Raw genomic sequence first — 72,089 nt, forward strand, 5'->3', positions numbered from 1 at the left:
ATCCTTATCTGTGCTCTGGCTTCTCCTCACTTCACCCCCGGCTGCCACAGGCCAGGGCCATCAACTCACCTGGATTCCAGCTCCTGTTCCGGACCAAGAGTCTGAAGAAGGATGTCGACCAGAAACGTTGCCTATCCATGTTTTCCAGAGAAGCTGCCCGACTTGCTGAGTTACTCCAGCACTTTTTGTCCATTGTGTATTAACCAACATCTGCACTTGTTTGTTTCTACTATTTATACAATGATATTACCTTACTTGGTTATAGTGGACATACGGCAATAACGGATACCAGCAGTATGAATCTTGATTTCTCCAACCTTGCTTTCCCTCTCTCTCCATCCCTCCCGCACAATAGTTCTCCCACTAGTCTCACTGTCCTCCTGATTAATTTTACTGATTGTATGCCTCCATGTTATCTTCCCCTCAGCTAACAATGAACAATTCTACTTCTTTATCATCGTCTGATCTGTCATTTTCGCACCTTACCCCACCATATCTCTGGACTCCCTCTCCCCTCACTCGGTCTGAAACAGGGTCTTGACCCAACATGTCTTGCATTCCTTCTCTCCAGAGATGCAGAGATGCAGCCTCTCTCGCTGAGTTACTCTAGCATTTTGTGTCTATTCAGGATTTACCGTATTTGGGCATATTTGGAGTATTTTGTGCATTCTTGTTGACACACTGTTGGTAGAATGTGGAGGCTTTAGAAAGACAATAGACAATAGATGCAGGAGTAGACCATTCGGCCCTTCGAGGCAGCACCACCATTCAATGTGATCATGGCTGATCATCTCCAATCAGCACCTCGTTCTTGCCTTCTCCCCATGTCCCCTGACTCCACTATCTTTAAGAGCCCTATCGAGCTCTCTCTTGAAAGTATCAAGAGAACTGGCCTCCACCGCCCTCTGAGGCAGAGAATTCCAGACTCACAACTCTCTGTGAGAAAAAGTGTTTCCTCGTCTCCGTACTAATTGGCTTACCCCTTATTCTTAAACTGTGGCCCTTGGTTCTGGACTCCCCCAACATCGGGAACATGTTTCCTGCCTCTAGCGTGTCCAAACCCTTAACAATCTTATATGTTTAAATAAGATTCCCTCTCATCCTTCTAAACTCTAGAGTATATAAGCCCAGCCGCTGCATTCTCTCAGCATATGACAGTTCCGCCATCCCGGGAATTAACCTTGTGAACCTACACTGCACTCCCTCACTAGCAAGACAATGGGCACTAACTGTGTAGTCAGGTGTACATTGGTCTAGACAGTCGACACTCTGTAGACGGTGGTGTAGACAGTGTTAACCAACCACAAATGTTCTAGCAAGTTCCGAGAAATTGATGCATGTGGCCAAGTGCAGGAAGGAATCTCAGTCCTGGGTTTTAGGAATGACTTCTTGTTCCCCAGGGCACAAGACCATAAAACATTGGAGAAGAATTAGGCCATTCAGCCCATCAACTCTACTCTGTCATTCAATCATGACTGGTCAATTTTTCTCTTTCATCCCCATTCTCCTGCCTTCCCGTAACCATGGATTTCAAAGGCACATTTGGTCTAAACCGCCCTTGCTCAGTAACGCTTTGATATTTCACATTTAGACCACACCTTCTTACAAGTTATGAGAAATAATTATTAATATGAGGAATGTGAACATATTAACAAGACACACAGATCAGGATGATATTTTATTCAATAAAAGCATGGCATATTAAAAAAATTTGCATTTCTACGTATCAATACACAATAACAAGGTGTAACCAGCTTGCCCTTCCTGCTTCCTCCGTATGAGCCGGTGAAACCTCCTTTGTCTCACCTGCGGCAATTACAGGGCAAACCTGGGGCACTGGGAACCACAGCCATGATCAGCACTGGCTGCATTTTCATTCATCAGCCTCAGGCAAAGGCAGGGTTGAGTGTTCCGTCCCACACTGTCTTTGAGAGGGTGACAATGGGAGGTCCATCCATGAACCACTCCACCCAGATAATGTGGTGGTGAGATGGTAGTGGGTATCACTCAATGGTGGTGGCTATTAGCTGGTGCCGAGGGGCTGAAGGAAACCGGGAGGAGATGGGGTCCCGTGTGAAGGCTGCCTCGTGCTGATTCTCTGCTGAGGAACTTGCACTGAGCCTGACTCAGGGCTGAGCAGCGGCCTGGCCCAGACTCTGGCATCTCACCTGGTGAATGGTGTGTCCAGTTCAAGCTTTCTTACCCTTCAGCCTTTCACCCTCGACACTGCCTAGAGAGAGAAGCTCATCTGTGCCTCACATGTCCCGAACCAATCAGGAGATGTGGTTGTCAGTGGCATTTACAACCTGCTTTATGTTGGCTCTTGAAAAGCCCCAAATAATGATGGGCGGCGATGGGGAATGGCTTTGTAGCTCACATGCATTCTTGTCATCATATTGTGTCACCAACCCAACAGCAGGCAAAAGCCAGTCTGGGACACACCCTCTGTCAGCTTACAAACTCAACACTAACTCAACTCTAAACCTGCTAGACATCCACCCTGCCCATGTTGGACCCCAAGCAAACTCCTTCCAAACTCACAAGCACTCATTGACCTGTGCTGCCCGTGCTCACCTTCCGATGGCTGAATCCTGGTTTGTCACCTTGCCAACCACTGTCCAATAGCCAACAATTAGAGGATCACCAAATCAAGCAACCTTAAAGCCAGACGCACATCATCCCATCTGCCCAGGGAGGTGCTTGAAGTGAAAGGCAACTCTTCCGTTCCCCAGAATCCAGGCTAGATGCTACCGTGCTTATTATTGGACAGTCTGTTCAACAATGTAGAAGCTATGAACTCCTGCTATGTACATGCTCAATAGAACCAGAGAGCTGAAGCAGTACAACTCTCAGCTGCAACTTCTCGCCTCTTCTGAAGTTTGTAGCAAATTGAAACAGAGCGATGGAGGTAAGAATGGGGAGAGGGTGGCAGCAGCAATGGGGTAGTCCCAGTGGAGAGGCGAGTTACAGTCCCAAGCAAAGAGAGTCAGTGCACTGTTGCTCTTGTGCTCTGTGCCTCTCGCTTTAGAAGCAGCTGTAGCCGGCTCAGCAGAGCTCTCGTGCTTTCAATCACATTCCCGTCTCATGAACGCTTCTCGGGCCCTGTAAGGAAGCAGACAAGACATCGAGATCACAAACTAACCACGTGGCAGCTTGTCGGGGCCAGGCACCTGCTGGCTTTGGCTGAGGCAGCAGAGAACGAATGTTCTCATGAGCAGGACACCAGCACATCAACCCTGCCAACCCCCACCATGGCACAGCAGGCAACACCACGAGAGCCAACACAGACCACTGCACCTGGGGCTGTCTGAGGGGATAGATGGGGACAAAGGGTGAGGGGAGCGAGTGTCTTGGTGTGCGGGTTTGTGGGTGCAGTGAGTGGCCGAGTTGGAGGATGAATATTTGGGGGACATGTTTACAGTTTGCGGGGGGGGTGTGTGAACGAGTGTGGGGAGTGTGTGTGTCAGCATGTGTGACACTGAGTGGGTGGATATATGGCCAATGATGCAGGTTTGTATGTGGGTGTGTGGGAGGCAGTGTATGGGCTAATGTATGGGGAATGGCTGGTGATGTTGTGTAGCACGACAGTGTAACCTGATCTAGGCCGTGTGGGCCATGGCCGGGCCAATGAGTGGAGCATTGGTCAGGTTAATTGGGATTTGGGTGTGTGAGTGCAGACGTGTACAATTGTAGGGTGGTGTGCGGATGGAGTGAGCCCCTTACTCCAACAGCCACAGGACAATGTGACATTGTGGGTGTCAGAGAACGTGCTGCAGATCCCTGGTAAAAGAAAAAACAATGACCAGGGAGGCACAGCAGTGCAGCAGGTAGAGCCGCTGCCTCAGTGTCAGAGACCCGGGTTCGATCCTGACCTCGGGTGCTGTCTGTGTGAAATTTGGATGTTCTTCCTGTGACTGCATGGGTTTCCTCCGGGTGCTCCACTTTTGTCCCCTACCCAAAGACATGTTGGTTAATTGGCCGCTGTCAATTTGCCCTTAGTGTGTAGGGAGTGGATGCACAAATGGGATAACATAGAATATAGTATGAACGGGTGACTGATGGTCAGTGTGAAATCGGTGGGCCGAAGGGCCTGTTTCCTGCTGCATCTTTCAATTCTGTCAATCAAGATTGATTCTGGAAGTTTCAGGTTCTCTCGAAGCGGATACTGCTAAAAACAGCCCATTTAAGTAAGAGATACAGGTGAAAACAGGCCACTTAATGGGTACAAGTCCTGGTACTAGTCCTTATTATAGTCGCGTGTACAGAGATGTAGTGAGAAATGTCGTTTCTGTGCTATCCAGTCACATCACACTGTACATGACTACAATCACTCTCCCATGACAGACACGGCACTAGACTAATCGTAACCATACCTGCGTCGATGAAGTTGAAAACTCAGAGTATTTTAAGTCTTTCTTCAATAGGTAGAAACGGTGGAAGAAGTTGGCGTACTCATCCCTCACCTGAAAGACAAGGTGACATGGAGTGTTTACAATCCTGTCCACACCATTGCCAGTGGCCATTACACCAGGGCTGTCCATGGAGTTCACAATCCAGGCCCCGAGCTGCCGGCTTCTGGCTGCCTCACTCTCATTGCCAAAGCAGAAGGCAAGAGATCAGCACCAGGACAAAGGGTCACTCCAGCTTTATCTGCAGTGAGTGGATTTGTCAGCCACACCACCCAGGAAGCTCCAGCTCCAGATTCCACCCCGCACCTGACACCGTTCTCAGTTCCACAACTGAACTCGGTATTGGTGGCCCAGTGGTTGTTAATATCTGCCAGACCCTGGAACTCTGTGGCATCTACAGATTCCTCTGTGTGTAGATTCAGTTGTGTAGATATTGTGGTCAATAATGTTGTCCATCATTGTCATGGTGTCTAAGAAATATGGAAACAGGCCATTCGGCCCACGATATCCATGCCAACCTGTGGGCACCAGTTTTTCCCTTGGTTTCCACAATGTCATTGGATACACTTGGTCAGGTAGCTTTATTAGACTTTGGTGAGGCAGCGTTTGGAGTATTGTGTGCATTTTCTTGCCTCCCCATTACACAAAGGATGTGGAGGCTTTGTAAAATGTGCAAAGGAGGTTTACATGAAAGATGCCCGGATTAGGAGGTATTTGCTACAGGGAGAGGTAGGACAGACATTGCTTGTTTTTTTGCTGGAGGTTGTGGGGAGACCTGATAGAAGTATATAAAATAATGAGAGGCATATATAGTGCAGACCGTCAGAAACTTTCTCCTAGGAGGGTAAAATCAAATACTAGAGGGCAGAGCTTTAAGGTGAGAAGGGTAAAGTTGAAAGGAGATAGGGTGGTGAAGGACTTTGGTACATTGGCCTTCAACAGTCAGGGTATTGAGTATAGAAGTTGGAACATTATGTTAAAGTTGTACAACATGTTGGTGAGGCCACACTGTACTGTTTTCAGTTTTGGTCACCCTGCTCTAGGAAGGAGGTCACTCAGCTGGAAAGAGTGCAGAGAAGATTTGTGAGGATATTGCTAGAACTTGAGTGGGGTGAGATATAGCAAGTGGTTGTCAGGCTAGGACTTTATTCCTTGGAGCACAGGCTGGCGAGGGTGATCTTCTACAGGTGGATAAAATTATGAGGGGAATGAGGGTGAATTCACAGACTTTTACCAGGGTAGGGAAATCAAGAACAAGAAAGGAATACATTTAATGCGAGAGGAGCAAGATTTAATACAAACCTTAGGGGCAATTTTATCACACAGAAAGTGTTGGTTATATTGTATGAACTGTCAGAATAGGCAGTACTATAACTGCATTTAGAAGGTACGGAGAGGGACCTGCATAAGGCTGCTTGGCTCGGTGATGGGGCCCCAACTGTTTACCATATATATCAATGATTTGGAAGAGGGAATTAGGAGCAACACTAGCAAGTTTGCGGATGACACAAAGCTGGGTGGCAGTGTGAACTGTGAAGAGGATGTTTGGAGGTTGCAGGGTGAGTGGGCAGATGAGTGGCAGATGCAGTATAATATTGATAAATGTGAGGTTATCCACTTTGGCGGCAAAAACAAGGGGGCAGATTATTATCTCAATGGGGTTAGTTTAGGCAAGGGGGAGATGCAGCGAGACCTGGGCGTCCATGTACACCAGTCACTGAAAATTGGCGTGCAGGTACAGCAGGCAGTGAAGAAAGCTAATGGAATGTTGGCCTTCATAACAAGAGGATTTTAGTATAGGAGTAAAGAGGTTCTTCTGCAGTTGTATAGGGCTCTGGTGAGACCACATCTGGAGTATTGTGTCCTGTTTTGGTCTCCTAATTTGAGGCAGTGCAGCGTAGATTCACAAGATTGATCCCTGGAATGGCGGGACTGTCATATGAGGAAAGATTGAAAAGACTAGGCTTGTATTCACTGGAGTTTAGGAGGATGAGGGGGTATCTTATAGAAACAGAGAAAATAGGTGCAGGAGGAGGCCATTTGGCCCTTCGAGCCAGCACCGCCATTCATTGTTATCATGGCTGATCATCCCCTATCAATAACCCGTGCCTGCCTTCTCCCCATATCCCTTGATTCCAATATCCCCTAGAGTATCTAACTCTCTCTTAAATCCATCCAGTGGTTAGGCCTCCACTGCCCTCTGTGGCAGGGAATTCCACAAATTCACAACTCTCTGGGTGAAAACGTTTTTTCTCACCTCCGTCTTAAATGACCTCCCCTTTTTTCTAAGACTGTGGCCCCTGGTTCTGGACTCGCCCAACATTGGGAACATTTTTCCTGCATCTAGCTTGTCCAGTCCTTTTATATTTTTATGTTTCTATAAGACCCTAAACTCCCATTAGCCTACCCAATACTATTTCTCGCCAAAGTTCCTCTACCCCCTTTGATCCTCTGTCCTCCAATAACCTCCTTCTGGGAGATTTACTTAGTGAAGAAGATCCAAAGTACCTGTTCAACTCCTCTGCCATTTCCTTGTTCCTCGTAATAATTTTACCTGTGTCTGCCTTCAAGGGACCCACATCTGATTTTGCTACTCTTTTTTCCTTAACATATCTAAAGAAGCTTTTACTGTCCTTCTTTATATTCCTGGCCAGCTTCCCCTCGCACTTCATCTTTTCAGCCTGTATTGCCCATTTTGTTTCCTTCTGTTGTCCTATGAAAGTTTCCCAATCCTCTGGCTTCCGACTACTCTTTGCTGTGTTATACATCTTTTCTTTCAGTTTTATTCTATCCCTAACTTCTCTTGTCAGCCACGGTTGCCTCCTACTCCCCTTATAATCTTTCTTCCTTTTTGGAATGAAATGATCCTGTGTCTTCCGGATTATGCCCAGATAATTCTGCCATTGGTGTTCCACCGTCATTCCTGCTAGGATCCCTTTCCAGTCTACCTTGGCCAGCTCCTCTCTCATGCCTTCATAGTCCCCTTTGTTCAATTACATCACTGACACTTCCGATTTAACGTTCTCCTTCTCAAATTACAGTTTAAAACTAATCATATTATGATCACTACCTCCAAGCGGTTCCTTTACCTCGAGTTCTCTTATCAAATCTGGTTCATTGGACAACACTAAATTCAGAATTGCCTTTTCTTTGGTCGGCTCCATTACAAGCTGCTCTAAGAATCCATCTCGGAGGCAGTCTACAAACTCTCTTTCTTGGGGTCCTGAACCAACCTGATTTTCCCAGACTACCTGCAAATTGAAATCCCCCATCACCACAGTGGCATTACCTTTGTTACATGCCAGCTTTAACTCCTGCTGCAATATACACCCTACATCCGGGCTACTATTTGGGGATCTGTAGATAACACCAATTAGTGTCTTCTTGGCTCTGCAATTCCTCAATTCAATCCACAGTGACTCTACCTCGCCAGACCCTATGTCTTCCTTCGCAAGGGACTGAATTCCATCCCTCACCAGCAGAGCTACCCCCCCCCCCCCTCTGCCCACCTGCCTGTCCTTTCTATAGGACGTATAACCATGAATATTAAGTTCCCAAGCCCGATCCTCCTACAGCCACGTCTCAGTAATCCCCACAATGTCATATCTACCAACCTCTAACTGAGCCTCAAGCTCATCTACTTTACTCCTTATACTTTGCGCATTCAAATACAATGCTTTTAATTCCTTACGCATCTCACCTTTCACATCAATCCCTATTACACTTGCCCATACTCTCCTATCCCTTTGTGGGTTTTCATTCCCGTTAATTATGGGGTCCTTAACTATCCCTTTACTCCCTTTCCCTTTAACTCTGTCCTTGACTATCCCATTAGACACCCCCCTCCCACCCCTTATTTACTTTAAAACCATAAAACTATAAATAACTTTAGTATATAAAATTATAAAATATAAAGCTAAATGCAAGAAAAATGTTCCTAATGTTGGGCGAGTCCAGAACCAGGGGCCACAGTCTTAGAATAAAGGGGAAGCCATTTTGGACTGAGGTGAGAAAAAACTTTTTCACCCAGAGAGTTGTGAATTTGTGGAATTCCCTGCCACAGAGGGCAGTGGAGGCCAAGTCACGGGGTGGATTTAAGAGAGAGCTGGATGGAGCTCGAGGGGCCAGTGGAATCAAAGGATATGTGGAGAAGGCAGGCACGGGGTATTGATTGGGGACGATCAGCCATGATCACATTGAATGGCGGTGCTGGTTCGAAGGGCCAAATGGCCTCCTCCTGCACCTATTTTCTATGTTTCTACATTTCTATGTATAGAGGGATATAGGCCCAACATGTAAATGGGACTAGCTTAGATTAGGCATTCTGCTCAGCATGGATGAGTTGGGCCGAAGGGCCTGTTATGTGCTATAGGACTCTGAGATGTGCAAGTCAGGTTTTTTTACACAAAAGCTAAGTCTGGAATGAGTTGCCGGGTTTGGTGGTTCAGGCAGATACAATGGTGGCATTTAAGAGCCTTTTGTATATGCACATGGATATGCAGGAAATGGAAACAAATGGATTATATGAAGGCAGATCAGAGTTGGTCTTAGGCAACATGTTTGGCACAGACACTATGGGCTGAAGGGCCTGTTCTTGTGCTGCACTGTTCTATGTTCAATGTTAGAGAATCATACAGTGTATAAGCAGGTTCTTTGGCCCAACTTACCCATGCCCCATCTACACTAGTCCCACCTACCTGCTTTTAGCCCATATCCCTTTATACCTATCATATCCATGTACCTGTCTAGATGTTTCTTAAACATTGTAATAATAAATGATTCAACTACTTCCTCCGGCAGCTCGTTCCATCTGCCTACCACCCTTTGTGTAAAATATTTGCCACTCAGGATCTTATTAAATCTTTTCCCCCCTCACCTTAAACCTATGTCCTCTTGTTTTCGATTCCCTTTCTCTGGGTAAAAGACTGCATTTACCCTATTTATTCCTCTCATGATCTTACACACCTCTATAAAATCATCCCTCATCCTCCTGTGCTCACAGGAATAAAGTCCTCGCCTGATCAACCTCTCCCTGTAGCTCAGGTCCTCGAGTCCTGGCAACAACCTCGTGAATATTTTCTGCATCCTTTCCAGCTTAACATGATTCCTCTAACAGGGTAATCAAAACTGAACACAATAGTCTAAATGTGGGCTCACCAATGTCTTAACAACTGTAACAAGACCTCCCAACGTCTACATTCAGGCCAATGTGTCGAAAGCCTTCTTGACCACCCTATCTATTTGTGATGCCACTTTCTTTTTTTTTTTTTTTTTTTTTTTTTTTTAAATTATTTTTATTAGAAGTACGGTAAATTACAATAACACACAACACATATATCTTAATACATTTTTTGTTCCGCTTCATTTTTTTTTTTTTAAAGCTTTAAGAAAAAGATAGAAGTAAGGAAAGTAAAGAAGGTGCGCAAGAGTTGTGAAGTGCAGGAGAGTGTTGGGAAAAGAAAGCCCCTTAGAAAAGAAGTTAGAGAAGGAAGTAAAGTAAGAAAGTAGACCCTAGAAAAGAAAGAAAAAGAAAGTAAGGACAATCGCTCTATTATAACATTAAACTCCGCAGAAAGACTACCAACCAAGTCTGTTTTTGTTGTTTTACCTCCCAATGCCAGGTCCTGATACCATTTATTTATTTATTTATTTATTTTTAAAATTACTATTGCACCTCATGCTTGTAATAGGTCCATAAACGTAGAGGCCACTTTCAAGGAACTATGTACCTGAACCCCTAGATCCCTCTGCTCTACAATACTCCACAGAGTCCTGCCATTCACTGTGTAGGTCCTGCTCTGATTAGTCTTCCCCCATGCAACACCTCGCACTTACATTTATTAAACTTCATTAAGCAATCCTCAGCCCACCTGCCCAACCAATCAAGATCCTGATGCAGGTTTTGACAACCATCTTGTTATCTACAATACCACCCTCTTTAGTGTCATCTGCAAACTTACTAACCATGCCTTGTACGTTCTCATCCAAATCCTTGATACAGATGACAAATAGGAATGGGACCAGCACTGAACCCTGAGGCACACCACTGGTCACAGGCTTCCAGTGCAAAAAGCAACCTTCCAACATCACCCTCTGCTTCCTTCCCTGAAGCCAGTTTTCTATTCAATCAGCTAGCTCTCCTTCGATCCAAGTTGATCTAACCTTCAAGAGCAGCCTACCATGCGGAACCTTATTGAACGCCTTGCTGAAATCCATATGTACAATGTTTACAGCTCTGCCCTCATCAAACTTTTTGGTTTCATCTGCAAAAATCAGATTTGTGAAACATGATATCGCACGTACAAAATCATGCTGGTTATCCCTAATCAGCCCCTGTCCATCTCAATGCATGTATATCATTCCTCGAAATACTCTCTTGCCAACCACACATGTTAATCACTGGCCTGTAGTTCCCTGGCCTTTCTCTGCAGCCCTTCTTAAAAAGAGGTTCAACATTTGCCATGTTCCTGTCATTTGGCACCTTTCTTGTATTTAATGACAAACCGTAAATCTCAGCCTGGACACCTGCAATTTCTTCTCTAGCTTCTCACAGTGTCCTTGCATAAATCTGATCAGGCCCGGGATATTTGTCTACCTTCATACCTCTTCGACCATAATGCTGCCCTTAAGCCTTTCAACCGCCCCGAAGCGGGAGTTTCGATCAACCCGACGGGGGCTTCGATCGTCGGCTGCGATTGCCCCGATTGCGGATGGTTTGTCTGCCCCGACCGCGGGAGAACAAAGAGGATGAAGATTGAACTTTATTGCCTTCCATCAGTGAGGAATGTGGAATCCACTGTGATGGATGTTTATGGTAACTTTTATGTTGTTGCCTGTCTTGTTGCTTTTCACTTCGGTATGGATGTACGGTACCTCAAATTTCACTGCACCTTAATTGGTACATGTGACAATAAATAGATCTTGAAACCTTGAAGACATTTCCATTGACTGCCCCAAGTTCCCCAGTCCTAATGTCTGTCTCCACGTAAAAACTGAAGAGAAATATTATAGACCTTGCCCATCTCCTGTAGTTTCACACAGAATTGACCACTTTGATTCTCGAGGGTTCCCATTCTCGCTACCATTTTTCCTGTAAAGTACATAAAATCTCTTGCAATTATTCTTAATATTATTTGTCTTTACTATACCATTTTTGCCATCATGATTTCCTTTTTCAGCTTACTCCTCAGTTCCCAAAATTCCTCTAGGGATACACTTGATCCCAGCTGCCTAGACCTGTCTCATGCCTCCTTACACTTGACCTGAGCCTCAATTTCTCTCATAATCCAGGTTTGCCTGCCTTACCGTTCACTCTAACAGGAACATGAAGGTCATGGACTCTTGTCAGCAGACTTTTACAAACATCCCATTTCTGGATGGTCCTTTTCCTTCAAACAACCTTCTCATACCAACATGAGCAAGTTTTTGTCTAATACACCTCAGGCTCGATCACGCTGAGCACCGGCTCCCCTCAAGGCTGTGTGCTCAGCCTGCTGTTGTTCACACTGCTCACATATGACTGTGCTGCCAGATTCAGGTACAACAGGATTATAAAATTCGCAGATGACACCACAGTGGAGATGATGAATCAATGTACAGGGAGGAAGTGAAACAACTAGTGGACTGGTGGGGCAACAACAATTTAGAATTAAACGTAGACAACACAAAGGAGATGATTGTCGACTTCAGGAGGTCGCAGCCCAAACACACACCCGTCAACATCAGTGGCACCCCGGTGGAGAAAGTGGAGAGCATTAAGTTCCTCGGAGTGCAAATCACAGACAGTCTCACCTGGTCCAGGAACAACACTGGGATTGTCAAACGGGCCCATCAGCGACTGCACTACCTGAGGAAACTCAAACAGGCCTCACTCCCCACCAACATCCTCAGGACTTTTTACAGGGGCACCGTGGAGTCTGTACTCACGTACTGCATGAACACGTGATACTCCAACGGTAATTGCTCAGACAGGAAGTCTCTGCAGAGGATAGTGAGGGGAGCAGTGAGGATCATTGGCGTCTCCCTACCCTCGGTACAAGAACTGTTCCAGAGCCGCTGCCTGAAAAAAGCACTGAGCATAGCAAAGGACAGACTGCAACCCCTCCACACACATCTAGATCTCCTGCCATCAGGAAAGAGATACCGTAGCATCAAAACCCGGACAACCAGACTGCTAAATAGCGTCCTTCCACAGGCTGTGAGGCTGCTAAACAGTCATTCCACCTGATTCTGCTGCTTTGCACTGACAATTTAATAACTGGCACTGAGTAATAACTCTGGCACTGGCTCTGGCCACTTAAATCAGCCGCCCTGGACATTTTATGACTTTTTACTTGTATTTTAATGTTGCTGTTTTTACCTGCACTTTTTAAAAACTATTCGTACTGTTTTATCAGGAACTGGATTGTTTTTTTAATTGTTTTTATTTTTATGCGTGAAATGTTTAAGTTTTATGTGCGATGCTCCTGGGAAACGTCTTCTCATTTTGCACTGTACAACTTTTGCTTTGCAAGATGACAATAAAGGATGATGATGATGATGATGATGATGATGATGATACCTTCAATGTTGGCCTTGCCCCAATTTAGGATTTTAATTCGTGGGCCCACCTGGTCTCTATCCTTAACTAATGTAAACCTAATAGACAATGGCTGCTGGTCTCAAAAGGCTCATCCATGAATACTTCATCCACTTGTCCATTCCAATTTCTGAAGACCAGATCAAGCGTTGCCTTCTCTGGAGAAGGGTTCTCTTCATATTGCCGGAGGAAATGTTCCTGAATACTTTTGACCAATTCTACCCTGTCTAAACCTTTTGCACTGATATTCCCAGTTAATATTTGGAAAGTTAAAATCCCCTTCTATGATAACCTTATTAGTCCTGCAGCTGTCAATAAAGGCAGGCGTAGCTGGGACCTATGCGAATGCCCATGGCTACACTGTTGGCTTGAGTCCATAATTCTGGTGACTGGTCACAACGTGCTCGCCCACACAGGCCAGTCACTTGCCCAGCCTCATTCCCCAATGGAAGGTCCAGCATTGCCCTCTCTCTGGTTGGCCATCTACATACTGTTTGAGTGAACGTTGCTGAACAAATTCAAGGGGACTTACCTGCTTGTTAAGGAGGCAGTGCAGGATGAATATGAACATTCCTTGCATGCTGTTGATCACAGTGAAGATGTAGGCCATGACAATTGTTTCCTTCTGGAAGTGCAACATGCCAAATATCCAAGTACATCCCAGGAGGCAGAGCTGAGCGACAGCAGTGGAGGTAAAGACCCTAAAACAAGAGGCACGAGAAGCTGAATGCAAGACAATAATTTGTGTCACTCACTACAGTGCATACTTTAAGGTGCAATATAAACTTCCTGCTGCTTCTAGATCCTCTCTCTTTCAATTATTTGTGTTGACTTCAATGCACAGACTGCAGCGATAGAGATATCAGCCAGTCAGCTGATACAATAGTGAGCTATGACTTGTGGCACACCAAACGTCAAAGGATTTATTGGAAAAGAAAAAATGATTTATGTTGGCCTCTGCTGAGAAATGTTTGTTTCAAACAGAATAATGCAAAACTGATTCCTTCTCACACTGAGGTGTAACCAGAGAATGCCCATCCCCTAAACACATTCAGAAACCTCGACAGATAACAGGACAGGAATGGCATCTGAGTGATTCACATGCTTGACCTACCACGTGTGGTACCGAACCTATGACCCTGGAGCCGACAGTTCCCTCTATCCGGTCCACTGTATATGCCTGATGTTATTTCCCCTTTTGGTAAGTTTGGAAAGGGCCCAGCTATCAGTGCGTGAATCCCAAATCAGAACAGAAAACGGGAATGGCTTAGATGAGACATGTTGGTCAGCATGGACGAGTTGGGCTAAAGGGCCTGTTTCCATGCGGTATGACTCTAGGACCTGTCAGCATCAGCAGCTTCATGTGAATAATGGGAAAAGGATGGGTAAGGGACAAGTGCTGGCCATTTGCATGACCTGGATACCGTATCAACCAAGGAAGGTACCAGCAGCCACACCAGTTGTTCTCACCTGATTTTCTTCAACTGGTCCATATCAGGATTGATACTTGAAAACTTTTCAGTCAGTTTCAACACAGTCATAATAAAAAATCCTCCATTGACCTTCCAAGAAAAGAAAAAGCCACATTATTCCGATTAAGACAGTGGTTTATTGAAATAATATTTTCTTGATAATAGACAATAGGTGTAGGGAGCCAGCACCACCATTCAATGTGATCATGGCTGATCATCCCCAATCAGTAGCCCGTTTCTGCCTTCTTCCAATATCCCCTGACTCCGCTATCTTTAAGAGCCCTGCGCAGCTATCTCTTGAAAGTATCCAGAGAACCGGCCTCCACTGCCCTCTGAGGCAGAGAATTCCACACTCACAACTTTCTGTGAGAAAAAGTGTTTCCTTGTCTCCGTTCTAAATGGATTACCCCTTATTCTTAAACTGTGGCCCCTGGTTCTGGACCAGCACAAACATCGGGAACATGTTTCCTGACTCTAGCGTGTTCAAACCCTTAATAACCATATAACCATATAACAATTACAGCACGGAAACAGGCCATCTCGACCCTTCTAGTCCGTGCCGAACACGTATTCTCCCCTAGTCCCATATACCTGCGCTCAGACCATAACCCTCCATTCCTTTCCCGTCCATATAACTATCCAATTTATTTTTAAATGATAAAAACGAACCTGCCTCCACCACCTTCACTGGAAGCTCATTCCACACAGCCACCACTCTCTGAGTAAAGACGTTCCCCCTCATGTTACCCCTAAACTTCTGTCCCTTAATTCTCAAGTCATGTCCCCTTGTTTGAATCTTCCCTACTCTCAGTGGGAAAAGCTTATCCACGTCAACTCTGTCTATCTCTCTCATCATTTTAAAGACCTCTATCAAGTCCCCCCTTAACCTTCTGCGCTCCAAAGAATAAAGCCCTAACTTGTTCAACCTTTCTCTGTAACTTAGTTGCTGAAACCCAGGCAACATTCTAGTAAATCTCCTCTGTACTCTCTCTATTTTGTTGACGTCCTTCCTATAATTAGGCGACCAAAATTGTACACCATACTCCAGAATTGGCCTCACCAATGCCTTGTTAATAATCTTATATGTTTCAATAAGAATCCCTCTCATCCTTCTAAACTCCAGATTATACAAGCCCAGCCGCTCCATTCTCTCAGCACATGACAGTCCCGCCATCCCAGGAATTAACCTTGTAAACCTACGCTGCACTCCCTCAATAGCAAGAATGTCCTTCCTCAAATTAGGGGACCAATACGGCACACAATACTCCAGGTGTGGTCTCACTAGGGCACTATACAACTGCAGCAGATGTTATCTTTAATGCATTTCCATTTTCATAGAAACATCTAGCAGTGCATAAATAGTTACATTTGGCCATGTTTGCCTCTACATTGATCCTCAACAATCATTTTTAAAAGACAGTTTGTTCGCTGGTGTGTCAGACAAAGTTCTGCCATCTCTTTGCCACAGCCTGTGCCTCTGCGGAGATCGTCCGCAGTGCATGCCTCTCCGCCACAAGTCAGTAGGTGGGCAAAAGGACAGTGATGTAGATATTACCGTAGTGTTGCATCAGCACAGAGTGGATGACTTCAAATCTTCTCATATGCATTGTGAATCTACAAATATTTATGGACAGCCTAAAGATTTATCACGAAAACCAGTGATAAAGATATAATCTTTACCAATGCTCTTTGGAGAAATGTCATCCAATACTGCTAAATATTAATACCCAAGATTACAGCACAGGTTAATGCTCCAAGGCCCTTCTGTTCCTCCGACCTGCCATTCATGGTTGATGTCCTATCATCATTAGTGGTTCCAAAACCTATCAGCTTACATTCTGAATTCAACAGACAATCTCTGTTTCATATTTTTCTAAACTTACCAGAATAATCACACAGACCGGAGCCAGGAAAGCCCAGATAAATCCCATCTTTAGATCCAACCAACAACTGGGGAAAGAGTAAAAAAATGTTATTTCCAAATGACACTGTAGAATGTTTACACACGTACAGGTATGTTCCCACACCAGTAACATTGCTGCTCAGACGGCCTCCCTGCCATTTGTGAGGTTCGGCAGGAATCGACTACTCCCATCATGGGTACATTGCTATCTCACTCAATTCTGTGTGGGCCCAGCTTGGCACTGTTGGTCTTCATAATCATTACATTATTAGCCAAGCATGTTTTGCAATACACGAGGAATTTGATTTGCCATACAGTCATACCAATAAAAAGCACCAAGACACACAAAATACATTTTAACATAAACATCCACCACAGTGACTCCCCCACATTCCTCACTGTGATGGAAGGCAAAAAAAAGTTAAATCTCTTCCCTTCTTTGTTCTCCCATGGTCGAGAGCCTCGAGCCTTCTGGTCTTTGTGCAGGGAGTTGTGGCTGGGGAAGGGCTTTAACATTTTTAGCTATATTTTTTCCCTTGACGAATGTTCAGTGACCTTACCCCATCCATCTCCACTGCACCCCTCGTATCTGCCTCTCAGTCTCCCTATCCCACCCCAACTCACCTCCCCCTGAGCCGGAGAGAGGCCACGTGTGACCTCCTTGAGGACAAGTTGGGGCTGTTGGTGAACAGATTCCTGTATCTCCTCCAACCTCATCTACTGCATCCGCTGCTCTAGATGTCAGCTGATTTACATCGGGGAGACTAAGCGGAGGTTGGGCGATCGTTTTGCCGAACACCTCCGCTCAGTCCGCAATAACCTACCTGAACTCCCGGTGGCTCAGCACTTCAACTCTCCCTCCCATTCCCAATCCGACCTCTCTGTCCTGGGTCTCCTCCATTGCCAGAGTGAGCAACACCGGAAATTGGAGGAACAACACCTCATATTCTGCCTGGGTTGCTTGCGCCCGGATGGCATGAACGTTGAATCCTCCCCTTCCTTAACCCTCGAGCTGTCTCCTCCCATCCCCCCGCCCTCGGGCTCCTCCTCCTCCCTTTTTCCTTCCTTCTCCCCCCCACCCCCCATCAGTCTGAAGAAGGGTTTCGGCCCGAAACGTCGCCTATTTCCTTCGCTCCATAGATGCTGTTGCACACGCTGAGTTTCTCCAGCATTTTTGTGTACCACTGAAAGTAAGCATGCAGGTACAGCAGGCCGTGAAGAAGCAAATGGCATGTTGGCCTTCATAGCGAGCGGATTTGAGCATAGGAGCAAGTTGGTTCTACAGCAGTTGTACGGGGCCATGGTATATTGTATGCAGTTTTGGCCTCCTAATTGGAGGAAGGACATTCTATAGAGGGAGTGCAGTGTAGGTTCACCAGGTTAATTCCCGGGATGGCAGGACTGACATATGATGAAAGATTGAATCGACTGGGCTTATATTCCCTGGAATTTAGAAGGATGAGATGGAATCTTATATAAAATTCTTAAGGGATTGGACAGGCTAGATCCAGGAAAAATGTTCCAGATGTTTGGGGATTCCAGAACCAGGGGTCACAGTTTAAGAAAAGGAGGTAGGCCATTTAGGACTGAGATGAGGAAAAACTTTTTCATCCAGAGAGTTGTGAATTCATGGCATTCTCTGCTACAAAAGGCAGTGGAGGCCAATTCACTGGATGTATTCAAGAGAGAGTTGGATATAGGTCTTAGAGCTAATGGAATGAAGGGATATGGGGAGAAAGCAGGGATGGGGTACTGATTCTGGATGATCAGCTATGCTCATATTGAATGGCGGTGCTGGCTCGAATGGCCGAATGGCCTACTCCTGCATCTATTTTCTATGTTGACAAACCACTGGAAGTTAATGTGCTGGTGCAGGGGGCAGTCAGGAAGGCAAACTATGTTGCTTTGACCGCAAGCAGATTTCATTTTAGGGCAGAAGGGGTAAGCCAGATAAGTATAAGCGAGTGAACCTTGTGTCAGTGGTTGGGAACATATTGGAGGGAGTTCTGAGTGACCGAAAATATTTGGAAAGGCAGGAATGGTTAGGTTTGGTCAGCATGTATTTGTGTGGGGAAATTGTGATGGGGTTTTTCGAGGAGGCAATAGAGATTGATGAAGCAGGGCAGAAGATGTTGCCCATATGGACTTTAGCAAGACATTTGACAAAGCCCCACATGGTTGGCTGATTCAGAAGATTAAGGTGCAGAGAATCCCGAAGACTGCAGTACATAGGTCGCAGGCAAGTGGGACTATTGTAGCTGGAACATTGTTGGCCGGTGTAGGGGAGTTGGGCTGAAGGGCCTGATTCCACACTGTATCACCCTATGACTCTGACTCTGTCTGGGGCATAAACTGGAGCCACATTGTGCTTGGTGATAGGATGCAGAGGGTAATGGTGAATGAGGTGTTTCTGACTGGGTGTACAGTATATAAAGTGTTGCACCATAGTTATAGGTGCTGGGACCTTTGTTTGTAGTAAATAAATAGGCTAGGCCTAGATGGATACAGCACTATGCAGGCAAATGACATTCTTGTATTGTAGATGGATACACATGTTGGCAAGGACATAAAACATTGAACAAAGAACAGTGCATCACTGAAGGAGACCTTCACTGCTCATATCATGATGAAAACATAAAAATTCTCATCTGTCTGCACATGGTCTGTATCCCACCATTCCCTATCTTCTCATGTATTTGTTTCAATGCCCATTAAACATGCTATCATATCTGCTTCCACCACCTCCCCTGCACAAAGTACCAGGCACCCACTACAGGCTGAATATAAAGGAGATCTTTTGTGAGAACAGGTGACCAAAACTGAACACAATACTCTAAATGTCTTGTACCAATGGCTTGTACCACTGCATTTTTTTAATAAACATCTTCGCTATCTATTATATCACTCAGTTTAGTGTCATCTACAAACTTACTCATCATGCCTTCACAATTCTCTAGCATGCCACTAATCACAGACCTCCATTCTGAATGATAACCTTCCACCATCACCCTCTGCTTCCTTTCACAAAGCTAATTCTTAATGCAGTCAGTTGGCTCTCCCTGGATCGCATATGATCTAATGATCCAGTGCAGCCTACCCTGCGGAACCTCATCAAATCTCTTGCTGAAGCCAATGTAGACAATGTCTATGGCTTTGCCCTTCTCAACCTCTTTGATTACTTCAACATTTAATTAGATTGGTAAGTCACACACTTCCATGTACCTAATCATGCTGACTAGCCCTGATTAGTCCCTGTCTAATGCATACATATCCTATCCCTCAGAATACTCTCTTCCTTCGAGCCCTTCTTGAATAGAGGCACACCCTTCAGCCTTGCAGCACCTCACCTGTGTGGTGAGGTGTTGGCACTCGAGGCCCTGAGCTGTAGGGAATGGTTGAACAGGCTAGATCTTTATTCCTTGAAATTCAGGAGGGAGGGGTGATGTTGTGGAGGTGTATAACATCATGAGGGGAATAGGTAGGGTGAAAGCATATCTAGAGTCTATGTGAAATTCCTATGGGGATAGAATAGATGCAAGGATAGTATTTCCCCAGGCAACCAGGGATCATAATTAGAGTGGCTAATGGAACTGTTACCTCAGTTCCAGACACCTGGGTTTGATCCCGACTTTGGGTGATGCCTATGTGGAGTTTGCACGTTCCACCTAAATCCATGCAAATTCCCTTTGGGTGCTGCAGTCTCCATCAACATCCCAAACACGTGTAGGTTGATAGGTTGCTGTAAGTTATCCCATGAATTATAGCACAGAACATGGAACAGTACAATACAGGAATGGGACTTGGGGATCTGGAGCAGTTGATGGAAATTTTGGGAAGAGAAAGAGGGATCAGTGTAGGATTGGGATAAAAGGGTGCTTGATGGTTGACCTCATGGGATGAAGGACCTGTTCTCATGCTGCATGTGGAGATGGGAAGAAATATCTTCACTTAGTGGGTGGAGAACCTTTGCAATCCTCTCCCCAAGTGGGTTTTGCAAGCTCAGTGGCTGAGTGTTTTCAGACAGAGATGGATATCAAGGATATGGGGAAAATAGGGTCAGTGCAAAATAATGGTCCTGAGGTTGTAGTTTGGTCATGGACCAACTGAATGCTAGAATAGGTGCAAGGGGTCGAATGGCCTCCTCCGGAAACCATGTTTATTCCTGTCACGGAAACTCAATGTACTCTGAGTGCAATGTCTGTAAAAAAATCTACAGTTTTCATACTTACTGCTTCTCTGTTCCATATCCCTGGGAATACACGGCTGCTGAGATGCCAACAGTAATCAGGGGGCAACCGTAGCCAAACAAGTACATGTACGTTGGTCTCATACTCTTTGCATTGAAGACTTTCACCAGCATGAGGTAAAGCTGCACACCTTCCAGGAGCATCCAGGAAAAACAGGCCAGGAAGAAATAATGCAGGAATCCAGCGATGACGGCACAAAGATCCTGGAAGTGATGCAAGAGAACAACAAGGAATTAATGAGCCTGAGCTGGGCTGCACAGGGTGGTACACTGGCTGGTTCACTAGGTCAATATACTGGGCCTGCGTGCTGAGTATATTGGTTTGGTATTCTGGGCCGGTACACTAGGTCATTACACTGGATCAGTGCACTGGGCCAGGACACTTGGTTGGTTGTACACAGCAGTTTCAGTTTAGTTTATTGTCATGTGTACCGAGGTACAGTGAAAAGCTTTTGTTACATGCTAACCAGCCGGCAGAAAGACAATACATGATTACAATTGAATCTGTACACTGTGAGCCATTGACAGTGTGTGGATAAATGATACGGGATATAAGGGATAATGCATTGGTACGAAGATACATTTCACTGCCCACTCAAGTTTGACCAACTGCCTGTAGTTTCCTATCGTCTCCCTTGCTCCTTTTCTAACGTAGCATGGATTCTGTTTGATGCCCTCCAAAGTGGCAACTCCATTATGTTGAATTCTGGAGACAGCATCAATGCACTCACTATTTTCACTATGACTTCCGTTGGTCTGTTTCTGTGCTGGATGACGTCCTATAAGGTTTGTCGTTTATATTGATTCACGACTTCCTCATCACCAGACCACAATCAGTCCAGATTGCACCAACACTTGCTCCTCGATGGCCATCAACACAGGGCACCTCAGGGCGGTGAGCTCTGTCCCCTGCTCTACTCCCTTATTTCTACTGTGAAATTATTACATGGCAGCCATAACAGCGGTGTAAACACAGAACTTATAGGTAATGCAATAAACAAAAGTTCAATAAATTACAAAAAAACAATATTAGTACGAAACAAAAACTGAAATTACTTGGTGCAATCAAGACAGTTCATAGTTTGTAGTTTAGTTGGAGTGTGTAGTGTTCAAAAGCCTGGAGGTTGTTGGGAAGAAGCTGTTCCTGAACAGCCTGAGGTCATAGTTTCAGACTCCCAAACCTTTTCCCAATGGGGGAAGTGAAATGAGAGCGTGGCCAGGTGGTGTGGGTTCATGATGATACTTGCTGCCTCTTTGAGACAACGCCTCCTACAGATCACTTCAATGGTGGGGAGGTTGGTACCCGTGATGGACCAGGCTGTGTTCACCATTATTGTGTTCTCCTTTTCTCCTTCCTTCCTAGGTGTTCAAATTGCCAAACCAGTCCATAACGCAACCAGACAACTTCAGGAAAGCTAGGGATCCATGAACCTGTCTTCATTAACGGGACAACAGAACAAAGAGTCAACAGCAGACACAAAATGCTGGAGTAACTCAGCGGGACAGGCAGCATCTCTGGAGAGAAGGGATAGGTGACATTTCGGGTCGAGACCCTTCTTCAGACTGTGGAACCGAAACTTCACCCATTCCTTCTCGCCAGAGATGCTGCCTGTCCCGCCGAGTTACTCCAGCATTTTGTGGCTACCTTCGATTTAAACCAGCATCTGCAGTCCTTTCCCAGTTTGGCAAAAGAATAAATCAGGGAAGGTAGCGCATCTGTGGATAACAAGGGAAATCAGGGATAGTATCAAAACAAAAGATGAAACATATAAATTAGCCAGAAAAAGCAGCCTACCAGAGGACTAGGAGAAATTCAGAGTCCAGCAGAGGAAGACAAAGGGCTTAATTAGGAAAGGGAAAATATATTATTTAAAAAAAACTGGCAGGGAACATAAAAACTGACTGCAAAAGTTTTTATAGATATGTGAAGAGAAAAGATTAGTTAAAACAAATGTAGGTCCCTTGCAGTCAGAAACAGGTGAATTGATCATGGGGAACAAGGACATGGCAGACCAATTGAATAACTGCTTTGGTTCACTCTTCACTAAGGAAGACATAAATAATCTGCCGGAAATAGTAAGGGACCTGGGGTCAAATGAGATGGAGGAACTGAGTGAAATCCAGGTTAGCCGGGAAGTGGTGTTAGGTAAATTGAATGGATTAAAGGCCGATAAATCCCCAGGGCCAGATAGGCTGCATCCCAGAGTACTTAAGAAAGTAGCCACAGAAATAATGGATGCATTAGTGATAATTTTTCAGAACTTTTTGATTCTGGAGTAGTTCCTGAGGATTGGAGGGTAGCTAATGTAACCCCACTTTTTAAAAAGGGAGTGAGAGAGAAAACGGGGAATTACAGACCATTAGTCTAGCATCGGAAGTGGGGAAACTGCTAGTTATTAAAGATGGGATAGCAGCACATTTGTAAAGTGATGAAATCATTGGACAAAGTCAGCATTGATTTATGAAAGGTAAATCATGTCTGACGAATCTTATAGAATTTTTTGAGGATGTAACTAGTAGAGTGGATAAGGGTGAAAAAGTGGATGTGTTATATCTGGACTTTCAGAAGGCTTTCGACAAGGTCCCACATAAGAGATTAGTATACAAACTTAAAGCACACGGTATTGGGGGTTCAGTATTGATGTGGATGGAGAACTGGCTGGTAGACAGGAAGCACATAGTAGGAGTAAACGGGTCCTTTAAAGAATGGCAGGCAGTGACTAGTGGGGTACCGCAAGGCTCAGTGCTGGGACCACAGCTATTTACAATATATATTACTGATTTGGACGAGGGAATTGAATGCAACATCTCCAAGTTTACGGATGACTTGGCTGCAAGGTGACTTGGATAGGCTGGCTGAGTGGGCAAATGCATGGCAGATGCAGTATAATGTGGATATATGTGAGGTTATCCACTTTGGTGGCACAAACAGGAAAGTAGACTATTATCTGAATGGTGGCCGATTAGGAAAAGGGGAGATGCAACGAGACCTGGGTGTCATGGTACACCAGTCATTGAAAGTAGGCATGCAGGTGCAGCAGGCAGTGAAGAAAGCAAATGGTATGTTAGCATTCATAGCAAAAGGATTTGAGTATAGGAGCAGGGAGTTTCTACTGCAGTTGTACAGGGTCTTGGTGAGACCACACCTGGAGTATTGCGTACAGTTTTGGTCTCCCAATCTGAGGAAAGACATTCTTGCCATAGAGGGGGTACAGAGAAGGTTCACCAGACTGATTCCTGGGATGTTAGGACTTTCATATGAAGAAAGACTGGATAGACTCGGCTTGTACATGCTAGAATTTAGAAGATGGAGGAGGGATCTTACAGAAACTTTAAAAATTCTTAAGGGGTTGGACAGGCTAGATGCAGGAAGATTGTTCCCGATGTTGGGGAAGTCCAAAACAAGGGGTCACAGTTTAAGGATAAGGGGGAAATCTTTTAGGACCGAGATGAGAAAAATATTTTTCACACAGAGGGTAGTGAATCTCTGGAATTCTCTGCTACAGAAGGTAGTTGAGGCCAGTTCATTGGCTATATTTAAGAGGGAGTTTGATGTGGCCCTTGTGGCTAAAGGTATCAGGGGATATGGAGAGCAGGCAGTTACAGGATACTGAGCTGGATGATCAGCCATGATCATATTCAATGGCGGTGCAGCCTCGAAGGGCCGAATGGCCTACTCCTGCACCTATTTTCTATGTTTCTATGTTTCCTACACAAAGAGTCAACAGCTTCAGGTTCCTGGACGTGTGTATCTGTGAAGGCCCGTCCTGGGCCCAGTGTATTGATGCATCACAATGAAAACTCATCATTGTCTTCACTTCCCCAGTAGATTGAAGAGATTCCCTATGTTGAATACTTTTTTGAATTCTCTTCTCTGGCAGAGAGCACTCTAACATGGAGTTATAGAGTCATACAACATGGAAACAGGGCCTTCGGCCCAATAGCATATTCCAACCAACTTGCTTCATCTGCACTAGTCCCATGAGCCAGTGATAATAGAAAATAGACAATAGGTGCGGGAGTAGGCCATTCGGCCCTTTGAGCCAGCACCACCATTCAGTGTGATCATGGCTGATCATCCACAATCAGTACCCCGTTCTTGCCTTCTCCACATATCCCCTGACTCCGCTATCTTCAAGGGCCCTATCTATCTCACTCTTGAAAGTATACAGAGAACTGGCCTCCACTGCCCTCTGAGGCAGAGAATTCCACACTCAGAACTCTGTGTGAAAAAGTGTTTCCTTATCTCCGTTCTAAATGTCTTACCTCTTATTCTTAAACTGTGGCCCCTGGTTCTGGAGTCCCCCGACACTGGGAACATGTTTCCTGCCTCTAGCGTGTCTAATCCCTGAATAATCTTATATGTTTCAATAAGATCCCTTCTCATCCTTCTAATTTCCAGAGTATACAAGCCCAGATGTCGCATTCTATCAACAAGGTACAGGATACTGAGTTGGATGATCAGCCATGGTCATATTGAATGGCGGTGCAGGCTCGAAGGGCCGAATGGCCTACTCCTGCACCTATTTTCTATGTTTCTATGTTTCTAACATATGACAGGGTCGCCAACCCGGGAATTAACCTAATGAACCTACGCTGCACTCCCTCAATAGCAAGAATGCCCTTCCTCAAATTTGGAGACCAAAACTGCACACAATACGCCAGTCGTGGTCTCACTAGGGCCCTGTACCACTGCAGAAGGACCTCTTTACTCCTATACTCAACTCCTCTTGTTATGAAGGCCAACATGCCATTCGCTTTCTTCACTGCCTGCTGTACCTGCATGCTTACTTTCAGTGACTAATGAACAAGGATCCCCAGATCCCAGTGTATTTTCCCTTTTCTGAACTTGACACCATTTAGGTAATAATCTGCTTTCCTGTTTTTGCCACTTCATCCTCCTCTAAATCTTTCCCTTTCATGGCATATAAATGTAGTTATGTTTCCTGCCTCAACTACCTCCTCTGGCAGCTTGTTCCATTTACCCACCATCCTCCGTGTGGGAAAAATTGCCCTTAGGTTCCTATTAAAAGTTTCCCTTCTCACCTTAAACCTATGTCATCTGGTTCTTGATTCCCCTATTCTAGATAAAAGACTATGTGTTCATCCTAATTAAATTCCTTAGTCCACTTACCCAGCTGATTATTGACAACCTTATTTACTATATACCACCTATTTTATTGGCATCTTCAAACTTACTAATCATGCCTTGCATATTCTCATACAAATTGTTAATATAAATTACAAACAGAATGAGCCCAGCATCGATCCGTGAGGCACACACTCCCTGCTCATATCCATGAAACCAATTCTATATCCAGTTAGACTCAAAAGGCTGGAGTAACTTAGCGGGTCAAACAGCATTTCTGGAGAAAAGGAATAGGTGACGTTTCGAGTCGAGTCTGAAAAAGGGTCTCGACCCAAAACGTCACCCGAAACGTCACCTATTCTTTTTCTCCAGAAATGCTGTCTGACCCGCCGAGTTACTCCAGGTTTTTGTGTCTATCTTCGGTTTAAACCAGCATCTGCAGTTCCTTCTTACACATTCTATATCCAGTTAGCTGGCTCTCCGTGGATCCCACGTTATCGAACCTTCCAGTGAAGCCTACGATGGGGAACCTTACACGAGGCCCAGCTAAAGTCCATAGAGACTATTGATACAACCCTGCCCTCAACCTTTGGTTATTTCATTTAAAAAAATCAATCAAAAACATCCCCCACCTTTCCAAATGCATCTTATCCCTCAAAATCCTCTCCTGTAACTTACCTACCACAGATGTTAACTTCATTGATCTATAGTTCCAAGTTTTTCTTTGCAGCACTTTTTAAATAGTGGCACAACATTAGCCACCTTCAAGTCTTCTGGCACCTCACCCTTGTCTAATGATGATTTATATATCTTAGCCAGGGCTCTTGCGATTTAATCTTCAGCTTCCCACTGTATCCTTGTATATATCTGATTAGGACCTGGACCTTCATACGTCATAGGATGTTTAGCCCTTCCTTGACTGTAATGCAAACTGTCCATTAAGTTTCAAAGCTCCCAAGTGTTCATAAAACACAGATCAGTGCAGCACAAGGACAGGCCCTTCATTCCACTATGTCTTTGCTGAGCATGATGCCAAGACTATCCCTTATCTACCTGCGCATAATCCACATCCCTCCATTCCTTGCATATCCATATCTCTAGTCAAAAGCCTCATAAATGCCACTATTGTATCTGCCACAACCACCAACCCTGGCAGTGCATTCCAGTCACTAACCACCCTCCGTGTAAAACAAAAGCTGCCCAGTGGATCTGCTTTAAATTTTGCCCTTTCACCTTAAAGCAATGCTCTCTCGTATTTGATTTCATTCATCCAGGGGAAAAGGTTCTGACTACCTGCCCTATCTATGCCTCTCATAATTTTATGTACATCCATCAGGTTTTCCCGCAGCCTCGGCATTCCAGAGAAAACAATCCAAGTCTGTCCAACCTCTCCATGTAGCCCCTAATCCTGGCAACAATCTGGTAAACTTCCTCTGCCCCCTTTCCAAAGCCTCCACATCCTTCCTGCAATAGGGTGACCAGAACTGCACACAATATTCCAAATGTGGCCTCACCAAAGTCCTATGAACTGGTGGGGGGGCGCCGTCCTGTATGGGTACGGCTGCCCAGCCTGCAGCTGTCCATTTTCTCATCTCTTTTTTTAATTTTTAGTGAGTCAAGTGTTTTGTTTTTGGAGGTCTATTATTTTTTATGTGGGGGGTGAGGGGGAAACTGCTTTCAGGGTCCCTACCCGGTCGAAGAGGCGGCTTCCTCCGTCGACCCATCCTCATTTTTATGTTTAAATTTCTTTATTATTGTTATGTTGTATTCTTTTTAATGTGCTGCAATGGCAATCCGCATTTCACTTCACCAATTGGTGTATGTGACAAATAAAGAACCTTGGAACCTTTTGAACCTTTGAACCTGTACCATGATTTCCTGACTCTTATACTCAAGCAGCTGATTGGCTTGTATCCCGGGTAAGGCTTTATTGTATTCGGATAAGGGGGAGAATGAGGGCCAGGGCAGTTTACTGTTCTGGATGTCAGATGTGGGAGGTCATGGAGTCTGAGTGCCCTCCAGACGTCCACATCTGCGCCAGGTGCGTCGAGATGGGGCTCCTAAGGGACCGTGTTAGGAACCTGGAACAGCAACTCGATGACCTCTGTCTGCTCAGGGAGAGCGAGGAGGTCATAGATAGGAGTTACAGGGAGGTGGTCACTCCAAGACCACGGGAGACAGAAAACTGGGTCACAGTTAGGAAGGGCAACGGGCAGAGGCAGGGACTGGTGAGTACCCCGGTGGCTGTACACCTTGAAAATAAGTACTCATGTTTGAGTAAGGGTGGGGGAGACAGCCTACCTGGGGGCAGCGACAGCGGCCGGGCCTCTGGCATAAAGACCGGTCCTGTTGCTCAGAAGGGTAAGGAAAAGAAGAGGAGGGCAATTGTAATAGGGGACTCTATAGTCAGGGGGTCAGATAGGCGATTCGGTGGACGCAGACAAGAGACCCGGATGGTAGTTTGCCTCCCTGGTGCCAGGGTCAGGGATGTGTCTGAACGGGTCCAAGAAATCCTGAAATGGGAGGGAGAGGAACCTGAAGTTGTGGTGCATATAGGTACCAACGACATAGATAAAAAAGGAGAAGAGGTCCTGAAAGAAGAATTTAGGGAGTTAGGTAGAGAGTTAAGGAGAAGGACTGCAAAGGTAACAATCTCAGGATTACTGCCTGTGCCACGCGACAGTGAGAGTAGGAATGGAGCGAGGTGGAGGATAAATGAGTGGATGAGGGACTGGTGCAGTGGGTATGGATTCAAGTTTCTGGATCATTGGGACCTCTTTTGGGGAAGGTGCGACCTGTACAGAAAGGACGGGTTGCACTTGAACTCGAGGGGGACCAATATCCTGGCGGGGAGATTTGCAAAGGCTACTGGGGAGACTTTAAACTAGTATGGTTGGGGGGAGGGACTCAAATTGGGAAAGCTAGCAGTCAGTGTGTGAGGCAGGAGGCAGAGAATGGTAGCACTCTGACCCAAAATGTAGGGGAGAGTGAAGAAAAAGACAATAAACAGAGAATAAGAGAGGGTGGGTTTCTTAAATGTGTATATTTTAATGCTAGGAGCATTGTAAGAAAGGTGGATGAACTTAGAGCCTGGATTGACACCTGGAAGTATGATGTTGTGGCGATCAGTGAAACATGGTTGCAGGAGGGCTGTGATTGGAAACTAAATATTCCAGGGTTTCGTTGCTTCAGGTGTGATAGAATTGGAGGGGCAAGAGGTGGAGGTGTTGCATTGCTTATCAGGGAAGATATTACAGCAGTGCTTTGGCAGGATAGATTAGAGGGCTCGTCTAGGGAGGCTATTTGGGTGGAACTGAGAAATGGGAAAGGGGTAGCAACACTTATAGGGGTGTATTATAGACCGCCAAATGGGGAGCGAGAATTGGAAGAGCAAATATGTAAGGAGATTGCAGATATTAGTAGTAAGCACAAGGTAGTGATTGTGGGAGATTTCAATTTTCCACACATAGACTGGGAAACACATTCTGTAAATGGGCTGGATGGGTTGGAGTTTGTAAAATGTGTGCAGGATAGTTTTTTGCAGCAATACATAGAAGTAACTACTAGAGAAGGGGCGGTGCTGGACCACCTGTTAGGAAATGGGACGGGTCAGGTGGCAGAGGTATGCGTTGGGGAACAGTTCCGGACCAGTGATCACAATACCATTAGTTTCAATATAATTATGGAGAGGGTCAGAACTGGACCTAGGGTTGAGATTTTTGATTGGAGAAAGGCTAACTTTGAGGAGATGCGAAAGGATTTAAAAGGAGTAAATTGGGACATTTTGTTTTATGGGAAAGATGTGGAAGAGAAATGGAGTACATTTAAAGGTGAAATTTTAAGAGTACAGAATCTTTATGTCCCTGTTCGGTTGAAAGGAAATAGTAAAAATCGGAAAGAGCCATGGTTTTCAAGGGAAATTGGACATGGTTCGGAAAAAGAGGGAGACCTACAATAATTATAGGCAGCATGGAGTAAATGAGGTGCTTGAGGAGTATAAAGAATGTAAAAAGAATCTTAAGAAAGAAATTAGAAAAGCTAAAAGAAGATATGAGGTTGCTTTGGCAAGTAAGGTGAAAGTAAACCCAAAGGGTTTCTACAGCTATATTAATAGCAAAAGGATAACGAGGGATAAAATTGGTCCATTAGAGAGTCAGAGTGGAAAGCTATCTGCAGAGCCAAAAGAGATGGGGGAGATATTGAACAATTTCTTTTCTTCGATATTCACCAAGGAGAAGGATATTGAATTATGTGAGGTAAGGGAAACAAGTAGAGTGGCTATGGAAACTATGAGATTCAAAGAAGAGGAAGTACTGACACTTTTGAGAAATATAAAAGTGGATAAGTCTCCAGGTCCGGACAGGATATTCCCTAGGACATTGAGGGAAGTTAGTGTAGAAATAGCAGGGGCTATGACAGAAATATTTCAAATGTCATTAGAAACGGGAATAGTGCCGGAGGATTGGCGTACTGCGCATGTTGTTCCATTGTTTATAAAGGGGTCTAAGAGTAAACCTAGCAATTATAGACCTGTTAGTTTGACGTCAGTGGTGGGCAAATTAATGGAAAGGATACTTAGAGATAATATATATAAGCATCTGGATAAACAGGGTCTGACTAGGAACAGTCAACATGGATTTGTGCCTGGAAGGTCATGTTTGACTAATCTTCTTGAATTTTTTGAAGAGGTTACTCGGGAAATTGATGAGGGTAAAGCAGTGGATGTTGTATATATGGACTTCAGTAAGGCCTTTGACAAGGTTCCTCATGGAAGGTTGGTTAAGAAGGTTCAATGGTTGGGTATTAATGGTGGAGTAGCAAGATGGATTCAACAGTGGCTGAATGGGAGATGCCAGAGAGTAATGGTGGATGGTTGTTTGTCAGGTTGGAGGCTAGTGACTAGTGGGGTGCCACAGGGATCTGTGTTGGGTCCACTGTTGTTTGTCATGTACATCAATGATCTGGATGATGGTGTGGTAAATTGGATTAATAAGTATGCAGATGATACTAAGATAGGTGGGGTTGTGGATAATGAAGTAGATTTTCAAAGTCTACAGAGAGATTTATGCCAGTTGGAAGAGTGGACTGAAAGATGGCAGATGGAGTTTAATGCTGATAAGTGTGAGGTGCTACATCTTGGCAGGACAAATCAAAATAGGACGTACATGGTAAATGGTAGGGAATTGAAGAATGCAGGTGAACAGAGGGATCTGGGAATAACTGTGCACAGTTCCCTGAAAGTGGAATCTCATGTAGATAGGGTGGTAAAGAAAGCTTTTGGTGTGCTGGCCTTTATAAATCAGAGCATTGAGTATAGAAGTTGGGATGTAATGTTAAAATCGTACAAGGCATTGGTGAGGCCAATTCTGGAGTATGGGGTACAATTTTGGTCGCCTAATTATAGGAAGGATGTCAACAAAATAGAGAGAGTACAGAGGAGATTTACTAGAATGTTGCCTGGGTTTCAGCAACTAAGTTACAGAGAGAGGTTGAACAAGTTAGGGCTTTATTCTTTGGAGCGCAGAAGGTTAAGGGGGGACTTGATAGAGATCTTTAAAATGATGAGAGGGATAGACAGAGTTGACGTGGATAAGCTTTTCCCACTGAGAGTAGGGAAGATTCAAACAAGGGGACATGACTTGAGAATTAAGGGACAGAAGTTTAGGGGTAACATGAGGGGGAACTTCTTTACTCAGAGAGTGGTGGCTGTGTGGAATGAGCTTCCAGTGAAGGTGGTGGAGGCAGGTTCGTTTTTATCATTTAAAAATAAATTGGATAGTTATATGGACGGGAAAGGAATGGAGGGTTATGGTCTGAGCGCAGGTATATGGGACTAGGGGAGAATACGTGTTCGGCACGGACTAGAAGGGTCGAGATGGCCTGTTTCCGTGCTGTAATTGTTATATGTTATATGGTTGTAATGCCCTGACCTATGAGGAGGTGACAAACGTGGTCGATAAGGTCAGGGTGGTGGATGTTGTCTACAAGGATTTTAGTAAGGTGAACTTGTACTTGGGCATTGTCTTCAGTTTAGGAAAGATTTCATAAAGCTGACACACAAGATAGCAAAGTTGGTTTATGAGGATGTTGTTGGGACCCAAGAGCTCTCTAGAGCTACAGAGAGAGTTGGGCAGGCTAGGACCTTAATCCTTTGAGCATAGGAGGCTGACGGATGATCTTACAGAGATGTATAAAGTCATGGGGAGTAGATGGAGTGAATGTTTAGTTGACTTTAGAGAAACGGCATGGAAACAGGCCCTTCAGCTCACCGAGTCCACATCGATCATCGATCATCCCTACGCTAGTCCTACACACTAGGTGGAATTTACAGAAGCCAATCACGAACGTCTTTGGAATGTAGTTGGAAAGTGGAGCACCCACGCGGTCACAGGGAAAACGTACAAACTCCACAGAGAGAGCACTCGTTGTCAGGATTGAACCTGGGTTACCGGCGCTGTGAGGCAACAGCTCTAACGCTGCACCATTGTGCTACCCCTGCACAGTGTTTTTCCCATCAGGCATTTAACAACTAGAGAGCTTAGGTTTAAGGAGGGATGGGAAAGAGTTAATAGGAAACTGAGGGACAATGCTTTCACACAGAGGGTGCTGGGTATATGGAACAAACTGCCAGAGGAAGTGGCGAGGCAGCATTTATGAAGCTCAATGTCCTTTCATAACTGTGCTGGGTTGTAGCAGGCACATGCTGCTGACCACAGTTCAGTACAATATGGGCGAGGACAACTTTCTCTCACTTGCCTTCTCTATCTCTACAGCTGAGTTGGTTTGTGCGCACGTGTGGTTTTCACCAGTTCTGCTCTGACATTTCTATATCTATGGTCTATTTTGAGAGACGGAGAAAGTGATGTTATCATCCTGGGTGGACCAAACCATACACTAAATAAAGCTTGCTACTTGCTGTATAATCTTACAGATCTCTTCGAGAATGCAGAAAAAAAGGAAATAACAAGATGTACTGAACCAGATCCTTTTATGATTCAGCATGTTGCAGAAGGACAACACATATGTAGTACTGCTGATGTATAGAAACATCTCTGAATCACTCACAGTAGAATGAAAGAAGTTCAACAATGTTTCTCACAGATTTTGGGACAGTTCAAGTAATGGAGTCGTAGACTCGTACAGCACTGAAACTGGCCCTTCAGCCCAACTTGCCCATGACCACCCAGTTGTCCTATCTGCACTTGTCTCACTTGCTCACATTTGGCCTATATCCCTGGAAAGCTTTCCTATCCAGGTATCTGTATAAATTTTGTTCAAATGTTGTTACAGTATCTGCCTCAACTACCCCTCTGGCAGTCCGCTCCATATATCTACCTCCGTCTGTATGAAAAAGTTGCCTTCCAGATTTCTATTAAATGCCCATCTAATCTGAAAATGTTGTCCACTGGTTTTTGATTCCACTACTCTGGAGAAAAGACTGTGCATTCACCTCTATTTCCCCCATGATCTTATACACCTCCATAAGATCACCCCTCAGCCTCCTGCGTTCCAAGGAATCAAATCCGAGCCAGCCTAACCTCACTCCATAGCTCAGGCCTCCGTCCTGGCATCATCCTTATAAATCCTCTCTGCACTCTTTCCACCTTAACGACATTGATCCTATGCTGACAAAAACTGAACACAACTCTCCAAATGTGGCCACACCAACATCATGTACAATTGTAATATAGACACTGTCCCCTACAGCCAATTTATCCATAAATCAGCTCCCAAGAGGAGGCTTCCCATCCTAGGACATCCGAGATGTCCTCTTTCTGTAGTAAATGTGGATTCCCCCTGCTGTCATAGACAGATCCCTCACCTGCGCCTCCTCAGTGTCCCCGAGTTTTGCTCTTGCGTCCCCTTCCCCCCAAACGGAACAAGAATAGAGTTTCCCTGGTCCTCACCTTTCACCCCACCAGCTTCCATATCCAACATTTATTTTTCTGACATTTCCACCACCTCCAATGTGATCCCATCAGTAGTTACATCTTCCCATCTCCACCCCTTTCTGCCTTCCAGAGAGACAGCTCCCTCTTCTATTCCTTGGTTCACTCATCCCTTCCCACCCAAATCACCCGCTTCCCAGGTACCTTCCCCTGTAACCGCAGGAGATGTAACACCTGTCCCTGTAGCTCTTCCCTCACATCAACCCAGGACCCCAGCAACCCTTCCAGTTGAGATGAAGTTGGGTCACATGACCAACCTCATCTTCTGTGTGTAGGAAGGAACTGCAAATGCTGATTTGAACCGAAGATATACACAAAAACATCACCCATTTCTTCTCTCCAGAGATGCTGCCTGTCCTGCTGAGTTACTCCAGCTTTTTGTGTCTCATCCTCTGTGTTCCAGATGTGGCCTCCTTTACATTGGCGAGACCAAGTGTAGAATCGGCCGACTGTTTCGCTGAACACTTGCGCTCGTACTAAACCATGGCCAACTGGATTTCCCGGTTGCTAACCATTTTAACTCCCCTTCTTGTTCCTACAGTAACCTTTCTGTCCTGGGCCTCCTCTATCGCCATCTGGTTCTTGATTCCATTATTCTAGATAAAATACTATGTACTCATCCTAATTAAACTCCATTAATTATTCCTTGGTACACTTACCCGGCTGATTATTGACAACCTTATTTACTATCTATGATACCACCTATTTTAATGGCATCTTCAAACTTACTAATCATGCCTTGCATATTCTCATACAAATTGTTCATATAAACTTCTTCAGACTGGTCTCAACCTGAAATGTTACCTATTCCTTCTCCCCAAATATGCTTCCTGTCCCGCTGAGTTACTCCAGCTTTGTGTCTATCTTACGTTGAAACCAGCATCTGCAGTTCCTTCTTACACACTAATGGATTGGTACATTGGGTTGTACATTGGATGATGCATTGGATTATACACTGGGCCATTACACTGTCGGGGCCAAACAGTAGCATGTGTTGAGTGCATAAAGGAACAGTGATGTGGCTCACTGCCCATCTTGGTGTTGTGCACCAAGGCCTGTTCCTGAGTGAGATCAACGGGAGAAGTGGTCACCATTATCTTCACCTACCCGATATTCGGTCTTGTCCATTCCAAAGATGAGCAGCAGTTCTGCCAAAAAGAGGCTGATGCACAGGTGAGTGTGGATGGTGGTCCTGATACTTTTAAGGGCCCGACACAGGGTGAAGGTGAGGACTGACAGCGCAAGGCAAACCAGAGAGACAATAACGCCGACCAGAGTGATCAGATGTAGATTGTGAGCATCATTCCCCTGAGGAGAAAAGAGCCATTGTAAATGAGAGCAATGTTTGAGGCATTCACAGACACATGAACAGTGGAGATGGCTGGTTACAGACCACATGTGGTGGATGTGTGGTTTAAATTGGTATCACGATCGGCACTGACTTTGTAGCTGCAGAACCTGTTTCTGCACTGTTCTAAATTCTATTTTCATGAAATCCATTCATACAAATTTCATCCTTGAAATCATACCTGAAAAATAGCCAAGGTTAACAGATATAAGAATGAATGAATCTTTTCCAAGCTGTAAGTCTGCAATGAGGGTGCATTCAGGTCAGTTCTTGGATTAGGCTAGTTGGAATTTATATTAATGACCTGGGGGCGAGGACTCAGTGTCATGTTTGCCGATAAGATTATAATAGATTTTAGTTTTGTTTAGAGATACAGCATGGAAACAGGCACTTCAGCCCACCGAGTCTGCGCCGACCAGCGATCCCCGCACATTAATACTATCCTACACATACTAGCGACAATTTACACTTATACCAACTATACAAACCCAAGACAATTAACTTGCAAACCTGTACGGCTTTGTAGTGTGGGAGGAAACCGAAACTCGGAGTAAGCCCATGTGGTCACGGGGAGAACGTAAAAAACCCCGAACAGACTGCACCATAGTCAGGATCGAACCCGTGACTCTGGTGTTGCAAGCGCTGTAAGGCAGCAACTCTATCGCTGCACCACCGTGACGCAGATGAAATAAGATGCTGAATTATGTTTGGACTCTGCAGCAGGAGAGACTCCAGGATGGAGTGTTACCTCCCTGGTATTAGGACAGGACGTCTCGGAGCGGCTGCACCACATCCTCAAGAGGGGAAGCAGCCGGATGTTGTTGTGCATATTGGCACATACGTCGGAAGAGGAAGGAGGTTCTGCAACAAGAATTTACGGAATAGGGTAGAAGACTGAAAAGTAGTGCCTGCAGGATAGTGATCTCAGGATTGCCTCCAGTACCACGTGCTAGTTAAGGTAAGAATAAGAAGACAAGGGAAATGAATATGTGGTTGAGGAGTTTGTGAAGGGGGCAGGGATTCTGGATAATTGGGATTTCTTCCGGGGCAGGGTTGCAAAAAGGGGACGGGTTGCACCTAATAAAGGGGACGGGTTGCACCTAAACGTAACCAACATCCCAGCGGGAAGGTTTGCTATTGCTACACGGGAGGGTTTAATCTGGATTGGCAGGTGGGTGGGATCTCGTGCAGGACATGACACTGAGAGGCTAGAAGTTGGTATGGTGGATGGTGTGGGAAAGGTTAGTGGGCAGAATAGGTAGGAGAGCGAGGAAGGAAGGTTGGTTTAAACTGCGCGTATCTTATTGCAAAGATCCTGATGGGTAAGACAGATGAGTTTAGGGCATGGATAGGTACGAGTGACTGGGACGTTGTAGCCATGACTGAAACCTGATTAAGGGAGGGGCAGGACTCGCAGCTCAATAATCTGGGGTAAAGGAGCTTCAGGAGAGACAGGGGTGAGGAGAAAAGAAGGGGATTGCATTGTTGGTAAAGGAAGATGTCGCGGCTGTGTTGAGAGGTGACATTATTGACGGTTCATGTTGTGAGGCTATACGGGTGGAGCTGAGGAACAAGAAAGGGATGATCACCTTGTTGGGCGTGTACTACAGACGCCGAATAGTCAACAGGAATTAGAAGAACAAATGTGCCGGGAGATTGCAGGCAGCTGCAGGTCAAATAAGGTTGTTGTAGGAGGGGATTTCAACTTTCCCAATAGAGATTTGGAAAATCATAGCGTGAAGGGTTCAGATGGGGTGCAATTCCTCAAAACTGTTCAGGAGGTTTCTTAAGCAGTATGTGGAGGCCCCTACACGTGAGAGGGCAATGCTGGATCTAGTATTGGGAAATTGGGAAGGGCACGTTAATGAGGTGTGCGTGGAGGAGCCTTTTGGGACCAGTGATCTCATTTCGATTAGGTTTAAGATAGTTATATGGATAGGGACGGAGAGGGTCACGTGTTTAAATGCTCAACTGGGTTAAGGCCAATTTGAGGGTATGAGAGAAGGTCTCGCTCAGGTTAACTGGAGCAGGTTATTAGATGGGGAAGGAACATCAGCCAAGTGGGATGTTTTTAAACGTGAACTGAAGAAAGCTCAGGATGTGTACGTCCCCATTAGAGTGAAGGACAAAGCAGGCAAACATAAGAAAGCTTGGCTGACGAGGGAAATTGAGACATTAGTCAAAAACAAGAAGGATGCATGGGACATGTATAGGCAGCTGGGATCAAGTGCATCCCTGGAGGGGAGAGAGTGGGACCTCTCAGGAATCAAAGCGGTCACCTCTGTGTGGAGCCACAGGAGATGGGCAAGGCCCTCAATTAGTATTTCTCCTCTGTATTTCCGAGGAGAAAAACAGTAGGACCTAGGAAATTGGAGCAGTGACTGGAAGTGTCTTGAGAGCAGTCAGGATTACTGTCGAAGAAGTACTGAAGGTACCGTCGTGTTTGAAGGCAGACAAATCTCCAGGGCCTGATCTGATATATCTGAGGACATTGTGGGAAACTAGAGAGAACATTGCAGGAGCCCTGGTTGAAATTTTACGAGTTGTCCTTAAATAAGGAGAGGTGCCGGAAGACTGGAGGGTGGCAAATGTTTTACCTCTTTTCAAGAAGGGCTGCAGGGAAAATGCTGGGAACTATAGGCCAGTGAGCTTAACATCTATAATTGGTTAGTTACTGGAGAGTATTCTGAAGGACAGGATATACAGGCATTTGGATGGGCAAGGGTCGATTAGGGATTGTCAGCATGGGTTTGTATGTGGGAGATCGTGTCTCACAAATCTGATTGATTTTTTTGAAAATGTGACCAAAAAGGTTGATGAAGGCCGAGCTGTAGATGTTGTGTGCATGGACTTCAGTAATTGTGTGCATGGACTTCATGGAACTTGCCATCTACATCAAGATGAGAACATACAGGGCATGATTTGCTGATGATACAAAAGTTAGCGGTTTTGCAGATAGTGAAGATGGTTGTGAACGATTGCAGCAGGATCTAGATCGATTGGCCAAGTGGGCAGAGGAATGGTTGATAGAATATAATACGGAGAAATGTGAAGTGTTGCATTTTGGGACATCGAACAAGGGCAGGACCAACACAATAAATGGTAGGTCTCTGGTTAGTGTTGTAGAGCAGAGGGATCAAGGAGTACAGGTGCATGGTTCCTTGAGGGTTGACTCGCAGGTAGATGTGGTCAAAAAGGCTTTTGGTACTTTGGCCTGCATCAGTCAGAGTATTGAGTATAGAAGTTGGGAGGTCATGTTGCAGTTGTTTAAGATGTTGGTGAGGCCGCATTTTGAATATTGTGTTCAGTTCTGGGCACCATGTTATAGGAAAGATATTATCAAGCTTGAATTGGTTCAGAAAAGATTTATGTTGCCAGGAATAGAGGGTGTGAACTATAGGGAGAGGTTGAGTAGGCTTGTTCTTTATTCCATGAAGCCCAGGTGGATAAGGGGTGATCTTATAGAGGTGTATAAGAGGGGAATAGATCGGGCAGATGCACAGAGTCTTTTGCCCAGCGTAGGGGAATCAAGGACCAGTGGACATAGGTTCAAGATGAAGAGGAAAAGATTTAATATGAATCAGAGGGGTACCTTTTTCACACAAAGGGTGGTCGGGGTATGGAACAACCTGCCAGAGGAGGTAGTTGAGACTGGGATTATCCCATCGTTTAAGAAACTGTTTGACAAGTACATGGAAAGGACAGGTTTGGAGGGATATGGACCGTTTCCACACTGTATCACTCTTTGACTCTTTGAATCTATGACTCTACAGAGAGAATGAAGAACCAAAAGTTAGGAAATGGAGTTTAATGTGGAAAGTGTGAGGTCATGCACTGGAAGAGGAATTCAAAAGTAGATGAGGCATAGATAGGTATTGTGAGCACTTCGGGTCCAGTGATCACAATACCATTAGTTTCAATATAATTATGGAGAGGGTCAGAACTGGACCTAGGGTTGAGGTTTTTGATTGGAGAAAGGCTAACTTTGATGAGATGCGAAATGATTTAAAAGGAGTGAACTGGGACATTTTGTTTTATGGGAAGGATGTAGAAGAGAAATGGAGGACATTTAAAGGGGAAATTTTAAGAGTACAAAATCTTTATGTTCCTGTTCGGTTGAAAGGAAACAGTAAAAATTGGAAAGAGCCCTGGTTTTCAAGGGAAATTGGACATCTTGTTCGGAAAAAGAGGGAGATCTACAATAATTATAGGCAGCATGAAGTAAATGAGGTGCTTGAGGAGTATAAGGAATGTAAAAAGAATCTTAAGAAAGAAATTAGAAAAGCTAAAAGAAGACATGAGATTGCTTTGGCAAGTAAGGTGAAAGTAAATCCAAAGGGTTTCTACAGCTATATTAATAGCAAAAGGATAACGAGGGATAAAATTGGTCCATTGGAGAGACAGAGTGGACAGCTATCTGCAGAGCCAAAAGAGATGGGGGAGATATTGAACAATTTCTTTTCTTCGGTATTCACCAAGGAGAAGGATATTAGTCCCCGAGGATTGGCGTACTGCGCATGTTGTTCCATTGTTTAAAAAGGGTTCTAAGAGTAAACCTAGCAATTATAGACCTGTTAGTTTGACTTCAGTGGTGGGCAAATTAATGGAAAAGATACTTAGAGATAATATATATAAGCATCTGGATAAACGGGGTCTGATTAGGAACAGTCAGCATGGATTTGTGCCTGGAAGGTCATGTTTGACCAATCTTCTTGAATTTTTTGAAGAGGTTACTAGGGAAATTGACGAGGGTAAAGCAGTGGATGTTGTCTATATGGACTTTAGTAAGGCCTTTGACAAGGTTCCTCATGGAAGGTTGGTTAAGAAGGTTCAACTGTTGGGTGTAAATGCAGGAGTAGCAAGATGGATTCAACAGTGGTTGAATGGGAGAAGCCAGAGGGTAATGGTGAATGGTTGTGTGTCGGGTTGGAGGCAGGTGACTAGTGGGGTGCCTCAAGGATCTGTGTTGGGTCCTTTGTTGTTTGACATGTACATCAATGATCTGGATGAAGGTGTGGCAAATTGGATTAGTAAGTATGCAGATGATACCAAGATAGGGGGTGTTGTGGATAATGAAGAGGATTTCCAAAGTCTACAGAGTGATTTAGGCCATTTGGAAGAATGGGCTGAAAGATGGCAAATGGAGTTTAATGCTGATAAATGTGAGGTGCTACACCTTGGCAGGACAAATCAAAATAGGACATACATGGTAAATGGTAGGGAATTGAAGAATACAGTTGAACAGAGGGATCTGGGAATAACCGTGCATAGTTCCTTGAAGATGGAATCTCATATAGATAGGGTGGTAAAGAAAGCTTTTGGTATGCTAGCCTTTATAAATCAGAGCATTGAGTATAGAAGCTGGGATGTAATGTTAAAATTGTACAAGGCATTGGTGAGACCAAATCTGGAGTATGGTGTACAATTTAGGTCGCCCAATTATAGGAAGGATGTCAACAAAATAGAGAGAGTAAAGAGGAGATTTACTAGAATGTTGCCTGGGTTTCAACAACTAAGTTACAGAGAAAGGTTGAATAAGTTAGGTCTTTATTCTCTGGAGCGCAGAAGGTTAAGGGGGGACTTGATAGAGGTCTTTAAAATGATGAGAGGAATAGACAGAGTTGATGTGGACCAGCTTTTCCCTTTGAGAATAGGGAAGATTCAAACAAGAGGACATGACTTCAGAATTAAGGGACAGAAGTTTAGGGGTAACATGAGGAGGAACTTCTATACTCAGAGAGTGGTAGCGGTGTGGAATGAGCTTCCAGTGGAAGTGGTGGAGGCAGGTTCGTTGGTATAATTTAAAAATAAATTGGATAGGCATATGGATGAGAAGGGAATGGAGGGTTATGGTATGAGTGCAGGCAGGTGGGACTAAGGGGAAAAAGTTGTTCGGCACGGACTTGTAGGGCCGAGATGGCCTGTTTCCGTGCTGTAATTGTTATATGGTTATAGGGGAGATAGTCAGAACCTATTTTCCAGGATCGAAATGTCAAATACTAGAGGGCATAGCTTTAAGGTGAGAGGGGCAAAGTTTAAAGGAGATGTGTGGGGCAAGGCTTTTTTTACACAAAGGATGGTGGGTGCCTGGAACAAGTTGTCGGGGTGGAAATGGAGGCAGTTATGATAGTGGCATTTAATAGACTTATGGATAAGCACATGGATGTGCAGGATATGGAGGAATATGGATTATGTAGGCAGATATGTTGCTTTTGGCATCATGTTACGCACAGACCTCGTGGGCGGAAGAGCCTGTTCCTGTGCTGTACTATTCTATGTTCAATATTTTGTACATGATCTATTGCGGAAGTAGAGAAGTCATGTGTTCTTGTGCAGGAGTTGCAAAACGTTAGCAGGCTGAAGAAAGTAGTTAGGAAGGCAAGAATGGCCTTTAGGGTGTTAGTTAGGATGGCCTTTATTGCAAAAACGTTTATGTTTAGATATAAGGAAGATCTTTGACTATGGTCCATCATAGTGGTGAGGCAGCATCTGGAGTGTTAGAAGCACAGGAACAGTACCTTCAGCCCACAATGGCCATGCCAAGCATGAAGCTTAACCAAATTTCCTCTGCCTGTGCATGATCCATATCCTTCCATTCTCGGCATTAAATGCCACTATCATATCTACCACCATCACCACACCACCAGTGTGTTTCAGGCGCCCGCCGCTCTGTGTAAAAAACATGCCCCATTCATCTCCATTAAACTTAAGGTGTTAAGGCCTCTCATACCTTTATGCTGTGCCATGTAGTTTTTGACATTTCCACTCTGCGAAAAAAGTTCTGACGTGTGGTTCCCAGGCCCAGAATGTCTTGGATTACTTCGACTACCCTTCTTTGTAATGTTCTTTGAAGTAATAACGGGGAATAATGAAATGGCAGATGAATTAAAAATGTTTTTTGTATCAGTCTTTACAGAAGAAGACACCAGCCAAATGTCTGTATTTCAAGAGAGTTAGGGGGTAGAAGGTAGTGGAGTTGCTATTACTAAAGAGAAGGTGCTTGGGAAACAGAAAGGTCTGAAGGTGCATAAGTCATCTGGATCAGATGGACAACACCCCACAGTTATGAAATAGATAGCATTAGAGATTGTGGAGGCATTACTGATGATCTTTCAAGAATCACTGAAGTCAGGAGTGGTGCCAGAGGACTGGAAAATTCCAAATGTTACTCCGCTATTCAAGAAGGCAACGAAGGATAAGAGGGGAAGCTATAGGCCGATTAGCCTGACTTCAATGGTTGGTAAGATTTTAGAGCCAAAGAGTGGGGATAAAGGGGGCTTTCTCTGGTTGGCTGCCAGTGACTAGTGGAGTTCCGCAGGGGTTGGTTTTGGGGCCACTAGACTTTGCATTGTCTATTAATGATTTGGATGAGGGAATTGAAGGCTTTGTGGTCAAGTTTGTGGATGACACAAATATAGGTGGAGGGGTAGGTAATGTCAGTGAGGCAGGGATTCTGCAGAAGGTCTTGGATAGGTTGAGAGAGTGGCCAAAGTAGTGGCAGAAGGAATACAGCATAGCAAAGTGTGCAGTCATACACTTTGGGAGTAGGAATGTTTTGGTGGTAGACTATTTTCTAGATGGGCAGAGGATTCAGAAAGTGGAGGTGCAGAAGGACATGGGAATGCTGGAGCAGAATTTCCAAAAGGTTAATTTGCATGTTGAATTGGTAGTAAGGAAAGCAAATGCAATGTTAGCATTTATTTCCAGAGAACTAGAATATAAAAATAGGGATGTAATGCTGAGGCTTTATGAGGCACTGTCAGAGCATTGTGAGCAGTTTTGTGTCCCTTGTCTGAGGAAAGATGTACTGGCATTGGAGGGTCAGAGGTTTATGAGAATGATCCAGAGGATGATTGGGTTAATGTATGATGACGAGCACTGGGCGTGTACTCGCTGTAGTTTAGAAGGATTACTTTATTGTCATGTGTTCCAAGGTACAGTGAAAAGCTCGTTGCGTGCTAACCAGTCAGTGAAAAGACAACACATGATTACAATAAAGTTATCTACAGTGTACAAATACACAATAAAGGGAATAATGTGAATAATGTTTAGTGCTAGATATCCAGTAAAATCCTATCAAAGATAATCCAAGTGTCTCCAATGAGGTAGATAGTAGATCTGGACTAGTTGTTGGTGGGATGGTTCAATAGCCTGATAACTGAACCATCCTACCAACAATGTGTGAGCAGTCCTAAGGTATTATCTAGGATGAGGGGGACATTGAAACATCGAATAATTGTCTGGTTCGTGTGGATGTGGAGAGGATGTTTCCACGAGTTGGAGAGTCTAGGACCAGAGAGCACAGCCTTAGAATAAAAGGATGTACCTTTACAAAGGAGATGAGGTAGAATTACTTTTGTCAGAGGGTAGTGAATCTGTGTAATTCATTGCCACTTTAAAGCAGAGTTTGCCACTTTAAATCGGGTATTTTTAAGGTGGAGATTGGCAAATTCTTGATTAGTAAGGATGCCAGAGGTATTGGGAGAAGGCAGGAGAATGGGGTTGAGATGGAATGGTAGGTCAGCCATGATTGAATGGCAGAGTAGACTTGATAGGTCGAATGGACTAATTCTGCTGCAATGACTTATGAGCATTGCAATGTGGGAGGAAACTGGAACACTCAGAGGAATACCCGTGCGGTCACAGGGAGAAAGTGCAAGCAGGTTTGCAGTTTTGAGCCCCATATCTGAGGAAGGATGTGCTGGCATTGGAGACGGTCCTGAGGAGGTTTACGAGATTGATCCCAGGAATGATTGGGTTAACTAACATATGATGAGCGTTTGGCGGCACTGGGCCCTCTACTCATTGAATTATAGAAGGATGAGGGTGAACCTCATTGAAACATTCCGAATAGTGAAAGGCCTGGATAGAATAAGGCCGTTTCCACTAATGGGAGAGTCTAGGACCAGAGGCCATAGCCACAATAAAAGGGTGTATGTTTTGAAAGGAGATGAGAAGAAATGTCTTTAGTGAGAGGGTGGTGAATCTGTGGAATTATTTGCCACAGATGAAGCCAAGCAAATGGATATTTTTTAAGGCAGAGATTGGCAGATTCTTGATTCCTAAGGGTGTCAGGGATAATGTGGAGAAGGCAGAAGAAAAAGGTTGAGAGGGAAAACAGATCAGCCATGATTGAACATGAAAGTAGACTTAATGGGCGGAATGGCCTAATGGTGTTCCCAGAACTTGTGGACTTATGAACCTCACAGATAGCACCCTTGGTCAGGATCGAGCCAAGGTTTCTGGCACTGTTCCTGACACAGCTTGACCAGTTGTGCCACTGTGTATTAGTATTTTCCACATTGATCTCACTATCCTCCACATCCTTCTCCTTGGTGAAAACAGATGCAAAGTACTTGTTAAGTATCTCATCTATATCCTTCAAGCATAAATCAACATTTGAGCCTTGAACAGTCCTACCTATTTCCAGTTATCTCCTTATACGTAATATACGGATAAAAAGCCCAGGGTTTTCCTTTATTTCTACTCACCAATACCATTTTGCTGTCCCTTTTGGAGCTTTTAATTGCCTGCTTCTTTCCTCGTGGCTTTATACTCCTCAAAGTTCCTGTCTGATTTTATCTTTCTCAACCTTACATAAGCTCCCTATTTTTTTGGATCAAATTTGCAACCTCTTTGATGATCCAAGGTTCCCCCTACCTTGCCATCCTATGTCTCCTCCTCACTGGAACATATGGTCCTGAACTCTAGTCAGCTGGTCTTTAAACCACTTCCACATGTCAGATGTGGACTTACCCAATAACCGATGCTCCCAATATACTCTCCCTAGCAGATGCCTAATAATGCTGCTTGCACCTAACCCCACTTAGTACCACAAGGTCCAGACTTATTCTTATTCATAACTATCTGAATACCTTTGCAGTTATAATCACTGTTCCCAAAATCCTCTTTCATTGAAACACCAGTGACCTTACTTTAGACTTTAGAGATACAACAGGAAAATAGGCCCTTCGGCCCACTGTCAGCGATCACCTCGTACACTAGCACTATCCTGTATACTAGGTACAATTTACACTTTACGGAAGCCAATTAACTTACAAGCCTGTACATTGGAGTGTGCGAAGAAACTGCACCCAGAGAAAACCCCTGCAGTCACAGGGAGAAGGTACAAATTCCATACAGACAACTCCCTGAGTCAGGATTGAACCTGGATCTCTGGATTCAATTGCTGAGAGACTATGCTGGCCCTTAATATTTGAATTTAATAACCCAGCCAAGCTTGTTTCCCAACACGAGGCAACCTGGAACCCCTTTGAGTTGGACTATCTACATACTCTTGGTTAATTCTGCCTCATCTGAAGCTTTTGAGCAATTCCCAGTTAATATTGGGGAAGATAAAATCACCCACAACGCCAACTTGTTGCTTTTGCATCCTTCTGTAAACTGTCTATGCATCTGTTCCTCAATCTCCCGCTGACAGAGTGGTGGCACTTTTCTCCAGAGCAAAATCTAACTCTTTCTTGAAAACATCCAGTGAATTGGCTGCTACTGCCTTCTGTGGCAGAGAATTCCACTCTCAGCCAACTACAAAAAGCCCCGTTTATTGCCACTCATTGTCTTCTGCCATCCATCATCATCATCATTGAAAACATTAGTGACGCAGTGGTGCTGGTTTCCGACGGGCACGGTGATGGATGCACCACACATCTCTGTCCTCCATGCAGCTGGCAAGCTCCTCTTTTGTCTCTTCACATGCGTCTTCCATCGACGTCTTCAGCATCGTCTTGATTGGCCGTCCCGGGTCACGTCTTCCATGCGTGGGTTCCCACAACACAACCTTGTTTGCTGGCATTTCTGGGTGGCGGTGGTAGTGACCAGCGAGCCTCATCCTTCTCATTCTGATCTTCTCGGTCAGAGGTGGAATCTCCCCATAGAGCAGGGTGTTAGTGATGTGGTCCCTCCAACTACATTCGGGTGGATGTACCATCGAGAGACTTGGACAGTGCTCGAGTGAGAGTCCATGCCTCACGCCAGTACAATAATATGGTCTCTACAGTTACATGCAAGAATCTCAGTTTGAGACCCTTAGACATCCGAGACGTCCAGATTTTCCCCATGTTATTGAGGGCTTTCCATGCGAGCGCTTTCTGGACCTTGATGTCATTCTCCGAGCCCTGCATCCTCGCTCCCAGGTACTTGAAGTCCTCCACTTTCTTGAGAGATGCACCGCCACTGGTCTTGAGAGGCTCATGGTCACCAACGTTGAACACCATGTAGTCCGTCTTCTTGAGGTGGAGGCCCACTTTCTCACACTCCGTCTCGACCCTGCTGAGCAGCTCCTGTGCCTCCCTAATCTGGTCTAACAGCAGGACGATGGCATCAGCAAAGTCGAGGTCTGTCAAGTTAACTGGCCCGATTCTTCTCGAACTCCTTGGGGTGATTGTGGAGCCGAGGTCCTCATGTTCCTTGAGCGCCTGCCTCATGGCATAATCATGGACAATAACGAAGAGAAAGGCTGCCAGTGTGTCTCCCTGTAAGACCCCCGCGAGGATCTCGAGCACTTTGTTCTCGCCACACGGGTGACAACCTTGGTTGTGGTGCCCAAGTGCATATCCTCAATTGCTCTAAGGAGACGAGGAGGGATACCGTAAGCCTTCAAAATCCTCATCATTTTACATCGATGATTCGAGTCAAACGCCTTCCTGAAGTCTATGAACGTTAGGATGGCCGGCAGGTTGTTATTCTTCACCTCCTCAATGATTCTTTGGGGGGGGGGGGGGGGCAAGGATCTGTGTGACCATGTTCCTCTTCTCTCTGAAGCCGTTCAGATTGTAACGTAGCTTCGGGTCGATGGCAGTCCTAATCCGGTTGAGAATCAAGCGGTTGTAGACCTTGGCCAAGACACATGTCAGGTCGGGGGGGAGTTCCCCCGCCACGGGTACCATGTAATCCCGTGCTACCTGCTGCATGGTCGGATAGTCGGCCCCACCTGGTTTGCCAGGTGAGGAGGGGGTTGTGGACCCCCATCAGGACCAAAAACAAGATCTGTCAAAGGGCGGATGAGCTCCTAGCGAGCCAACGGCCATCCACACTTCAGTAGAAGTTGCGGCTGTTCGAGGTTCTGGCCCATCTGGGCACCATGACGATGGGTCTTTAAAACCTGGTCACCTGATGTTTTCATCTTTCAACGCTTTAACTATTCGTGAAGAGTCAAGGTCTACCCAGATGGCAGCGTGTAGTCGGAGATGCAGGGTTGACGTCCTGGGCATTCAAGAGCATTGTTGTGTCCACCGAGACATGGAGATCAGGTTTGACAAAGCGGATGGCATGGACCTCATCACATGGTCCTGTAAACAACTCTGCTCAGGGAGGAGTGGGTCTGCCATTGAGTCAGAGAGCAAGAAGGGTGCTGCAGGGTGTCCATTCTGTCAGTTCTCGAGTCCTTATTGCTGAGTTTAGTGGTAACATTGTCACCACTGTCATAGTATGCTACTCCCCTCACAACAGCAGCCCTGAGGCCAAAGTGGAACAATTCTGCTCTGTTCTCCAAGTTGCGATGGAGCGAGTACATGTGCACAATTTTCTGGCTGTGCTTGGGGACTTCAATGTCCGCCTCGGACCGGAGGATGCCTGTTACATCTAGCACACTGGTGACACTAATCGGAATGGTCAACAACTCGGCAGCTTTCTCCAGGAGTATAGACTCCTAGCAGCCAACATCATGTTCAAAAGGTGCCAAGGAAAGCTGTGGACACATCAGGACCGGAGCACAGAAGAAAAGTGCCAGCTAGATTACATCCTGGTGCGACGTAAATGGTACAACAGTGTCATGGACGCTGAAGCATACAGCACAAGCCGGGTGTCTGGAGCCGTAAGGCAGCAACTCTACCCTTGCATCACTGTGCCACCCGTGTTATTGGCAAACTTACTAACCAGCCAATCTATGTTTATGTCCAAATCATTTATGTATATCGCAAACACCAGGGCTGCAGGGTGGCGGCGTTACAGCGTAGTTAGAGTTGCTGCCTTACAGCGCTCGCAGTGCCGGAGATCCGGGTTCGATCCCGACTATGGGTGCTGTATGTACAGAGTTTGTACGTTCTCCCCTGACCTGCATGGGTTTTCTCTGAGATCTTCGGTTTTCTCCCGCATTCCAAAGACGTACAGGTAAGTAGGTTCATTGGCTTGTTAAATGTAAAAAATATCCCTAGTGTGTGTAGGATAGTGTTAATATGCAGAGATCTCTGGTCAGCATGGCCCCGGAGGGCCGAAGGGCCTGTTTCATCGCTGTATCTCTAAACTAAATATAAACTAAACACCAGATGTCCCAGCACAGTTCCCTATGGAACACTATTGGTCACAGATCTTCAGCCTCTCCCCAATGTCTCCCCAATTGGTCACAGATCTTCAGCCTCTGTCTCCCATCAGTAAGCCAGTTAAACCTCTTCCTGCCTGTCCTTCCTTGAAGATTTACTGGTCATAACCTCTATCTTCCCATCACCTCTTCCATTTGAAGACCCTCTGCCCTGGTTACCACAGCTGTGCACAGTTTTTGCTTCCTTTATTTAAAAATGATCCAGTGGTATTAGAGACAGTCCAAGAAATAGTTCATGGGTATTATGCAGGAAGGAACTGGAGATGCTGGTTTACACTAAAGATCTACACAAAATGCTGGTCACATCACACCCTTCCATATCTCTATGTCTCCCTCTGACTCTTAGTCTGAAGAAGGGTCACAAACCGAAACAACACCATTCCTTCTTTCCAGAGACCTTGCCTGTCCCGCTGAGTTACTCCAGCATTTTGTGTCTATCTAAAGAGTTCATGGATTGGTTCTCTGAGAGGGTTGTTATTATAAGCAGCTAAAGAAATTGAATCTATATTAGGTGGAGTTGAGAAGAATGCCAGCTGATCGTATTGAAACGTTCATTATCCTCGGGGTGTGACAGGCAGCCATTGAGATGTTTCCAACAGCGGGGAGACATGAATAAGGAGACATAGTTATATGACAGGGGGCAGCACTTAAAGCTAAGTTGCTTGAAATTTCTTCTCACAGAGAGTGGTGAGTTCCCAGAAATCCTTGTGGGAATTCCCTGGAGAGAAGGGCGGGACTGGCAGCTCAGTGTGTACAGGGAACAGATGCTACGGAGCTGATAGAGACGCAGATAAGGGAGGAGTGTAGGGGAAGTTGCCTTTTTGATTAGGGAGGAGATAACTACAGTGCTTAGAGACGGTATTCTTAGGGTATCATATAGTAAGGTTATATGGGTCAAACCTAGAAATAGGAAGTGAATTATCACTTTGATGGAAGAGTATGATAGGCCTCCGATAGTCAATGGGAATTAGTGGAGATGTGTCAGGAGATTGCAGATGGCTATAAAAATAATAGGATTAGTGAGAGATTCCAACTTCCCTAATTGAGTGGTTTCCCATGGTGTAAAGGGTCTGGACAGGATTGAATTGGTTAAATCAAAGAAAGCCCTGCATGGGGCCTATGGAGAGGGCAAAACACTGGACTTCCTCTTAGGGAACAAGTTTCAGTAGTGGTGTGGATGGAGGGGAGACTTCAGGACCATACTTCTATTAGTTTTTAAGTAGTTATGTAGGACTACTTCAAAGTTAAGGCCCTAAATTGGGGCAAGGTCATTTCAGAGCCATGAGGTGACAACTTGCAGAGGTCAATGGGGAGAATTTGTTTGCAGGTAAGGAGAACTGGCAAGTGGGAGGCTTCCAAACGTGAGATAGCAAGAGCACAGGGGCAGCATGTTCCTGTTGGGATGAAGGGCAAGGCTTGTGACCACTCCCCCACCCATCTTTATCCATAACTATTTTGAAGCTAAAAGAACATCTCGGTGAATGGTTCCTTGAGAGTAATGGTTCAGGTCGACGGGGTAGTGAAGTAAACATTTGGCACGATTGCCTTCATTGGGAAGGGTATTCAGTACAATGGTTGGTTTATCATGATACAGCTGTACGTGTCGATGGTGAGATCACAAATGGAATACTCTATGCAGTTCTGGTTGCCAGCTACTGGAAGGATGTCACTATGTTGGAAAGGGCACAGAAGAGATTCTCCAGGATGTTGCCTGGACTTGTTGGCTTGAGATATAGGGAGAGGTTTGAGAGGCAGGGACTTTTTTCTTTGGCGTGACAGAGGCTGAGGGGGTGACCTTAGTGGCTCAATCTTTCTCCCAAGATAAAGGATACTAAAACTAGAGGGCATAGGCTTAAGTTAAGAGGGGAGAGGTTTAAGAGGATCCTCTGAGGCAGCTTTTTCACTCGTGGAAGTCAGTATCTGCAAAGAGCTGCCAGAGAAAGCAATAGAAGTGAACACAATTAGGACTTCCAAAAGGGCTTTGGACAGATATAAGGATAGGAAGGGTTTAGGAGTGCTGTGGGCCATATTTAAGGAAATAGAACTAGCCCCAAAGACCAAGCTGGTTGGCATGGACAATGTAGGCTGAATAGCCAGTTTCCATGCTGTATAGCTCTATCACTCTATCACAAAGGTTCATGGAGCCATACAGAAAGGAAACAGGAACTCCGGCCCAACTCGTCAATAGGATTAATTTCCTAACTGAGCAAGTCCCATTTGACTGTGCTAGCCCATATTCCTCCAAACCTCTCCTATCCAAGTACCTGTATGTGTCTTTTAAGTAGCATACTTGTACCTTCCTCTACCACTTTCTCTGGCAGCCTGTTCCATAAGTACTCCGTCACCCTTCATGTCTCATTTCAATCTATCCCATCCCCCCTTTAAGCCAGTGCGTTTAGGTTTAGACTCCTCTACCCTGGGGAACGGTCTGTGGCTATTCACCTTAACTATAGCCCCATGATTTTAGACACCTCCCACTCACAACCCAGGCTCGTGCGGACTGTACCTCTATTACATCCAGGGCCATGAGCACCGCAAAGCTTGTCAGGTGCGTACAGTTGCACACTGTGTATGCTGCGTTGAACTCAACCAATTGGCAGCCTTGAGTGGACCATCTGGAGGTTGAGCTGTTCCAGAAGACACACTTGGCTCTTTTATCAGTGAGCTGGTGAGAGAGAAAAAAATATTTAGCATCAACGAGACCAAGTATAGATGAGATGACCGAATCACCGCACACTTACACCCGATCCACCAAGAGTGGATCTCCCAGTTCTAACCATATTAACTTCCCTTCCCATTCTACATACTGACCTTTCTGTCCTGGGCCTCATCCATTGCCAGATTAGGGCCACATGCAAAATGGAGGAACAACACCTCATATAAGTATGAATAAGTGTTCTGACCTGAAATGTGACCTGTCCATTCCCTCCAAAGATGCTGCCTGAACTGCTGAGTTACCCAGCACGTGTGTTTTACTCAAGATCACAGCATCATTTTTCTGAGCTCCCTAGTCTTTTGCTTTTTCTCCACGGTAAAAACACAGGTGAAATATTCATTGAGGACCTCTGCCATCTCCTGCGGCTCCACACATAGATGTCTACTTTAGTCTCTGAGGCTCCCAATTCTCACCCAAGTTACTCTTTTTATCATATTAAAATTTCTTCTAAAAACTCTTTGGTGTCTCCTTAATGTTCTCCACCAAACCTATCTTATTGCCCTTTTTGCCCTCCTCATTTCCTTAAGTGTACTTCTGCATCCCCTGTACTCCTCTGGGTATCTCCTCGATTCCAGCTGCCTCCAGCTGACATATGCCTCTTTCTTTATTTTCACCAGAGCCTCAATATCTCTTGTCATCCAGCATTTCCTTCTTCTGCCACCCATGCTCTTCACTCTAACAAGAACAAGCAGACCTTTAACTCTCGCTAGGTAGACACAAAATGCTGGAGTGTTTTCTCTCCAGAGATGGAGGCAGCATCTCTGGAGAGAAGGAACAAGCAGACCTTGAAGTCTCGCTACCTCAATTTTATAAGTTTCTTTATTGAAAAGATTCAATAACATTGGAGTGGGTGCTGAGAAGACTCACCAGGATGTTGCCTGGGATTAAGTTTCAGTTCTGAAAGACTGGTGAGATTACGTGTGTTTTTTCTCATAATGGAACATCACTGAGGTATTATGATTTATGAGGTGATGTTTCAAGGGTCGGCCGCAGGAAACTATGATAGATAAAAATTGAGAACTTTGATCAGGTAAAGATACATAGACCAAGGGGATCTGAGGGGATGCATTTTCAGAGAGTGGCACACACTGCCTGAGAGAGTGGTGGGAGCAGAGTCACTGTTGCATTTCATAAGTAGAGAGAAACAAATTGTCGGAGTAACTCTGCATTGCCAGGCAGCATCTCTGGAGAAGTTGCATACGTGATGTTTTGGATCAGGACCCTTCTTCAGACCGATTGTAGTCGGGTGAGTAGGGAAAAACCAGTAAGCGAAAAATCAGGGACAGCAACAGCTGATTGTAGGCTGGAGATAGGTCTGAAAACAAAAGGGATACATAGTTTTGAACTGAGGGGCTGGTTAATGGACCTTTAGTGGAGGAAGTGGGGGGCTTGAAGAAGGGGAAGGGAGAGTGAGGTGTTTATATACCTTACATAAAATTAGATAATTCAATGTTTATACCATTGGATATTAAGCCACCCAATTTCCTCCAGTTTGTGTGCGGCCTCACTCTGGCAGTGGAGGAAGCCTAGGACAGAAAGGTCAGTTGGGAAGGGGAAGTCCAGGTGATCCAGCAGGCCGAGCACAAGTGTTCAGTGAAACAGTCGCTGAGTCTACGCTTGATCGTGCAAATGTTCAGAAGCCCACATTGGAGGGGGCCAACGGATGCAGTAGATGAGAATTATAGCATTTAATATATGTTTGGATGAGGACTTCAAACACCTTGGTAGAGCAGGTTATAGGCCAAGTGCTGGGAATGGGATGTGAACCAGATGTGTAGCCAATGGTCAGTGAGGGTGCAGTGGGCTGAATGGCCTGTTCTTATGCTATATGAATGTGTGACTGAATGTGGTGACATGATTCCAACCATAACACTAATCATAACCCACTCAGTGACTCACCTCCTGGCACCCATCTACCGCAAAGCAATTAACTCCCCCTCAACTCCAGACGTGGTCTCACCTGGACCCAGTTGAGACTGGTCCTTCTGCAGTTGTACAGGGTCCTGGTGAGACCACATCTGGAGTATTGTGTGCAGTTTTTGATCTCATAATTTGAGGTAGGACATCCTTGCTATTGAGGTAATGCAGCGTAGGTTCACAAAATTAATCCCTGGGATGGTGGGACTGTCATATGAGGAAAGATTTAAAAGACTGGGGTTCTATTCATTGGAATTTAGCAGGATGAGAGGGGATCTTATAGAAACATATACAATTATAAAAGGACTGGACAAGCTAGATGCAGGAAAAATGTTCCCAATATTGGGGGAGTCCAGAACCAGGGGCCACAGTCTAAGAATAAAAGGGAGGCCATTTAAAACAGAGATGAGAAAAAACATTTTCACCCAGAGCTGTGATTTTGGGGACTTCTCTGCCACAGTAGAGGCCAATTCACTGGATACATTAAAGGAGAGTTAGATAGAGCTCTAGGGCTAGCGGAATCAAGGGATATGGGGAGAAGGCAAGCACTGGTTACTGATTGTGGATGATCAGCCTTGAACACAATGAGTGCTCAAATGGCCAAATGGCCTCCTCCTGCTATTTTCAGCCAGCTTGTTCCAGTCAGAAGGACAAGGGCACAAGTTTCCTTCCACGACTCATCCACACCCTGCTATTCCTCCATCATGGAATTCCAAACAATATTGGGAAGTATTAGCTCCTTCCTCTCCACAGATTCCGACTGACCTGCTGAATAACTCCAGCACTTTCTACATTTATTTCCGATTTCCAGCTGCTGCTCCTGAACAAACCTTCTTGTTGCCGAAGGTGAGAGTGACTGGTTCCAGGAGGTGGCTCCTGCCTGTGTTCGTTATTGCAGCACTAACAATATCTGAGTTCAGCCCCAGCTTGCTTTCATTCTCGCAGCCTTCCATAAGGTTCTGTTCCATAAGAGAGCCCAGATGTTTGTACGAGATAAGGACAACGGCAGCAACATCTGTACAAAGAAAATGTTAAACATTGAGCGCTTACCCTTATCGCCATGGCAACGGGCAGACATCAAGTGTGATTCAGGAGCAGAGACACAAAGATTAATTTCCAGGTCAATGTCTATAGACCATCCCTGTTGGTTCATGGTGGTGGTGGCACTATCGTAAACTATGCAGCCCTGTTGAAGGGGCTTCCACAGTGTTTGATCAAATTGATTGAAAGATACCGCATGGAACGGGTCCTTTGGCCCATCGAGTCCTCGCCAACCATCGATCACACTAGGTTCACACTAGGTCTATGTTATCCCACTTGCACATCCATTGACTACACACTGGGGACAATTTACTGTCCAATGAACCTACAAACCAGCACTTCTTTGGGATGTGGGAGGAAACTAGAGCACCCGGAGAAAACCTATGTGGAGAACTTGCAAACTCCACAGAGACAAGATCAAACCCAGGTCTCTGGCGTTGTGAGGCTGTTGTTCTACCAGGTTCACCACTCTACTACCCACATGCCTGCTGCTGAGAAGAAGTTCTCAGACTTAGACCCGGTGATGAAGCTTTGCTTAATTCACTGAAGGTTATTCCCAAGTCAGGAGGGAGTGTAATTTAGACAGGGACAAAAGTTGTCATGTTCCCATGTGCTTGAAACCCTTGTGCTTCTTGGTGGTAAAAGCCATGGGTTTGGAGCAGCCTGGGTGAGTAACTAATGAATGAAACTCAAATCACTGGGCACCAATAGTGGAGAAAGTAAGTGTTCAGTGTGATAGGTGGGATACTAATCAAGGGGATTGCTTCATCGTGGATGGTGTTAAACTCTTGACAGATGTTGGCCATGTATTTGCCCACATTCCTGACTTGTCCCTTGTAGATGGTGGAAAGGTTTTGTGGTGTCCAGAGCTGATACAGGTGCCAGGAGATGTCCAGCCAGGTTGTTTGACTGGAGACAGTCATTACCAGCCATTTGTGGTGTGAATGTCATGTGACATTGAATGTTGTCTACACCTTGCTGCCTGCAGCCAGGGGCCGCTTCATTAGCTGTGGAGTTGTCACAGGAATGGGACATTGTGCATCCATCAACAAACATTCCAACCTCTGATCTCCTGATGGAAGCAGCTGAGATGGTTGTGCCGAGGATACTGCCCTGAGCAACTCCTGCAGTAATGCCCCTGGGGTGGGATTATTGACCTCCAATGACCACAGGTGCCTTTCCACGAGTGAGATCTGACTCCATCCATTGGAATGTTTTCCCTTTGATGCACACTGGCCTGGTTTACCAGATGCTGCTTAATGCCACACTCCATCAAATACTGCGTTGCTGTCAGGGGCATTCGCTATAGGCGTCTTTGCTCCATCCTTGGGTTTGTGAATCCCAGAGTGGGAATCAGCTAGTGAGTGATTGATGGAAGCACCTTCTATGTCTCCTCCCATCACTTTGATGATGATCGAGCACCAAGTAGCTGTATTCATTTGTCCTGCTTTTTGTGACAGGACATCACCTGGGCAATTCACCCCACTAGTAGGGTAGATACCAATGCTAGACTTACACTGGGTCAGTTTGACTACAGGCACAGCTTGTTTTAGAGAGCAGCTCTTTAATACAGCAGCAAGGATGTTATCTGATCACCCAATCCTTTACTCTGTCCAATGCTTACAGCCATTTCTTTATCAGCTCGAGTGAACTGAACTGGCTGAAGACCAGCTTCTGAGATACTGGAGATCTCAGGAGGAACTCAGATGCATCAGTCACTTGTTACTTCTGACTGGGTCTGGTGCAAAGCTTCAGCGTTGCCTTCAGCACACTATTCATGAGCATCATTCATGACTAGGTGTGGTAGGGATGTTGATCTCCAGAAAGATCCTCTATGAGTCGACTTGGCCCTGTCTCCTGCATGGTTTAACTTTGCAGTTTCATTAGTCTGGCATCTCATTCCTGGGTACATCAGGTGCAGATGCCCTGCCTGAGCCAACGTCGACTCCCTGGTTGGAGAGAATTAATCGAGTGAGGGTGTATGGGCCATATGCTTACAGATGGTGCTGGTGAATGTGTATGCCATTGAAGCCCCACCATGCCTCATGATGCACAACTTGGAGCTGCCAGATAGGCCCTGACTCTCTACTATATAGAAATTAGAAATGCTTCAGAAAATGTAGTTTAGTTTAAATTAGTTTAGTGATACAGAGTGTAAACGAGCCCTATGGCCAACCGAGTTCACTCTGACCCATCATCACCGATACTCTAGTTCTATCCTACATACTAGGGACAATTTACAGAAGCCAATTAACCTACAAACCTACATGTGTGTAGAATGTGGGAGGAAAGCAGCGTACCTGGAGAAAACGCATTCAGTCATAGGGAGAACGTACAAAATCCGTACAGACAGCACCCATAGTCAAGATCGAACCCGGGTCTCAGGCACTGCAAGGCATCCACTCTATCGCTGCGCCACTGTGCTGGGCAGTTGATCTCCACAAGGACAGTGTTGGTCACTTGTACCAATGTTATTGTGGACAGGTAGATAAGGTGGAGAACAAGGTTGATCCCTCACATTAATCCTTTCACTATTCACAAAGACACAATATAGCAGCAACATCCCTCTGGACCTGACCAGTCACAGCCTTCGTTAGATAGGAACTTCTGAGGCTGATGACCTACCGCTTGAAGAAATGTCTTCTCATTCTTGCTCTGACTGGATGATCTCCGATTTTGAAAATAATGCTAATTCATCGCACTGTGGTGCATCTGGTAGAGTTGCTGCCTCACAGCGCTAGAGACCCGGGTTCGATCCTGATCCCGGGTGCTGTCTGTGTGGAGTTTGTCCGTTCTCCCTGTGACTGTGTGAGTTTCCTCTGGGTGCTCCTGCTATTTCCAATATTGCAAAGATATGCAAGTTTGTAGGTTTATAGGTCGTAGTTTACTGCTGATGGTGGTGGTGGTGGAAGCAGATACAAAGAAGGCATTTAAGAGACTTTTGCATAGGCACATGGATATGCAGGGAATGGAGGGATATGAATTATGTGCAGACAGATAAGTGTCTTGGCATCATGTTCAGTGCAGACATTGTGGGCCAAAGGGTCTCTCTTGTGTTGTATTGTTGAATGTTGCATGTTAATCAGTCTTCATACATTGCCCCTGTAGGTAGTGGATGCAAAAGTAGGATAGCTTAAAACTAATGTGAATGGATGACCAATGGTTAGTGTGAACTTTGGATATTTGAGATTGGATTGGATTTGATTTCTGTCAACAGGAAGGGCAAACATTGAATAGTTACTTGTAGGGAGACACTGTGCTAGAAATAGGACTAACCAATCCAAGCACTCAACATCAAACCAAGTAACAGAGCATGGGGATTTATGTGTTTATGGGGATTAACTGCAGATGCTGGTTTAAATTGAAGGTAGGCACAAAATGCTGGAGTAACACAATGGGACAGGCAGCATCACTAGAAAGAAGGAATGGGTGACATTTCGGGTCGAGACCTTTCTTCAGACTGCTGTCTGGGGAGGGGGCGGGACAAAGATAGAATGTAGTTGGAAACAGTAAGACTAGTGGGAGAACTGGGAAGGGGAGGTGATAGAGAGGGAAAGCTAGGGCTATCTGAAGTTAGAGAAGTCAATGTTCATAACGCTGGGGTGTAAGCTACCAAAGCAATATAAGAGGTGATGTTCCTCCAATTTGCGCTGGGCCTCACTCTGACAATGAAGGAGGCCCAGGACAGGAAGGTCAGATTGGGAATGGGAGGGGGAGTTGAAGTGCTGAGCCACTGGGAGATCAGGTATGTTTTGCTGGACTGAGCGAAGGTGTTCAGCGAAACACTTGATCGCCGAGCCTGCGTTTGGTCTCACTGATATAGAGAAGTTGACATCTGGAACAGCGGATAAAGTGTATGAGGTTGGAGGATGTGCAAGTGAACCTCTGCCTCACCAGGAAAGACTGTTTGGGTCATTGGATGGAGGCGAGAGGGGAGGTAAAGAGACAGGTGTTGCATCTCCTTCGGTTGCAGGGGAAAGTTTCTCAGGAGAGGGTGGTTTGAGTGGAAAGGGATGAGTTGACCACGGAGTTTCGGAGGGAACAGTCTCTGTGGAAAGCAGAAAGGGGTGGAGATGGGAAGATGTGGCCAGTAGTGGGATCCAGTTGGAGGTGGCGAAAATGTTGGAAGTGGCGAAAATGTTGGAGGATTTATGTGTTTAGTAAAGACAACTTCTGATGGTTTGGCCCTATCCCCGAACTCTCTCTGCTACATTGATGACTACATCAGGTGCTACCTCCTACACCCATGCAGAGCTCACTGACTACATTAACTTTACTACTAAGTTCCATCGTGCTCTCAAATTTACTTGGACCATCTATGACATCTCCCCACCATTTCCTGATCTCACCGATTCCATCGTAGGAGATAAACTATCAACAGACATTTATTGTGAACCCACTGACTCCCACAGCTATCTTGACTACACTTTTCTCACCCTGCTTCCTGTAGAGACTCTATCTCCTACTCCCAATTCCCCCATCTACGCCATATCTGCGCTCAAGATGAGGTGTTCCATACCAGGAGATCTGAGATGTCCTCATTCTTTAGGGAATGGGGGTTCCTCTCTTCAATCATTGATGAGTCTCCTCAATATCCTGCAGCTCTGTTCTTGTTCCCCCCCTCCTCCCAGTTGCAACAGGGACGGAGCCCCCTAGTCCTCACCTTTTACCCCAACAGTCGTCACATAAACAGCACATAATCCTCGGGCATTTTCGCCACCTCCAATGTGATCTCACCAATAGCCACATCTTCCCATCTCCACCCCTTTCCGCTTTCCACATGGACTATTCCCTCCGCAACCCCCTGGTTAACTCGTCCCTTCCCACCCAAACCTCCCCCTCCCCAGTTAACTTCCCCTGCAACTGCAAGAGATGCAACACCTGTCCCTATACCTCCCCCCTCGACTCCGTCCTAGGACCCCGACAATCTTTTCAGGTGAGGTAGACGTTCACTTGTTCCTCCTCCAACCTCATCTACTATATCCACTGTTCCAGGTGTGGATTCATAGAAACATAGAAATTAGGTGCAGGAGTAGGCCATTCGGCCCTTCGAGCCTGCACCGCCATTCAATATGATCATGGCTGATCATCCAACTCAGTATCCCGTACCTGCCTTCTCTCCATACCCCCTGATCCCCTTAGCCACAAGGGCCACATCTAACTCCCTCTTAAATATAGCCAATGAACTGGCCTCGACTACCCTCTGTGGCAGAGAGTTCCAGAGATTCACCACTCTCTGTGTGAAAAAAGTTCTTCTCATCTCGGTTTTAAAGGTCTTCCCCCTTATCCTTAAGCTGTGACCCCTTGTCCTGGACTTCCCCAACATCGGGAGCAATCTTCCTGCATCTAGCCTGTCCAACCCCTTAAGAATTTTATAAGTTTCAATAAGATCCCCTCTCAATCTCCTAAATTCTAGAGAGTATAAACCAAGTCTATCCAGTCTTTCTTCATAAGACAGACCTGACATCCCAGGAATCAGTCTGGTGAACCTTCTCTGCACTCCCTCTATGGCAATAATGTCCTTCCTCAGATTTGGAGACCAAAACTGTACGCAATACTCCAGGTGTGGTCTCACCAAGACCCTGTACAACTGCAGCAGAACCTCCCTGCTCCTATACTCAAATCCTTTTGCTATGAAAGCTAACATACCATTCGCTTTCTGCACTGCCTGCTGCACCTGCATGCCTACTTTCAATGACTGGTGTACCATGACACCCAGGTCTCGCGGCATCTCCCCTTTTCCTAGTCGGCCACCATTTAGATAATAGTCTGCTTTCCTGTTTTTGCCACCAAAATGGATAACCTCACATTTATCCACATTATACTGCATCTGCCAAACATTTGCCCACTCACCCAGCCTATCCAAGTCACCTTGCAGTCTCCTAGCATCCTCCTCACAGCTAACACTGCCCCCCAGCTTAGTGTCATCCGCAAACTTGGAGATATTGCCTTCAATTCCCTCATCCAGATCATTAATATATATTGTAAATAGCTGGGGTCCCAGCACTGAGCCTTGCGGTACCCCACTAGTCACTGCCTGCCATTGTGAAAAGGACCCGTTTACTCCTACTCTTTGCTTCCTGTTTGCCAGCCAGTTCTCTATCCACATCAATACTGAACCTCCAATGCCGTGTGCTTTAAGTTTGTATACTAATCTCTTATGTGGGACCTTGTCGAAAGCCTTCTGGAAGTCCAGATACACCACATCCACTGGTTCTCCCCTATCCACGCTACTAGTTACATCCTCGAAAAATTCTATAAGATTCGTCAGACATGATTTACCTTTTGTAAATCCATGCTGACTTTGTCCAATGATTTCACCACTTTCCAAATGATTTCACCACTTTAAACCATAAAGGTCTTTCTTTAAAGCTTTCACAAAAAAAACATTAATAATCCAGCAGATAGACACAAATAGCTGGAGTAACTCAGGCAGCATCTCTGAACCACCGGGTGGCGCCAGCAATGGCTGCCTCGCCACCAGTCTGTCTTGTCTCTTCCTTCTTTGTTGTTTTCTTTGTATGTGTTAAATGTATATTTTACTTCGGAGTCACGTGAGTGACTACGTGAAGAACCCGCTCAGTGCGCAGGCGCGGCATTACGCCAGCAGTGCAACAGCGGCTGCCACGGGAATAAGGCTGTCCCGTTACAGGATGAACCGGACCGTCAGGTGAGTACCCTGAGGTCGAGATTTCTTTTACAGGCGAGCCTTTTTCTGCTTGTGTTTTTTACAGGCAGAGAAAAAGGCTCTGGAACAAAACTGTCCCCCGTTTTCCCGTTGGGGAGGGGGGCAGCAACAGGCGGAAGGAGCGTTACCCGGTGTTCCGTAATTCCCCGACACCGTGCCGAGGCCAGCCCGCAAGTACCTGAAGCAGCGGGCTGGACGCATAGCCACTCGAGAGGCATCCGGCATGTGTTCCCGATGTCGGACGGGACGTCTCTCCACCCGCACGGGGGGAGAGAGAGCCGCCTGAGCCGCTGGAGCGGCTCACGGAGCAGTGCCTACGAGACGCGCTGCTTGAGGGGCGCTCTCGCTACTACAAGGCAAAAGCTCCAGAAGAACCTGTCCCCCGCTCGACTCCAGCGGAGGAGCGTTCCATTGCAGGGGGGGCAGCAACAGGCGGTAGGAACAATTACCGGTCGCCCCGCTATCCCCATCACCGCCGAGCCCAGTCCCGCTAGTGCCTGAACTGCGGGCTGGATGTCTAGCCATCCGAACAGGCATCCGGCCGGTGGCGTCCGATTCGTCGGACGGGGACATGTCTCCACCTAAATGGAGGAGAGACAGCCGCCTGAGCTGCATCCAACAGCAATTGGAGCAGCTCCATCGAGATGCGCAGAAAGAGCGCTCTCGCGGAGGGAGGTCAGGCACCCCCTCCACAGTGCTTCATGCACTGCCCTTTACTCCCTCATTACTGGAGGCTAGCATTGGTGACCAGGGCTGGGCTGGTCTGGAACAGGGGTAGGCGGACGAATTCGGGAGTATGCCAGGGGTGCAGGAACATGAGGAGCTGTTGGGTGTGATGGACCGCTTGTAGCAACCCCACGGGCTGGAGCACCGCTGGAACCAAGAATGGCGGCCAGCATCAACCATTACTGGAAAAGGTGCTCGCTGAGGTGCTGAAACAACACAGCACCAGAAAACGGTGAGGCCCACAAAGTAAAAAGTGTCAACAGCCAAATCTGGGGGCATGTGGGTCACACATCCAGACCCAAGAACTCAAGCTACAGCGGATCCTAAGGCTCCTGACGTCAGCCATCACAGCCTTTGCTCGTTCCGTGGAGAGCACGGAGATGGATACCTGCCAGCAGGATGTGCTGGCATTAATGTGTACCACACAATTTGAGATCAACAATCTCCGGAGGGAAACATAAGACCTGCCCTCAATCCCAAATTTGCTGGCTTGTGTAAAGCCCCAGCTGCGGAGACGGACGCGCTGCTATTTGGGAAAGATTTCAATAAAAAACTGAAGGAGATGCAGGAAGCATCAAAAACCTTCGGCCTAATGAGGGCAGGCCCCGGGACGAGCAAACCAAGACCTCCGATACCCAAGCGGCAGCACCCCACGGCATTCACCAGTCGACGTCCGCAATATGGGACTGGTGAACGCTTGGGGTCCGCACATTATCCCCAAAGATCTTTCAGATCAGGCCCGCAGCGGACCCCCTGGAAAATGCGCCTCCCCCCAACATCGCCAGCACGTCAGAACAAAATCTTCAGGAAAATGAAGAAACAGAATCGGCAATAACCATGGAGGTAGGTGGGTCTGGTGCCTACCAGCATATAGAGAATAAGGGTGCTTTATTAACAGGGGGGAGATTACACTTGTTTAAAGAAGCATGGGGTATGGTCACGAGTGACAAGTATATACTCAACAACATTACAGGATATAAAATACAATTCATGTCAGAAAAAACGCCGCCAGTTCAACAATGGCCCCAAAGGGTATTTCTCCCTCCGTCAAAAAGAAACGTGAGGGACAAGCTGAACTGGTGAGACTTATCACAAAGGGGGTCATCGAAAAGACCAAACTTGAACCTTTGGAATTTGTATCGAATATATTCACTAAAACCAAAAAAGATGGTGTCTGTCGCATCATCATTGACTTAACATCACTAAACAAATTTGTTAAGTATATACATTTCAAAATGGAGACATATGTTACTGCCAAACAACTGAATTCCAAAGGACACTTCATGGCAAGCATTTATCTTAAAGATGCTTACTATCTAGTACCCATATACAAGGATCATCGCAGATACCTAAAATTTATCTGGATGGTACAAAGCATTGCCCTATGGGCGAACTTCAGCCCAAGATTATTCACCAAACTATTGAACCCAGCCATAGCAATACTAAGAAAACAAAAACATATTGTCATGGCATATCTGGAGGATATTATCATAGTAGGGAAAACGATGGAATTGGCTGTGGCAGCAGTATCAGCTACAAAACAGCTCCTCGAAACTCTGGGGTTCGTCCTACATCCAGATAAATCTAAGTTGAAGCCATCCACTATCATGGACTACCTGGGCTTCACAATTAACTCAGTCCATATGACTGTTACCTTGCCAAAGGCAAAAATGGTTGAATTAGCACAATCATGCAACAAATTAATGGTCAACGAGCGACCAACTATTCGACAAGTAGCAAGAGTAATTGGGGAAATGGTAGCAGCATTTCCGGCTACACAATTCGGACCTTTGCACTATCAAAAAATTTACAGAGAGCAAAGGTACGGGCAATAAAACGACATACAGGTCACTATGATCGTGTCATGAACTTACCCACTGAAGCAATATCAGAGCTACAGTGGTGGGCAGAAAACGTTTGGCATAGTTTCAGCTCTATCTTTATCACTAACCCTACTTTAGTTATTCAAACAGATGCCAGTGCTCAAGGCTGGGGAGCGACTAACTCCATATCCAGCACAAGTGGTAGATGGACTAAACTAGAGTCATCATTACTACTTACACTGGGCATTAACTATCTAGAGATGTTGGGCGCCTTTTATGGTTTAAAAGCATATTTATCTAATATGCAGCACTTGCATTTTCGGTTACAAATTGATAAATATTACGGTGATGGCTTATATTAACCATATGGGTGGCATAAAATCATTATCATGCGACAAATTGGTCAACATGATTTGGCAATGGTATGTCGAAAGACATATTTGGCTATCAGCTACTTACCTACCAGGTAAGCTAAACACCCATGCCATGAGAAAATTAAACGCCTGGGTTGCATGTTTGAACAGACCTTACCTGGAACTGGGATTGTCCAAACAAACCATCACCACCATGTCGGCATCCCTTCGAACATCCACCAAGAGGCAGTACTTAACCAGCATCAAAAAAGGGAGAAGTACTGCCAGGAAACATGGACAACATACGAAACAGCTACAGCCACCAACATACTGGAGTTCCTGGCCATCTACACCACGATGTAGGGATCAGCTACAGTGCCATCAACACAGCGCAGAGTGCTCTTTCTGCTTATCTCAAACCAGCGGCAGGACAACAGGCGATGGGATCCCATCCACTGGTGGTAAAACTGATGAAGGGCATTTACAATATCAAGCCCTAAGCCCAGGTATACCCATATTTGGGATATCAGTGTGGTCCTGACATATCTCAGGGAATGGCCACCAGCCAGATCCCCCGGCCTCGAGCAAGCTACACTAAAGACGCTCATGTTGATGGCACTTGTATCCGCTCAGAGGGTCCAGTCACTACACCTATTGCGACTGGACAACATGATCACAGCTCCAGACCAGATCTGTCGTTATCCAGCGACTGGTCAAACAGAGCAGACCAGGAACACCTAATCCAGTCGTGGCTTACCCACCAGAACCACGGTTATGTGCCATGACCCACCTACTATCCTATATAGACACAACCAGAATATTCGAGGGAGATGAAAAGCCTTGTGGGTCAGTCACAAAAACCTTATGGTGGGGTACGAGCCAAACCATTGCGAGATGGCTCAAGCAGGTGCTAGAAACTGCTGGGATAAACACTAACATGTACAAATTTTATTCCACCAGGGCAGCATCCATGTCGACGGCTAAAGAATGGACATGCCTATAGACCACATCCTGGCTACAGCAGGATGGTGGGAAGGGAAAAGACCGTTCAGAAATTTTATAATAAGTCGTTGGCAAAACCTGGTTTATTTGCAGTAAAGATTTACGAACTGCAAATATTTAATTTAAGCCCAGGGGAGCAACTTAATTCTTTGTTGTTATTGTTTAAAAAATACCATTGTGTTTTTCTACAAATAGACTCATTGGTTCATTACGATAACACTTCCTCCCTCAAGAACTTCGGCAGTGAGTGAAATGAAACTGTTACACGGTTTGAAATCACAGAGCTTTGAAATCTTCACGTAGTCACTCACGTGACTCCGAAGTAAAATAGTAAGATTAAACGAGAACTTACCAGTTTGAAGTTTGATCTATATTTTATGAGGAGTTACGATGAGGGATTACGTGCCCTCCGCTCCCACCCTCATATGGATCAAACTAATAAATTGATGTCTCCTTATCTTTACTATGTTTACTTCAAAATAACTGTGTCTATCTGTGATTCCACACCGCTGCTTGGAAGTATGCCGCACCTGCGCACTGAGCGGGTTCTTCACGTAATCCCTCATCGTAACTCCTCATAAAATACAGATCAAACTTCAAACTGGTAAGTTCTCGTTTAATCTTACTATTTTAGTGTTCTTTAGCTTAGCTGACGTGGGAGGTTGGGGCAGTGATGGGGGAACCTTTTTTAATCTCTTATCCGGACGGAGATGCGATTTTTTCACGTATTATATCTCTGTCCGCACTGCGGCCTAACATCGAGGAGCTGGTGGCCTCTGCTGGAGACCGACTTTGGAAGCTCCAATCGCAGGAGCCCGCGGACATTAACATCGTGGTGCTCACGGTCCCTGGTTAGAGAGCGACTTCGGGAGCTCCAAGCCGCAGGAACTTCGGCCGCCCCGACGTGGGAGCTACGATCGCCCCGACGAGGGAGTTTTGATTGCCCTGACAGTGCAAAAAGACCTGAAGGCAAGACTGAGACAGGGCAAGGATGACTACAGGAAGAAGCTGGAGCAGAAACCTCAGCAGAACAACATGAGGGATGTGTGTAGCAGTATGAAGAGCATTACAGACCACAAGAAGACCAGTGGCCTGGGGAGGGAAAGCAATCAGGACTGGGCCAATGACCTAAACCTGTTTTTTTTTTAATAGATTTGATGGTGGGGCATCGCAGCGGGTGGTGGAGCTTACTCTTGTGTTAGCGCGAACAAGGGATCAAGGGAACAAGGGTCTCCTGGGTTTGACTCCACTGGGTCCTAGTGCCAGTCGACCCAGCCTGGTATACCTCAGTGGCAGTTCCACTGAGTCTTCCCCAACCCCCTCTAACTATGTGACCCCTGCTCTTCCCCACCCACACCACAGCCCTCTCACCCCCCCCCCCACCCCCTGACCACCCACCACCCACCACTTCCCCACCACACATCGCCACCCCACCACACATTGCCTCGTCCCCAGTCCACCCACCTGCCTTCCTCCGGCCCCAACCCCCATCCCTGCCCGGGTGTTCACTATCCCCCCGACCTCCCCCTCTCCAACACCGAACAGTCTGTCCTCAACAGAGGTCTTACCTTTGTCCCCCTCCGATTCAGATTCAATTTTAATTGTCATTGTCAGTGTACAGTACAGAGACAACGAAATGCATTTGGTGGGGCACGAACAGGCAGAGACAATGGGTCTTCCGGAACAGTCAGGTTTGTGGATTTTAGGGAGAAGGTAAAACGGGCCGTGCTGGGCTGGGGAACGATGAGGTTGGAGGCTCGGTCCCCAACTCAATGAATTCCGCGCCCACCACGACTTGGAGCTCTTCTACTGTCGCCTCCGCCTCACAGCATTCTTCCATGGGAAGGAGTCCTCGCCCCCCACTGATGACCCCTTTTCCCGTCTCCAACGCACCCCCTCTTCGTGGAACCCCCCTCGTGGCCAATTTCCGGCTTTAGAACACTTCATCAATAACTGCCGTCGCTACATCAACCGCCTCAACTTCTCCACTCCCCTGTCTCACTCCAATCTCTCCCCCCATGAACATTCTGCCATCGACTCACTCCGCAACAACCCAGATTGGGTTATCAAACCCGCCGACAAGGGGGGTGCCGTGGTAGTCTGGCGCGCCGATCTCTACAAAGCTGAGACCACGCGCCAACTCTCGGACACCTCCTCCTACTTACCCCTGGACTCAAAGCCCTCCGGTTCTTCCTCGTCCAGAGAAGCAACCTATACCCAGCCACTGACACTCTCCTCCGCCTAGCGGAGCTGGTCCTTATCCTCAATAACTTCACGTTCGACTCCTCCCATTTCCTCCAAATACAAGGCTATGGGCACACGCATGGGCCCCAGCTATGCCTGCCTATTTGTCGGTTACGTCGAGCAATCCTTGTTCAATACATACCAGGGCCCCATCCCCGACCTCTACCTCCGCTACATCGACGACTGCTTTGGTGCCACCTCCTGCACCCGCACACAACTGACTGACTTCATCCACTTCACCACTAACTTCCATCCGGCACTCAAATACACCTGGACCATTTCCGACACTTCCCTACCATTCCTTGACCTCACTATCTCCATTGCAGGTGATAGACTTCTGACCGACATCCACTATAAACCCTCTGACTCCCATGGCTATCTGGACAACACTTCTTCCCACCCTGCTTCCTGTAAGGACTCCATCCCCTACTCCCAATTCCTCCGTCTATGCCGCTTCTGCTCCACGGATGAGGCGTTCCACACCAGGACATCTGAAATGTCCTCATTATTCAGGGAACGGGGGTTTCCCTCCTCCACCATGGATGAGGCTCGCACCAGGGTCTCTTCCATACCCCGCAACACTGCTCTCTCTCCCCATCCCCCCACTCGCAACAAGGGCAGAGTCCCCCTAGTCCTCACCTTTCACCCCACCTGCCGTCACATACAAAAAGTAATCCTCCGTCAGTTTCGCCACCTCCAACGTGACCCCACCACTCGCCACATCTTCCCATCTGCCCCCATATCTGCCTTCCGCAAAGACCGCTCCCTCCATAACTCCCTTGTCAATTCTTCCCTTCCCTCTCGTACCACCCCCTCCCCGGGCACGTTCCCTTGCAACCGCAAGAGATGCAACACTTGACCCTTTACCTCCCCCCTCGACTCCGTTTAAGGACCCAAGCAGTCGTTCCAGGTGCGACAGATGTTTACCTGCATCTCCTCCAACCTCATCTATTGCATCCGCTGCTCTAGATGTCAGCAGATCTATATCGGTGAGACCAAGCGGTGGTTGGGCGATCGTTTCGCCGAACACCTCCGCTCGGTCCGCAATAACCAAGCTGACCTCCCGGTGGCTCAGCACTTCAACTCCCCCTTCCACTCCGTCTCTGACCTCTCTGTCCTGGGTCTCCTCCATGGCCACAGCGAGCAGCACCGGAAATTGGAGGAATAGCACCTCATATTCCGCTTGGGGAGTCTGCATCCTGGGGGCATGAACATCGAATTCTCCCAATGTTGTTAGTCCTTGCTATCTCCTCCCCTTCCTCAGTCCCCCTGCTGTCTCCTCCCATCCCCCAGCCTTCGGGCTCCTCCTCCTTTTTCCTTTCTTGTCCCCGCCCCCCCCCCCCCCACCCCGATCAGTCTGAAGAAGGGTTTTGGCCTGAAACGTTGCCTATTTCCTTCGTTCCATAGATGCTGCTGCACCCGCTGAGTTTCTCCAGCTTTTTTGTGTACCATCAATTGAGGTTACTCGCACTGACATATGGAGTAAGCTCCATCGCCCGCTTGCCTGTTATCCATCGCCCGCTGACCCGCTCTTGAGCTGGATGAGCCCCGGCCGACCCCCTCCTTCTCAACCCCCCTGCCCTCCCCGCAACTTTACCCATGGACAGACTACCCACATGCTGTGAAAGGAACCCCCCCCCCCCAAGCAGCGCAGTCTATTTACAGTCGCCTCCCACTTTACAGCCGCTTCCCATCAGCTGCTAGCAATGAGGGATAGACTTGGCTATATCTCAGTACAGCAACATCGTTCTTGATGTTGCTGTACTGAGGGATAACGAAGTCTATCCTTCTTGGCTAACAACCTAACCTTCGGTTTCCAAGATGCAGGTACATTTTCTAGCAATGTTACAAAATTTTGAGATTTAAAAAATCAAGTCTGCAATTTTATCTAACTCTGAAATTGAAGATAGACAAAAGGTGGAGTAGCTCAGCAGGACAGGCAGCGCAGCGACTCTGGAGAGAAGACCCTTCTTCAGACTGAACTGAACTCTCGTCGGTGGGAGTACTTGTGATTGTCTGAAGAAGGGTCTCGACCAAAACTGCAACCCTCTCCCCAGAGCCCCTGCCCGTCCCGCTGAACCACCACAGACAGGGAGTTGAAGGTAAACACAGGGGGGTCACCCTTCAACTTCAGAGCCAAACAAAAAACACAGAGTGCTGGAGGAACTCAGCGGGCAAGGCAGCACCCGTGGAGGGAACATATCACTTATCAGGAGCCGCCACGGGCCCGGACTCTCTCCCCCACCCCCCCCCCCCCCAACAGAAAGGAACCGCAACTGCAGCCATCACCATAAAACTTCTAAGAAGGAACTGTAGATGCTGGAAAATCGAAGACGTTGGAGAAACTCAGCGGGTGTGAGCCCTGTCCCACTGTGGGAGTTCACCCAAGAGCTCTCCCGAAGTTATTAAAAAAATCAAAATTCGTGGTAAACACGTAGAATGAACATAGTGGGTACGTCGGAGCTCGGGACGTTTCTATAGACAATAAACAATAGGTTCAGGAGCAGGCCATTTGGCTCTTCGAGCCAGCACCGCCATTCAATGTGATCATGGCTGATCATCCACAATCAGTACCCCGTTCCTGCCTTCTCCCCATATTCCCTGACACAGCTATTTTTAAGAGCTCTATCTAGCTCTCTCTTGAAAGCATCCAGAGAACTTGCCTCCACCAGAGGCAGAGAATTCCACATACATAGAAACATAGAAAGTAGGTGGAGGAGTTGGCCATTCGGCCCTTCGAGCCTGCACCGCCATTCAATATGATCATGGCTGATCATCCAACTCAGTATCCTGTACCTCACTTCTCTCCATACCTCCTGATGCCTTTAGCCACAAGGGCCACATCTAACTCCCTCTTAAATATAGCCAATGAACTGGCCTCAACTACCTTCTGTGGCAGAGAATTCCAGAGGTTCACCACTCTGTGAGAAAAAGTGTTTCCTCGTCTCTGTTCTAAATGGCTTACCCCTTATTCTTAAATTATGGCCCCTGGTTCTGGACTCCCCCAACATCGGGAACATGGTTCCTGCCTCTAGCGTGTCTAAGCCCTTATATGTTTCAATGAGATGCCCTCTCATCCTCCTAAACTCCAGATTGTACAAGCCCAGCTGCTCCATTCTCTCAGCATATGACAGTCCCGCCATCCCAGGAATTAACCTTGTAAACCTACGCTACACTCCCTCAATAACAAGAATGTCCTTCCTCAAATTAGGGGACCAAAACTGCACGCAATACTCCAGGTGCGGTCTCACTAGGGCCCTGTACAACTGCAGAAGGACCTCTTTGCTCCTATATTCGATTCCTCTTGTTATAAAGGCCAACATGCCATTTCTTAGCGCTAACGGCAGGTACTCGGGAAACGTGGTAACTCGTGAAGATTTTGCAACATGTTGAAAAATGTCCACATGTAAAATATACTCAGGATGTAAAAATTTGATACTTTCAACACGTAGTCATATCACAGTAGCTCGTGAGTTTGCCGTAGTAGGACCTGTGTCCTATATCACTATTGTATGTTCATGATGGAAATAAGAATACTCTGTATATTCATTACTTTTGAATTGTAGTTTTATGTAATCCTCCCATAATTTCTGAGTTTCACAATATCTATCAGACATATAGAATGTTGCAAGGTAATATCTTGCCCAAACTCCGTTGTATCTTTCTATCTCAATAAATATCACAAAATATGCCATTGTTTCAGCCACATTATGACAAAATGTAGAATGTAGGTTATTTGTTATCAGTAATCCCATCCCAGATACAATAGTACTTAAAGAACATTTGTTTTACTAATTTACGAGCATGTACCATAGGTTGATCCATATCCAACAAACTGTGGTGATAATTGCATAAAATGTATTATTGTCTAAGAAATTTGGTGTGAAATGATAATCCATCTCTGTACTCATTTAGGCAAGTCCCAAGCTATAGATACTTTCCCCCCCACCCCCAATCCCCCTCGCCCGATCTTCATTGAACCCACCATTTGACTAATATTTTACTCGGCTGCTGCAACGTTTCCTTCCTATCAAAATCTGTGTAGCATCTCTGTCCCTCTTCCAATTCCCACTTTGAAATAAAATACAACAAAATACGACAAAAAATTTGCAGCAGGATCGCTATATAAATGCAAATATATGGTATTTTATCCTAGCATCCGCCCCTCCCTCCCCCCACCCTCCCTTACCACCACACAAGAGGCGTAACTTGAAGCGTTTACATTTGGAGAAGTTCGATACGGATCAGTAATGAAAATTAATAGCTATGAATCGATTAACAGCGAGCTACGAGGTGAGATTGAAACTGTCAGAGGGCTAAGAAACAATCCTGAGTTGACGGCGTATTGTTTTAAGTGAGCATTTTGCAGCGACCTCACCTTATATTCTGGTAAAATATTCTTTCCACGGAAATCTCCTATTTCACTTTGAAATTATATTCATTTATAACCGTTTGTAATATCAGTAACCACTTAAATGTTCGTGCATTTACTACCGGGTATGCTTGTAACAATTTATTGTGAGATACTGTATCTTTAAAAAAAACTATATCAACCAGGTGTGAAAATTCCACTGAATCGAACGATGATTGAATGCATGGGAATCAACTAATCCTGCTGCGAAATGTTTAAGTCGAAAACTGTATTTTATTTCAAAGGTTCAAAGGTTCAAAGGTTGATTTATTGTCACATACACCTAGATGTAGTGAAATTCCTTTTGCCAATGCAGCACATAAAAAAGAATACAAACATAACAATAATAAATAGCTTTAACATAAAAACATCCCCCCACAATGGTTCCCATTATGGGGGAAGGCACAAAGTCCAGTCCCATCCCCAATGTCCACCCATAGTCGGGCCTATTGAGGCCTCCACAGTTGCCTCTACGGAGGCCCGATGTTGCAGGCCGTCCTCGCCGGGTGATGATGTTCCGGCGTCGGGAGAGTCCTCTCAGCGGCATGGGAACCCTGGAACGGCCGCCTCCCTACTCGAGACCGTGGCTTCCGGAGCCGACAAGGCCGCGCCGAATGGAGCTCAACTGGCGATCTCGTCGCGAGATCCCAGGCTCCCGATGTAAAGTTCAGCGCCGCCGCCCGCACTCCGCGATGTTTTTAACGCCGGTCCCAGCGCGGCGACCCAGGCAAGGCACCGCCCGCCCCGCAATGGCGCTCCAGCGCTGCACCGCCGTCCTCACACCCGCAGCTCCGCCGCCGCCGCCGATGCCGCCGCCGCCGATGCCGGTGCCGCCGCC

At 46.0% G+C, this 72,089-nt stretch overlaps 1 protein-coding gene across 1 annotated transcript; it reads right to left on the reverse strand.

Annotated features, from left to right (window-relative positions):
* Nucleotides 1–2,875: 2,875 nt before the first annotated feature.
* Nucleotides 2,876–54,927, reverse strand: LOC116991884 (adhesion G protein-coupled receptor E3-like). The gene is made up of 10 exons (XM_033050861.1): nucleotides 54,753–54,927; nucleotides 53,794–53,978; nucleotides 50,837–50,995; nucleotides 34,754–34,954; nucleotides 20,592–20,812; nucleotides 16,343–16,409; nucleotides 14,458–14,549; nucleotides 13,520–13,688; nucleotides 4,374–4,463; nucleotides 2,876–3,102 (listed from the first exon to the last, which is right to left on the reverse strand). The coding sequence occupies exons 1-10, from the start codon at nucleotides 54,925–54,927 to the stop codon at nucleotides 3,070–3,072; spliced, it is 1,392 nt and encodes a 463-aa protein (XP_032906752.1). The 3' UTR covers nucleotides 2,876–3,069.
* Nucleotides 54,928–72,089: the final 17,162 nt, after the last annotated feature.

This window comes from Amblyraja radiata, chromosome 35, assembly GCF_010909765.2.
Source record: "Amblyraja radiata isolate CabotCenter1 chromosome 35, sAmbRad1.1.pri, whole genome shotgun sequence".
NCBI classification, from domain to species: Eukaryota; Metazoa; Chordata; class Chondrichthyes; order Rajiformes; family Rajidae; genus Amblyraja; species Amblyraja radiata.

What these genes read in the sequence shown, in the direction of transcription:
- LOC116991884 (XM_033050861.1), bottom strand. Translation starts at nt 54,927, where the DNA reads ATGACTGTCTCCAGTCAAACAACCTGGCTGGACATCTCCTGGCACCTG. An exon ending in TGAAGCAATCCCCTTGATTA is followed by an intron (nt 53,979 to 54,752) that starts GTATCCCACCTA and finishes TTCTTTGTACAG; the next exon opens with ATGTTGCTGCCGTTGTCCTT. An exon ending in TTTCAACTTCATCGACGCAG is followed by an intron (nt 3,103 to 4,373) that starts GTATGGTTACGA and finishes GCTTCCTTACAG; the next exon opens with GGCCCGAGAAGCGTTCATGA.